General features: G+C 43.6%; 5 protein-coding genes across 5 annotated transcripts in view; 2 read left to right on the top strand and 3 right to left on the bottom strand.

Annotated features, from left to right (window-relative positions):
- The first annotated feature begins 16,236 nt into the window (after nucleotides 1-16,236).
- LOC106613263 (extracellular calcium-sensing receptor) lies at nucleotides 16,237-21,356 on the top strand. Its single transcript, XM_045687038.1, has 8 exons — nucleotides 16,237-16,280; nucleotides 16,372-16,653; nucleotides 17,111-17,441; nucleotides 18,122-18,411; nucleotides 18,657-18,952; nucleotides 19,082-19,290; nucleotides 19,526-19,871; nucleotides 20,139-21,356. Exons 1-8 carry the CDS (start codon nucleotides 16,237-16,239, stop codon nucleotides 21,053-21,055), a joined length of 2,715 nt encoding a protein of 904 aa, XP_045542994.1. The 3' UTR covers nucleotides 21,056-21,356.
- Nucleotides 21,357-31,677: 10,321 nt separating this feature from the next.
- Nucleotides 31,678-36,826, top strand: LOC106591565 (extracellular calcium-sensing receptor). The gene is made up of 7 exons (XM_014182781.2): nucleotides 31,678-31,751; nucleotides 32,132-32,426; nucleotides 33,218-33,507; nucleotides 34,169-34,464; nucleotides 34,736-34,944; nucleotides 35,234-35,579; nucleotides 35,847-36,826. The coding sequence occupies exons 1-7, from the start codon at nucleotides 31,693-31,695 to the stop codon at nucleotides 36,824-36,826; spliced, it is 2,475 nt and encodes an 824-aa protein (XP_014038256.1). The 5' UTR covers nucleotides 31,678-31,692.
- A 3,387-nt stretch (nucleotides 36,827-40,213) lies between these two features.
- olfcu1 (olfactory receptor C family, u1) lies at nucleotides 40,214-45,353 on the bottom strand (the record flags this gene model as incomplete). Its single annotated transcript, XM_014215346.1, has 10 exons — nucleotides 40,214-40,642; nucleotides 40,748-41,223; nucleotides 41,329-41,452; nucleotides 41,655-41,882; nucleotides 42,048-42,524; nucleotides 42,688-42,954; nucleotides 43,250-43,336; nucleotides 43,413-43,728; nucleotides 44,127-44,407; nucleotides 45,306-45,353. Coding segments are annotated over 10 exons (2,733 nt in total), but the record flags the coding sequence as incomplete, so codon positions are not given.
- Nucleotides 45,354-58,691: 13,338 nt separating this feature from the next.
- Nucleotides 58,692-66,856, bottom strand: LOC106613262 (extracellular calcium-sensing receptor). Its single transcript, XM_045687036.1, has 10 exons — nucleotides 66,687-66,856; nucleotides 65,644-65,822; nucleotides 65,327-65,430; nucleotides 64,819-64,998; nucleotides 63,785-64,516; nucleotides 60,214-60,423; nucleotides 60,017-60,140; nucleotides 59,641-59,834; nucleotides 59,259-59,546; nucleotides 58,692-59,157 (listed from the first exon to the last, which is right to left on the bottom strand). Exons 1-10 carry the CDS (start codon nucleotides 66,854-66,856, stop codon nucleotides 58,735-58,737), a joined length of 2,604 nt encoding a protein of 867 aa, XP_045542992.1. The 3' UTR covers nucleotides 58,692-58,734.
- A 989-nt stretch (nucleotides 66,857-67,845) lies between these two features.
- The window catches only part of plch1 (phospholipase C, eta 1), a 154,776-nt gene continuing 151,120 nt past the window's right edge, over nucleotides 67,846-71,501 (bottom strand). Inside the window, 3 exon segments of the mRNA XM_045724833.1 lie at nucleotides 67,846-69,503; nucleotides 69,505-69,835; nucleotides 69,837-71,501. The exon segment at nucleotides 69,837-71,501 is cut by the window's right edge and continues 622 nt beyond it. Coding sequence (XP_045580789.1) covers nucleotides 69,288-69,503; nucleotides 69,505-69,835; nucleotides 69,837-71,501 — 2,212 coding nt within the window. The 3' untranslated portion in view covers nucleotides 67,846-69,287.

Below are 71,501 nucleotides of genomic sequence, written 5' to 3'. Positions count from 1 at the left end.
GACAGGCAGTGAAACAAGAGGACTCACATTAGAGGAAATACTGCGTAGAGCCAGCGTAAAAAGAGAGCTAGACCGTAGGGGAAATACTGTGTAGAGACAGTGTGCCAAGAAGACTAGACTGTCGAGGAAATTCTGTGTGGAGCAGTCGTAAAAAGAGGAATAGACAGCAGGGATAATACTGTGAAGATCCAGTGTGCCAACAGGAATAGACTGTAGGGGAAATAAAAGAGAGGAAGCATACCAAGAGGACTAGACTTTAGAATAAATACTGTGTGCTGCCAGCTTGCCAGGAAGACTAGACCGTAGAGGAAATACTGTGTAGAACCGGTATGCCAAGAGGACTAGACTTAAGTAGAAAAATTGTGTTGAGCCAGCGTGCCAAGCGGACTTGACTGTGTTGGAAATTTATGAGATCCAGCATACCAAGAGGACTATACTGTAGTGGAAATCAAAGAGAGGAAGTGTGCCAAGAAGACTAGACTGTAGGGAAATACCGTGAAGAGCCAGCGTGCCAAGAGGACTAGACTTTAGAGGAAATGCTGTGTAGTGCCTGCATGCCAAGAGGTCTAGATTATAGTGGTAAGGGAAGACCCCCATGAAATGGACAAAAATGAATGGCAACATATTGCCATTGGATGAAACATATACATGATCGCAAATACCACTCAAATGGATGGCAGTTCATTCAAAGCTTATGGCAAGTGGCATATGGCAAATATCAAGTGTCATACATCAAAATCCCAAATTGGCGAGCGCACCACCGTAAATTTTCATATTGCAAATGGCCATAAAGTCAAGACCCAAGGGTCAAATTTAAAATTTTCTTTTTTTTCAAAAATACAACTCCATCTAAAAAATTGCTTTCTGGACTGTTTTTCGGAAAAAAAAACATTCTTTGTCAGTAATGCATATATAACAACCATATGAACATAGCTTTGTCTTTTTTATTGGGTTTGTCCATAAAGCTTATGTTTTGTCCATTTGCAATATATGACGACAGGAAGTCAAATGTCAGTGAACCATGGCCAAATGTGACGATCGTCGTAAGGAGGAGACCAAGGTGCAGTGTGGTAAGTGCTCATGATTAATTATTTATTATAACTCAGAACACTAAATCAAAACAACAAACAAAGTAAAACGAATGTCACGTTCTGCAGGCTTTACTGAGCTTTACAAAAACAAGATCCCACAACTGAAGGAGGGAAAAAAAGGGCTGCCTAAGTATGATTCCCAATCAGAGACAACGATAAACAGCTGCCTCTGATTAGGAACCATACTCGGCTAAACACAAAGAAATAGAAAACATAGAATGCCCACCCCATGTCACACCCTGACCTAACCAAACAAGAGGAAATAAAACGTCTCTCACAGATCAGGGCGTGACAGTACCGCCCCCCCAAAGGTGCAGACTCCCGGCTGCAAACCTGCACCTATAGGGGAGGGTCCGGGTGGGCATCTACCCATGGTGGCAGCTCTGGTTCGGGGCGTAGCCCCTCTCCACCTGCTGATCCCTCCCCTTTTGTATTACCGGACCGTGGATCGTCGCCGGAGGATCCGGACCGGGGTCTGTCGCCGGAGGCTCCGGACCGGGGACCATCGCTGCAGGCTCCGTGCCATGGATCGTCACCACAGGCTCCGCGCCATGGATCATCACTGGAGGCTTCACGCCATGGATCATCACTGGAGGCTCTGGGCCATGGATCGTCACTGGAGGCTTCGTGCCATGGATTATCACTGGAGGCTCCGGGCCATGGATTATCACTGGAGGCTTCATGCCATGGATCATCCCTACAGGCTCCGGGCCATGGATCATCACTGGAGGCTTCGTGCCATGGATCATCCCTTCAGGCTCCGGGCCATGGATCATCACTGGAGGCTTCGTGCCATGGATTATCACTGGAGGCTCCGGACCATGGATTATCACTGGAGGATTTGTGCCATGGATCATCACTACAGGCTCCAGGCCATGGATCATCACTGGAGGCTTCGTGCCATGGATTATCACTGGAGGCTTCGGACCATGGATCATCACTGGAGACTTCTTACGTGGAGCTGGAACCAGTCTCACCGGACTGGGGAGACGCACTGGAGACCAGGTGCGCAGAGCAGGCACAGGGTATACTGGGCCGTGGAGACGCACTGGAGGTCTGAAGCTTAAGGCTGGCACAACCCGTCCTGGCTGGATGCTTACTTTAGCCTGGCAAGTGTGGGCCGCTGGCGCAGGATGAACTGGGCTGTGAAGGCGCACTGGAGGTCTGGAGTGTATGGCTGGCACAACCAGTCCTGGCTGGATGCTCAGTTTAGCCCGGCAAGTGCGGGGCGCTGGCACAGGACGAACTGGGCTGTGAAGGCGTACTGGCGACACAGTGTGTAAAGCTGGCGCAGAATATCCTGGACCGAGGAGGCGCACTGGAGACCAGGAGCGCTGAGCTGGCACAATCCGTCCTGGCTGAATGCCCCCTCTAGCACGGCAAATACTGGGCGCAGGCACAGATCACACCGGGCTATGAATGCGCACTGGTGATATAGTACGCATCACAGCATAACTCGGTGCCTGACTGGTCACCTGCTCCCTACGGTAAGTACGGGGAGTTGGCTCAGGTCTGAACCCTGACTTAGCCAATCTCCCCATGTGCCCCCCCCCAAAAAAATGTTGGGGGCTACCTCTCGTGCTTGCCTCGTTGCCGTGCTAGTTCCTCATCTCGTCGGCGCTCTGCTCTCGCAAAAACAAGAATGCCCACCCCATGTCACACCCTGACCTAACCAAACTAGAGGAAATAAAACGTCTCTCACAGGTGACAGTACCGCCCCCCAAAGGTGCAGACTCCCGGCCGCAAACCTGAACCTATAGGGGAGGGTCCGGGTGGGCATCTACCCATGGTGGCGGCTCCGGTTCAGGGCGTAGCCCCCGCACCACCTGCTGATCCCTCTGCAAAAACTGACCTAACCAAACTAGAGGAAATAAAGCGTCTCTCACGGGTCAGGGCGTGACACCAAACTGCATAAGAAATACATAAGTATTGAAAGTACCAAATCAGGATGTTATGTCTATTTGCCCTGCGTATACATGTTTACACATACAGTTTAGGTACAATGATTAAGAAACTACACAAGACAAACAAAACAATCACAGATAACACAAAAAAATACAGCAACAGATTACATTTACACATAGGTTATTCCCCTAACAGCACAAGAACGTGCATTACTCAAAACAGTTACAAGCAATACAAAAATAAATATCCTCCAATAAATATTTAAAATGGGCAAGGGGGACAAGAGTCTCAAGTTTAAGTTTATTCTGCAGGCTATTCCATAGGCAAGGAGCATAACAGCAAAAGGCAGCCATACCCAACTCTGTGAAAATCGCATGGGCCTCAAGTGTAATTCATGCTTGAGACCTGGTTTTAGGAATTATAATTATAATATTGATGAGTGATGATAAATAAGAAGGTAGCTTGTTCAGAAGTGCTTTATACACAAACACAAGAGCATGTTGTTCTCGTCTCATGGACAGCGAAGTCCAACCCACATTTTGATATAATACACAGTGGTGAGTTCTGTAGCTAGCACCTGTAATAAACCTAAGTGCGCAATGATAAGTAGCATCCAGCGATTAATTGTTGATGCCATAGCATCAACACTTAAATGACAATATATGATCATAGGAAGTCGGTTTCTGAACGCAAAAGTCAGTGAACCATGTCCAAATGGCATAAGAAATGTCCTAATGCCATACATACATATTGAAAGTACCAAATCAGGATGTTATGTCCATTTGCCATATATGATCATAGGAAGTCGGCTTCCATACCCAAAAGTCAGTGAACCATGTCCAAATGGCATTTATACTCCCCAAATGATATATATCGCTATGTTAAGCCCTGAATCAACCTAGAAGGTCTATTTGTCATGTTCGATGAGAGAGAAGTGGGACTTTTTTAAAGATTTTTTGATAAACGTTCAAAATGACCAGGGGCGACCTCTATTGGTTGGGCACGGGTGGGGGATGCTCCCTTCCTGGCTATGGACCCCTTGTACCCCCATAAAAGCATTAAAAACATGTTTAAAAAATGTGCTACTGGTAAACCCTGTTCAGGTAACCTGTTGCACGGCTGTCCATTTGCAATGTCTTACAATGGGCATTTACCATCACGAATTTGACATGCCGAATTTACTGGCCAGTTGAACACGGGATGGCCGGGCAGTGATAGTGGTACTTCTCCATCGCTCGTTGTGTTGATTTCATCATGTCCATTTGGTGATGGTAAATCCCTCATTAAAAATCTTGGAAATGTACTGTCCATTTGCAATGTGATACAAGGAACATTTACCATCACGAATTTGACATGCTCTAATATACTGGAGAAATGCCCAATTGACTGATTGGCCCATTGAACTCGGGATGGACAGGCAGTGATAATGGTTCCTCTCCATCGCTCGTTGGTGTTGATTTCAGCATGTCCATTTGGTGATGGTAAATCCCTCATTAACCTCTCTTGGGCAGGTCCCACCCACGGTTCACATTATTCAACATCCAGTGAAAAATCATATCGCTATTAGCATAACAAAATGTAATACTTTTTTTTCAATTTTTTTTAAAAATTACATCGTTTTATAGATACACCTCTCCTGAATCGAACCACGTTGTCAGATTTCAGAAAGGCTTTACAGCAAAAGCAAAACATTAGATTATGTTAGAGGAGTATATCGTAAAAGTAGCCACATAGCCGTTTTCCGACCAACCACATGCATCCCAAATAACCAAAAAACAGCTAAATGCAGCACTAACCTTTGACAATCTTCATCAGATGACACACCTAGGACACAACATAACAATTATTTAAAGAATTATAGATACAGAACTCCTTTGTGCAATCGAGGTGTCCGATTTTAAAATAGCTTTTCGGTGAAAGCACATTTTGCAATATTCTGAGTACATAGCCCGGCATCACAGGGCTAGCTATTTAGACACCCAGCAAGTTTAGCCTTCAACAAAGTCAGATTTATTATAACAAAAATGTTATTACCTTTGCTGTCTTCGTCAGAATGCACTCCCAGGACTTCTACTTCAATAACAAATGTTGGTTTGGTTCAAAATAATCCATCGTTATATCCAAATAGCGGCGTTTTGTTCGTGCGTTCAAGACACTATCCGAAGTGTAAATAAGGGTCACGAGCATGGCGCAATTCGTGACAAAAGATTTCTAAATATTCCATTACAGTACTTCGAAGCATGTCAACCGCTGTTTAAAATCAATTTTTATGCCATTTTTCTCGTAAAAAAGCGATAATATTCCAACCGGGAATCTGCGTTTAGGTAAACAGACAAAAGAAAACAAAGCATGGGGTCGACGCGGGCACGAGCCTGAGTCTCACAGTACTGTAACCAGCCACTACTCAAACGCGCTACTTTTTTTCAGCCAGAGCCTGCAAAGCCACGATTCAGCTTTTTGCCGCCTTCTGAGAGCCCATGGGAGCCGTAGGAAGTGTCACGTAACAGCAGAGATCCTCTGTAATGGATAGAGATAATCAAGAAGGGCAAGAAATTGTCAGACAGGGCACTTCCTGCGTGGAATCTTCTCAGGTTTTGGCCTGCCATATGAGTTCTGTTATACTCACAGACACCATTCAAACAGTTTTAGAAACTTTGGAGTGTTTTCTATCCAAAGCTAATAATTATATGCATATTCTAGGTTCTGGGCAGGAGTAATAATCAGATTAAATCGGGTACGTTTTTTATCCGGCTGTGAAAATACTGCCCCCTAGCCATAACAGGTTAACTTCTTGGGGCTATGTGGGACGCTAGCGTGCCACCCGTGGTGCACCCTATCATCAGCAGGTGCATTTCAAGAGCGGCAAATTTGAAACCAAATAAATGTCAAAATTCAAATTTTTCAAACATACAACTATCTTACACCCTTTGAAAGATAAACATCTCCTTAACCTCTATGGGCTAGGTGGGACGCTTTGGGTTGTTCTTTCTATTATTTGTTCCTAAATGCTTTATTATTCTGTTCAGGCCGGAGAAGAACACAAAGAAACACCTTATGGAGAAGACATCCAATGATATACGTTATTAAGAAATTATTGAGGGGAAAAAGATTGTAACGTTCAGTTATATGGTTTATCATACAGTTAGGTAGGACAACTCTGACAGAGATGACCAACAATTTAGAAGGTAATCATTGGTAACATTGTAACTAGTAACATGACACAGGGTCACTTTAGATATTATGCAATGTTATGAGAGAATGTTCAAATCGTGAATGTTAAAATCTAATTTGACCTGCTAAATGATGTGATTAGCAGTAGCCTACAAAGTGGAACTGATACTGTAATTCATCATATTATGTATTATAATAATATATTAAACATTTTCATATACAGTTGAAGTCGGAAGTTTACATACACTTAGGTTGGAGTCATTAAAACTCATTTTTCAACAACTCCACACATTTCTTGTTAACTTCTCTAGGGCCAGTGGGACGATTTCGTCCCACCTACGTAACAGCCAGTGAAATCCCGTGGCGCGTTATTCAAATACCTTAGAAATGCTATTACTTCAATTTCTCAAACATATGACTATTTTACACCATTTTAACCTCTATGGGACCGGCGGGACGAATTCGTCCCACCTACGTAACAGGCAGTTGAATCCTGTGGCGCGATTTTCAAAACCTTAAAAATCCTATTACTTCAATTTCTCAAACATATGACTATTTTACAGCCATTTAAAGACACGACTCTCGTTAATCTAACCACACTGTCCGATTTCAAAAAGGCTTTACAACGAAAGAAAACATTAGATTATGTCAGCAGAGTACCAAGCCAGAAATAATCAGACACCCATTTTTCAAGCCAGCATATAATGTCACCAAAACCCAGAAGACAGCTAAATGCAGCACTCACCTTTGATGATCTTCATCAGATGACAACCCTAGGACATTATGTTATACAATACATGCATGTTTTGTTCAATCAAGTTCATATTTATATCAAAAACCAGCTTTTTACATTAGCATGTGACGTTCAGAACTAGCATACCCCCGCAAACTTCCGGGGAATTCGCTAACATTTTACTAAATTACTCACGATAAACGTTCACAAAAAGCATAACAATTATTTTAAGAATTATAGATACAGACCTCCTCTATGCACTCGATATGTCCGATTTTAAAATAGCTTTTTGGTGAAAGCACATTTTGCAATATTCTAAGTACATAGCCCAGGCATCACGGGCTCGCTATTTAGACACCCGGCAAGTTTAGCACTCACCATAATCATATTTACTATTATAAAAGTTTCATTACCTTTTGTTGTCTTCGTCAGAATGCACACCCAGGACTGCTACTTCAATAACAAATGTTGGTTTGGTCCAAAATAATCCATCGTTATATCCGAATAGCGGCGTTTTGTTCGTGCGTTCCAGACACTATCCGAAATAGTAAAGAAGTGTCGCGCGCATGGTGCATTTCGTGACAATAAAATTCGAAATATTCCATTACCGTACTTCGAAGCATGTCAACCGCTGTTTAAAATCAATTTTTACAACATTTTTCTCGTAGAAAAGCGATAATATTCCGACAGGGAATCTCCTTTTCGGCAAACAGAGGAAAAAATCCCAAAGGCGGGGGCGGTCGGGGTCACGAGCATAAGCCCAGTGTCCCTTGATCGGCCACTTGAGAAAGGCGATAATGTGTTTCAGCCTGGGGCTGGAATGACGACATTCTGTTTTTTCCCGGGCTCTGAGCGCCTATGGACGACGTGGGAAGTGTCACGTTAGAGCAGAGATCCTTAGTAAATGATAGAGATGGAAAAGAAGTTCAAGAAATGGTCAGACAGGCCACTTCCTGTAAAGGAATCTCTCAGGTTTTGACCTGCCATTTGAGTTCTGTTATACTCACAGACACCATTCAAACAGTTTTTGAAACTTTGGGGTGTTTTCTATCCAAAGACAATAATTATATGCATATTCTAGTTTCTGGGCAGTAGTAATAACCAGATTAAATCGGGTATGTTTTTTATCCGGCCGTGCAAATACTGCCCCCTACCCTAGAGAGGATAATTCCACATGGTCAAGGTTAGGTTTGCACAGATCGGGAGGACCTTAGGAACGCTCCTGTGGTTAAATTGTGCTTCTAACCCTAATGGTTCTGCCGCTGTCACTCAAAAGCCCCCGAAATTTAGGCCAGGCTTCATTTTGGGCCTACTTTTTTGCATGGTCGCTGCGGTCACACAGAGCGAGCTACGGTCAAGTGGGGCATCTCCTTGAACTCGGCAAGGCCTAGAGACTACGCTGATGCCATTTTCCAACACTTTTAGTGGTTATTTCAGTCTGTCATTTTAGTGATGGTTCATCACTGTTTTAACTTATTGCAAATGGACAAAGTCAGCCAGCAAGTCAGCTTCCATCAGTCAATAAGATATCATTCTGTCACCAAACTGATACAAACTGACACCAAACCCACTTTGTCCAACTCGTTTAGAAGCCAACTATCACATATTCCCGAGCAGGCCCAAAATTCACAGCTCCTTCTGTTTAGACCATAATAAAAACTTAAAACACAGAGTTCTGTTCTGGCTGTGGGTCCAGTTCTGACACTATGTGTAGGCCTAGCTGAAGCAACCCTGAATCCCGAGTTTTGGCTCGATAGGTCATTCGGAGCCTGAGCAGTGTCCTTAATTAATGCTGAAAATCCACTTTTTCCAGGCATTGCTATGGGGTCCATCAAAGAGCAATCGGACAGAAACTTTAGGGTCCACCTCTTTTGGTGGAGGCGGTTTCAAAGCACCTAGACTTGTGACTCTGGGGCTTTTCTAAATGTCATCTTTTTCGCCATGTCACAATAAATTGAAATCATTGCAAATGTACAAGGCTGTTTCTCGGCCTAAGAACCTTCTAGAGCCACATAACTCACTGTGCACAATCTACTTAAGCTCTAGAATATGTATATAAGGTCTAGGTCTGACGGTTCTTTGATGGTGAGAACTCCAGTAACTATTGCAGGCTCTGTTTGTATTTAAGGACCGAACTGTTTTACTCCATCCTTGCTGTGAGTGTGTGTGTAAGAGTTTTTCTTGGACATCTGATGGGAGAAATGACTGATTTAAAGTTCATGAGGGTTGCCTAATCACAGATATGAAGTTTTGAAAAGATGTGACCTTATTAACCCTTTGAAACGCCCCTATGACCCCAATTTAAGGCCCTTCCGGTTGGCACAGGAAGCTGAAAGTAAACACATATCCTCTTTGGGGTAGGTTTTTACACAATCCTGAGTTTCATGTCTTTACATTAAGAACTGACTGATTTGCAGAGGGTTGAATGCAGTGTTTTAAACAATCTGCAGGTTGGTTATATCAAAACACTTTTAGGGTCTTTTTAACCACTTCCAGTTGCTCCAGGAAGATTAGAAAGACACAAACTTTAGGGTCCACCTCTTTTGGCGGAGGCGGTTTCAATTCACCTAGACTTTTTACCTTGGGACTTCTCTAAATGTCGTCATTTTCATGATGGTCAAAATGAATTGAAATCATTGCAAATGTACAAGGCTGTTTCTCAGCCTGAGAACTTTCTAGAGCCACATAACTCACTGTTCACAATCAAATTAAGCTCTAGAACATGTATATAAAGCTTCAGAGCTCAAGGTCTGACGGTTCTTTGATAGTTCAAACACAGGTAACTTTTGCAGGCTCTGTTTGTCTTTAAACCGCTCACTGTCTTACTCCCCATTGGATGTGTGTGTAATTTCAGAAAATCACAGAAAATCACAGAAACCATGTAGAGCTCTGAAACATGCCTCAACGGATTCGTCTGAACACGCTGCAACTGGATCTGTAGCTTTTTTGAATAAAAAAAGACATTTCTTTGACCATCACCAATTGTACATTGTACGATTTCTCATAAATTACGATAGATAAATGGCTGGTTATTTTTTTCCTGACACCGTAGGTTCATGTACTTTGACGTGAAGCTGTCAAATTAGTGCTCTATGACCGTTTTTTACCTTTTATCCCAGAAAACTGGCCTTAACTCAAATAGCGCTGAGGCCTCGACGCCATCTTGTGTCTGGGCTAACAGCCCATTTGTCCAAACCCGTGCCCACTGAGTTTTGTCTTCGAAGTCTTTTCCATTTAGGAGAAATGGCCATGTCATTTTGGTGATGTTTTGTACATTTGCAATAAGCAGGCAGTCGCCATCTGATGTAATTTTCAGGAACAGTGGAAAAATGACCAAAATTTCAACATTTTATAAAACGGAAACTAAATGTCCAAGAGAATTTATTTTTTGACTTCCCGGAAGATCTGGCCCTGGGGCATGGCCTGAGGCCGTCGGCATATTTTAAATACATTCGGGGACTTCTGGTAAAGGACCGTACATTTGCAATATGGAGATCCTCATCAATCATACTGCAAATGCCATTTGCATCCCTTATGTAGGACATTTAACCTCTTGGCGTTCACGTAGGATAGGGGGCGCTAAAGCGATTTAAAAAAAAAAATCGTGCCCATTTTAAACGGCCTCCTACTCAAACTCAGAAGCTAGGATATGCATATAATTAATACTTGTGGATAGAAAACACCCTAAAGTTTCTAAAACTGTTTGAATGGTGTCTGTGAGTATAACAGAACTCATATGGCAGTCAAAACCCCGAGACAGATCGAAACAGGAAGTGGAATTTTGAATTGCGAACTCAACTTCATCACGTTGCCTATTAATCACACCGTGAGCTATGGTTCATTGAGCACTTCCTATTGCTTCCACTAGATGTCCCCAGTCTTTACAAAGTGATTTGAGACACCTACTGTGAAAACTGAATGAATGAGATGCTGTGGAACGTGGTCACACGGAGAGGGCCATCACCATTATGACGCCGACGCTCCTGGCTACCCTCCCCTTTCGAAACGTTTTGAAACAGAATGCAATCGTCCCCCTCGAATCTTATTGGCTCTCTTGTTGAAAAATGCCCTGAAGATTTATGTTATACAACGTTTGACATGTTTGAACGAACCTAAATGGGAAAAAAAATGCTTTTTGTCGAAATGGCTGTCCCGTGGCCGACGGAGGATTTGGATCAGCCTTCAGACGCGCTAACAAGAACAAGCTCTTGGAACATAAAGGAGTAATTTTTTCGAACGAAAATACATTTGTTGTGGACCTGGGATTCCTGGAAGTGCTTTCTGATGAAGACAACCAAAGGTAAGGGATTATTGACAATAGTATACAAGACTAGATGTGATATGCGATTGTTCCAAGATGGCTAGCCTATTGCTATTGCTAGCCTATTGTTCTGAGTATCGCATCCCCTTTTATCGCAAAGTGTGATTACCCAGTAAAGTTATTTTTAAATCTGGCATTACAGGTGCTTTCAAGAGATATTCATCTATAAATCTTAGAATGACAATATTACATTTTAAAAATGTTTTCGAATAGTAATTTAGTAAATTGTAGCTCTGTTTCATCGGATGCATTTGAGGGAAAATAGTTAGTCAACGTTACGCACCGATGTAAAATGCTGTTTTTATATATAAATATGAACTTTATCGAACAAAATAATGCATGTATTGTGTAACATGATGTCCTAGGTGTGTCATCTGATGAAGATTGTCAAAGGTTAGTGCTGCATTTAGCTGTTTTTTGGTTATTTCTGATGCATGTGGTTGGTCGGAAAATGTCTATGTGGCTACTTTTACGATATACTCCTCTAACATAATCTAATGTTTTGCTTTTGCTGTAAAGCCTTTTTGAAATCGGACAACGTGGTTCGATTCAGGAGAGGTGTATCTATAAAACGATATAATTTGAATTATTTTTTTATTTTTTTTAATTATTAAATTTTGTTATGCTAATGGCGATATGATTTTTCGCTGGATGTCCGTCCCGAGGCCGCACAGGGGTTAACCTGTTATGGCTAGGGGGCAGTATTTTCACAGCCGGATAAAAAACGTACCCGATTTAATCTGATTATTACTCCTGCCCAGAACCTAGAATATGCATATAATTATTAGCTTTGGATAGAAAACACTCCAAAGTTTCTAAAACTATTTGAATGGCGTCTGTGAGTATAACAGAACTCATATGGCAGGCCAAAACCTGAGAAGATTCCATGCAGGAAGTGCCCTGTCTGACAATTTCTTGCCCTTCTTGATTATCTCTATCCATTACAGAGGATCTCTGCTGTTACGTGACACTTCCTACGGCTCCCATGGGCTCTCAGAAGGCGGCAAAAAGCTGAATCGTGGCTTTGCAGGCTCTGGCTGAAAAAAAGTAGCGCGTTTGAGTAGTGGCTGGTTACAGTACTGTGAGACTCAGGCTCGTGCCCGCGTCGACCCCATGCTTTGTTTTCTTTTGTCTGTTTACCTAAACATATGACTATTTTACACCATTTTAAAGACAAGACTCTCGTTAATCTAACCACACTGTCCGATTTCAAAAAGGCTTTACAACGAAAGCAAAATATTAGATTATGTCAGCAGAGTACCCAGCCAGAAATAATCAGACACCCATTTTTCAAGCTAGCATATAATGTCACATAAACCCAAACCACAGCTAAATGCAGCACTAACCTTTGATGATCTTCATCAGATGACAACCCTAGGACATTATGTTATACAATACATGCATGTTTTGTTCCATCAAGTTCATATTTATATCAAAAACCAGCTTTTTACATTAGCATGTGACTAGCATGTGACTAGCATTCCCACCGAACACTTCCGGTGAATTTACTAAATTACTCACGATAAATGTTCACAAAAAACATAACAATTATTTTAAGAATTATAGATACAGAACTCCTTTATGCACTCGCTATGTTCGATTTTAAAATAGCTTTTCGGTGAAAGCACATTTTGCAATATTCTGAGTAGATATCCCAGCCATCACAGGGCTAGCTATTTAGACACCCACCAAGTTTAGCCCTCACCAAACTCCGATTTACTATTAGAAAAGCTTGATAACCTTTGCTGTTCTTCGTCAGAATGCACTCACCAGGACTTCTACTTCAATAACAAATGTTGGTTTGGTCCCAAATAATCCATAGTTATATCCAAATAGCGGCGTTTTGTTCGTGCGTTCAAGACACTATCCGAAGGGTAAAGAAGGGTGACGCGTTTCGTGACAAAAAAATTCTAAATATTCCATTACCGTGCTTCGAAGCATGTCAACCGCTGTTTAAAATCAATTTTCATGCTATTTTTTTCGTAAAAAGCGATAATATTCCAACCGGGAGTCGTTTTCGTTCAAAGAGAGAGAAAGTAAACATGGTGTCGGCTCGTGCACGCGCCTCCAGTCTCATTGTCCTCAGATCGACCACTATCAAAATGCGCTAATGTTTTTCAGCCATGGCCTGCAAAGCCACCATTCAACGTTCTGGCGCCTTCTGAGAGCCTATGGGAGCATTAGAAAATGTCACGTCATGCCAGAGATCCCCTGTTTTGGTTAGAGATGATCAAGAAGGCCATGAAATGGTCAGAGAGAGCGCTTCCTGTTTGGAATCTTCTCAGGTTTTGGCCTGCCAAATGAGTTCTGTTATACTCACAGACACCATTCAAACAGTTTTAGAAACTTTAGGGTATTTTCTATCCAAATCAAACAATTATATGCATATTCTAGTTACTGGGCAGGAGTAGTAACCAGATTAAATCGGGTACGTTTTTTATCCGGCCGTGCAAATACTGCCCCCTATCCCCAACAGGCTAAGTCACTGTATACTGAAAAGGCCCAGTCTTGAAAAACTACAAAACACTTCCTGGATGGATTTTTCCTCAGGTTTTTGCCTGCCATATGAGTTCTGTTATACTCACAGACATCATTCAAACAGTTTTAGAAACTTCAGAGTGTTCTATCCAAATCACTATAAAGTTTAAGAGATGCAGCGAGCCAAGAGGACTAAACTGTAGGGGAAGTACTGTGTAGAGACAGCATGCCAAGAGGACTAGACTGTGAGGGAAATACTGTGTTGTGCCTGCATGCCAAGGGGACTAGATTGTAGTGGAAATATAAGATAGCCAGCTTGCCAAGAGGGCTAGACTGTAGAGGAAATATACTGCTCAAAAAAATAAAGGGAACACTTAAACAACACATCCTAGATCTGAATGAAAGAAATAATCTTATTAAATACTTTTTTCTTTACATAGTTGAATGTGCTGACAACAAAATCACACAAAAATAATCAATGGATATCCAATTTATCAACCCATGGAGGTCTGGATTTGGAGTCACACTCAAAATTACAGTGGAAAACCACACTACAGGCTGATCCAACTTTAATGTAATGTCCTTAAAACAAGTCAAAATGAAGCTCAGTAGTGTGTGTGGCCTCCACGTGCCTGTATGACCTCTCTACAACGCCTGGGCATGCTCCTGATGAGGTGGCGGATGGTCTCCTGAGGGATCTCCTCCCAGACCTGAACAAAAGCATCCGCCAACTCCTGGACAGTCTGTGGTGCAATGTGACGTTGGTGGATGGAGCGAGACATGATGTCCCAGATGTGCTCAATTGGATTCAGGTCTGGGGAACGGGCGGGCCAGTCCATAGCATCAATGCCTTCCTCTTGCAGGAACTGCAGACACACTCCAGCCACATGAGGTCTAGCATTGTCTTGGATTCGGAGGAACCCAGGGCCAACCGCACCAGCATATGGTCTCACAAGGGGTCTGAGGATCTCATCTCGGTACCTAATGGCAGTCAGGCTACCTCTGGCGAGCACATGGAGGGCTGTGCGGCCCCCCAAAGAAATGCCACCCCACACCATGACTGACCCACCGCCAAACCGGTCATGCTGGAGGATGTTGCAGGCAGCAGAACGTTCTCCACGGCGTCTCCAGACTCTGTCACATCTGTCACGTGCTCAGTGTGAACCTGCTTTCATCTGTGAAGAGCACAGGGCGCCAGTGGCGAATTTGCCAATCTTGGTGTTCTCTGGCAAATGCCAAACGTCCTGCACGGTGTTGGGCTGTAAGCACAACCCCCACCTGTGGACGTCGGGCCCTCATACCAGCCTCATGGAGTCTGTTTCTGACCGTCTGAGCAGACACATGCACATTTGTGGCCTGCTGGAGGTCATTTTGCAGGGCTCTGGCAGTGCTTCTCCTGCTCCTCCTTGCACAAAGGCGGAGGTAGCGGTCCTGCTGCTGGGTTGTTGCCCTCCTACGGCCTCCTCCACGTCTCCTGATGTACTGGCCTGTCTCCTGGTAGCGCCTCCATGCTCTGGACACTACGCTGACAGACACAGCAAACCTTCTTGCCACAGCTCGCATTGATGTGCCATCCTGGATGAGCTGCACTACCTGAGCCACTTGTGTGGGTTGTAGACTCCGTCTCATGCTACCACTAGAGTGAAAGCACCGCCAGCATTCAAAAGTGACCAAAACATCAGCCAGGAAGCATAGGAACTGAGAAGTGGTCTGTGGTCCCCACCTGCAGAACCACTCCTTTATTGGGGGTGTCTTGCTAATTGCCTATAATTTCCACCTGTTGTCTATTCCATTTGCACAACAGCATGTGAAATTTATTGTCAATCAGTGTTGCTTCCTAAGTGGACAATTTGATTTCACAGAAGTGTGATTGACTTGGAGTTACATTGTGTTGTTTAAGTGTTCCCTTTATTTTTTTGAGCAGTGTATAAGAGAGGCAGTGTGCCAAATGGACTAAACTGTAGGGGAAATACTGTGTAGAGCCAGCTTGCCAGGAGGACTAGACTGTAGGGGAAATACTGTGTAGAGCCAGCTTGCCAAGAGGACTAGACTGTAGGGCAAATACTGTGTAGAGCCAGTGTGCCTAGAGGACTAGACTGTAGGGGAAATACTGTGTAGAGCCAGCTTGCCAAGAAGACTAGACTGTAGGGAAAATACTGTGTAGAGCCAGTGTGCCAAGAGGACAAGACAGTAAGGGGGGGAAATTAGTCAGTTAAGAACAAATTCATATTTTCAATGACGGCCTAGGAACAGTGGGTTAACTGCCATGTTCAGGGGCAGAACGACAGATATTTACCTTGTCAGCTCGGGGATTCGATTTTGCAACCTTTCGGTTAATAGTCCAATGCTCTAAACACTAGGATACTTGCCGCCCCATGAGAGAGGCTCATGGTTATTGTGTGTCTAATGTACGTTTACGTCTATCTAAACCATTACAGTCAATGTAGTTTTGATGCTGGTGCATAAACTCTCTACAGCTGAAAGAAGCAGGACCTGACTGGGTGATCAGAGCAGCCTCTAGCCCCTCCCTCCTTAGCATGGCCATACCCACAGTGTGGCCCCCAGAGGAATCCCCACAGAGGTACGGTGGGTATTTAAGCCAGAGTAGAGAGGTAACCTGACCTATGTGGGTCTGTCTGGCGCTGTGCTACCCCATACCTTCTACACATCAGGGGAATGAGGCTCTCTCCGGCTCCTGCTCTGGATCCAAGTCTGGCTGGTAGTCTGGTTCTACTACATCTAGCTGTGGTGGCTGGTGGGCTTGCCTTGCTCTCGTCTGCCTCTGCCTCTGGGCTGGAGTCTGTCAGATGCAGGCTCCAAGGCACCCCTCGTCCTCCGGCGTTCTCCCAGGACGGGGACTTTGTCATCGGGGGTGTTTTCTCCATCCACAACTACATGCACACTGTGGACCGCAGCTACACCAGCATGCCTGAGCCCCTGCAGTGCACAGGGAGGTCAGTGAATGCAAGAGGGAGCAAGGGACAGGACTGTGGCTGCGTGGGGAGACAGATAAATTGTGTTTTAAAGACACGTAGACAGTGTGATAAAAGACAGATAAACAGTGTGTTTAATGACAGAAAAACAGTGTTTTAAAGACAGATAAGCAGTGTGTTAAAGACATATAAACATTGTGTTTAAAGACAGAGAAACAGTGTGTTTAAAGACAGATAACCAGTGTTTTAAAGACAAATAAACAGTGTTTTTAACACAGATAAAAAGTGTGTTTGTATCTGAGGGAGTAGGTAAAGCCTACTGTTTCATAGGGTCATATTTCAAGTGCAGGCTATCCTACAATGTTCTCAGGTACCGATAACAAAAGTGTAGGCATGTAGACAGTGTGGAAAATAAGGCTAGGCTTAAGATGTTTGCCCTGGCATAACAAGATATTCTATAGGCTAGTTTACCATTTAGTCAAGAGGTGCTCACTCACCTATCTTCTATTTACAGTTTGGATTCCCGTGAGTTGCGCTTCTCGCGCGCCTTGGTCTTCGCAGTTGAGGAGATAAACAACAGTTCGTATCTTCTACCCGGTGTCACACTCGGTTATCAAGTGCACGACTCCTGCTCCTCGGTCCCGATGGCCGTGAAAGTGGCCTTCCAGCTGGCTAACGGCCTGGACCCCATGTTTGATACCGGAGAACAGTGCTCGGGATCGGCTACGGTGACAGCTATCGTGGGCGAGTCTGGCTCCACGCCTACCATCAGCATGTTGCGCATCATTGGCCCTTTCGGGATTCCTCAGGTAACTCCTGTGGAAAGAAATCATTCAGCTTCTTTTAATTTATTGTATTCCTACTGTATATTCTCCTCTCTTTCAGGAATTAGTTCAACTTTTATTTTAACGTATTCCTACTGTATATTCTCCTCTCTTTTAGGAATGAGTTCAACTTTTAAGTTACTGTATTCCTACAGTATATTCTCCTCTCTTTCAGGAAATAAATCCTCTTTTAACTTCCTGTATTCCAACTGTATTCTCCTCTCTTTCAGGAATAGACATTTCTGTGTGAAATTTTGTGGAGGAAGTTTGGAGAACTTCCATAGGCATTTGAACATAGACTAAGGACTTTGAGTCTTGAGAACTTCTATAGGCATTAAAACATGATCTGAGGACTATCTTTCATAGGCTTGGTTGTTATGGGAGACCAGGGATTAGTTTCACACCTTTTACTCATGTATTTCACAGAACCAGTATGTCTAATAAAACCATTTTCAATATGAATAGAATGACCAAGGTCTTGGGTAGAAATGTGTATCCTTTTCATTCTGGCCTAATGAAAAAAAATACATGGGATTATTACTATTAATGTCTCCCTAACACCATAATACATAGCTGAAGAAAGAAAGCAGGAAGTAGCCAATACATTAGAATTGTTAGGGCGACATGATGTTCTTTCTCATGTTTTCGACTCTGTTTTTACCTAGGTGAGCCACTTTTCCACCTGTGCGTGTCTGAGTGATAAGAAACAGTATCCAACCTTCTTCAGAACCATCCCCAGTGACCAGTTCCAGGCTGCCGCTCTGGCCCACCTCATCAGGCACTTCGGCTGGACCTGGATTGGGGCGGTCCGTTCCGACTCTGACTACGGTAATAACGGGATGGCGGCTTTCCTACAGGCAGCACAAGAGGAAGGCATCTGTGTGGAATATTCTGAAGCCTTCTACCGTACCAACCCACTCAGCAGAGTGCAACGGGTGGCCGACGTGATCCGCAGGTGATCCATGATTACTTGTGAACTTTTCATTCACACAAATGCAAGAACATGTTCATAAAAAATGCTATTGTTATTAATTTCTCATTTTTCCCAAAGCTGATCTGTGAGACCAACATGATTTGCATATATTAAGCTTGTCAAAAGTGTTGATTAATACTAATGTTCATGTTCACTTCACTGAGACATTCCAATGAATGTCAAACATGACCAGCATATTAAGCATATGATATAATCATGTTCCCCAGCTCCACAGCCCGGGTGGTGGTTGCATTCGCTGCCATTGGTGATATGAGGATCCTGCTGAGGGAGTTGGACCGCCTGCCCTCTCCGCCCCGCCAGTGGATCGGGAGCGAGACCTGGCTCACTGACCCAGATATGCTGCGTTTCGGACTGTGTGCCGGGGCCATCGGATTTGGCATCCAACGCTCTGTCATTCCCGGCCTCAGGGACTTCCTCCTGGACCTCTCCCCACAGAAGGTGTCCAACTCTCCCCTGCTCACTGAGTTCTGGGAGAGAGCCTTTGGCTGTTGGCTGGGGATAGGTATCTATCTATCTATCTATCTATCTATCTATCGATCTATTTATATATTTATCAATCTGTTTGTATCTCCATCTTTCTGTCTCTCTCTCTCTCTCTCTCTGTCTCTGTCTGTAGGGACCTCCTCTACAGGTGTTGGGGTTGAGGAGAAGGTGTGTGATGGCAGTGAGGATATACAGCAGCTACAGGTCCCCTACACAGATACATCTCAGCTGCGTGTAACTAACATGGTGTACAAAGCTGTATACGCCATAGCACACGCCATCCACAGCATTGTTTGTGAAGAGAGAGAAAATTCCACAGTGAAATGTGACAAAAGCCTCCATGTGAAGCCAACACAGGTGAATGACAAGTCGATAGTATAATGTCCTGATGGATATGTTTATTTAGACTACATGTATGAAGGCCATTACGGCTGGTTCTGAAGTAACACATCTGATAAATATATGAGTTAAATGAATGGTCTGTTTCTCTCTCGTCCCTCTCTCCATCTCTCTCTTCCATTCTTTCCATCTCTCTTCCCCTTTCTCCTTCTCTCTCGTCCCTTCTCTCTCTCCCTTCACTTCCAACTCCCAGGTCCTGGAGAGATTGAGGAGGGTGAACTTCTCTCGTAATGGGTACCAGGTGTCTTTCGATGCCAACGGGGACCCAGTGGCCACCTATGAGCTGGTCAACTGGCAGATAGGGGAGAGTGGGAAGATGGAGTTTGTGACAGTGGGGCGCTATGATGCGTCCCTGCCTCCTGACCAGAGGTTTGACATGGAGAGGGAAATCACCTGGGTAAAGAACAGTACACAAGTACCTGTGTCAGTGTGCAGTGAGAGCTGTCCCCCAGGCACTCGTAAGGCTGTACAGAAAGGAAAGCCTGTATGCTGTTATGACTGTATCCAATGTGCAGAGGGAGAGATCAGTAATAACACAGGTAGGACTATAGGAATAGTTGGCATAAAATGTGTAGTAATTTCTATCATGGTTTACTAAGTATTGGTTTATTCATACTAACAGCACTACAAAGGTAGTGTCTGTCAATCATGTTCCTGTTCTTAATATCTCATGTAAGCTGCACATTAATTCAACATACTTTATTGTAAACTGACAACGTGTAGCATTGTGGGACATGTATTTGTAAAAAAATAAACCTGAAACTATTATTATTAACATTTGATGTCTGTTGTTTTGTCCTGGTCAGATTCTTCAGACTGTCTGATCTGTCCCGAGGAGTACTGGCCCAACGCTGAGAGAGACCGCTGTATCCTTAAGCCTGTGGAGTTCCTGTCCTTCCACGAGGTCCTCGGAATCATCCTGACCGCCTGCTCTGTGGGCGGGGCTTGTCTGGCCATCGCCACGGCAACCGTCTTCTACCGCCACCGAACTTCGGCCATCGTCAGGGCAAACAACTCTGAGCTGAGCTTCCTGCTGCTCTTCTCCTTGACTCTGTGTTTTCTGTGTTCTCTTACTTTCATTGGCCGACCATCTGAATGGTCCTGTATGCTGCGTCACACAGCATTTGGGATCACCTTCGTCCTCTGCATCTCTTGTGTTCTGGGGAAAACAATAGTGGTGTTGATGGCCTTCAGGGCTACGCTTCCAGGCAGTAATGTCATGAAATGGTTTGGTCCTCCACAGCAGAGATTGACTGTAGTGTCCTTCACGTTTGTCCAGACTTTGATATGCACTCTGTGGTTGGTCCTGTCCCCTCCCTTCCCCATTAAAAACCTCACTACCTACAAGGAAAAGATCATTCTAGAGTGTGATGTGGGTTCAACTATTGGTTTCTGGGCTGTGTTGGGCTATATAGGATTCCTGGCTCTCTTATGCTTTGTGCTGGCTTTTCTGGGCCGGAAGCTGCCTGATAACTTCAATGAGGCCAAATTCATCACCTTCAGCATGCTCATATTCTGTGCTGTCTGGATCACCTTTATCCCAGCTTATGTCAGCTCTCCTGGGAAGTTCACTGTAGCTGTGGAGATATTTGCCATCATCACCTCTAGCTTTGGGTTGTTCTTTCTATTATTTGTTCCTAAATGCTTTATTATTCTGTTCAGGCCGGAGAAGAACACCAAGAAACACCTTATGGAGAAGACATCCAATGATATACGTTATTAAGAAATGATTGAGATGAAAAAACAATGTAACGTTCAGTGATATGGTTTATTATACAGTTAGGTAGGACTACTCTGACAGAGATGACCAACAATTTAGCAGGTAATCATTGGTAACATTGTAACTAGTAACATGTAACAGGGTCACTTTAGATATTCCAATGTTTTGAGAGGTTTTCAAATCTAGAGTGTTAAAATTTAATTTGACCTGCTAAATTACGTCATTAGCAGTAGCCAAAAGAGTGGAACCACTTCCATGTTGTTTGGAGAAAAACTTTATTCCAATAAATTGATGTAACATTGAAGTGCTTGTGTTCAATTTATATTGTAATTCATCATATTGTATTATAATAATATAATAAACATTTTCATATACAGTTGAAGTCAACACCTCCACACATTTCTTGTTAAGCAAATTATAGTTTTTGCAAGTCTGTTAGGACAACAGACTTGCCAAAACTATAATTTGTTAACAAGAAATGTGTGGAGTTGTTGAAAAACGAGTTTTAATGACTCCAACCTAAGTGTATGTAAACAGATTATTTCACTGTTTCACACTTCCAGTGGGTGAGAAGTTTACCATCCCCTACCTCTGCACCATCCCTCTCTCTCTCTCTCTCTCTCTCTCTCTCTCTCTCTCTCTCTCTCTCTCTCGCTCTGTCTGTCTCTCTCTCTCTCTCTCTCTCTCTCTCTCTCTCTCTCTCTCTCTCTCTCTCTCTCTCTCTACACCCAGGCTGCTGTGGTCAGAGAGGTAGTAAATTCCTGGAGGAGAATCTTCCTCATGGCCAGACAGTATAGACAGAGAGTGAGTTTCATAGAGAGATTAAAGGAATTTCTTCCAGCTCACAGAACTGGAGAACCGAATACTATTTATGTTCTGGGGAATGTATAAAAGTTCGGTGAAGTAACTTGCTACGAACTGGTCCGTTTGGTACATTTTTGTGAAATTCATGAGAGACAATACAGCCACATTACCATAACCTTGTTTATACAAGAGTCTCAGTTATGAGGCTTACATCTAATTGTCGTATAAAATGAATGAGTAAAGATGAAACTATTGGTGTTATTATGTCATGTGATTTTAGACTGTTTAATGAAGGAAACTCCAATTCCCTTTGGAGTTTAACTAAATCAGAAGGCCCGCCCATGAGTGCAGACATTGGGCTGGCATCATGGGACCGCCCTTTTCTATGTTCCCGAATAAAAACCCCACCTGGGTTTTCCCACTTCAGACCATCTTACCTCGAGAACCACGAGATGGCTAAGATTGTAGACCAGTACCTCATCACAGAGAAAGTTAAGGTTTGAGTAGATTGCTGAATCTTTTAACCATACCACGTGGTTAAACTCTTCGACTATCGATACCGACAGAATAAGAACAAATCCTTGATACTAAATACTAGTCTGCAGCTAGGAATTCGGTATCATTGAACGCGAACACCGACAACCGCCGAAACACCTATTCTATAACGGCATTGCTGAATGTTACTCTGAACTAACCATTCTAAACACGGCAGAGAGAGAGAGGGCGGACAAACTCTCCAACAGAAACAAACTTTTCAACAGAGATCCAATTATTCCCATGAGCGTTCATGTGCAAAGGATTAGCATTTCAACTGTTATAATTATCAACTTTGTAGTGTCTTATCTCAGTCGACCTCTACTTCCCTTTTGTCCACCAAGCCGCGACACCGGTTTATTCCACTAGGGAAACTCTGCTATCATTTCCTTGTAACTATCTGCTGTTTGTTTATGTATTTCTGTGAATTACTTAGTTAGTAAATAAAGGATTTAAGACAATTGATGTATGGATGACTCATAGTGAAGACTGGGTTCGTGCAGAAAACCAACAATTTACGACGTTTGGAATGAGACTAACGTGAGGTAAAGAATAATTCATTAATTCGAAGACTAATTGAATAGATATTAAAATATCTGAAAGTTATATTAGGAAAATTATAACTTTGTAATTTGAATATTATCCTTGGTGCCCCGACTTCCAAGTTAATTACAGTTACATGATTAATTAGTTTAATCGCGTAATAATAATTACAGAGAGTTATATGATAAAAATAAGTCTTCAGTTTTAATGATGCCAAAGACACGACAATAGCTTGGAAAATTCCAGAAAAATATGTCATGGCTTTAGAAGCTTCTGATAGGCTGATTGACATAATTTGAGTCAATTGGAGGTGTACCTGTGGATGTATTTCAAGGCCTACCTTCAAATTCAGTGCCTCTTTGCTTGACATCATGGTAAAATCAAAAGAAATCAGCCAAGACATTAAAAAAAAATTGTAGTCCGCCACAAGTCTGGTTCATCCTTGGGAGCAATTTCCTTCTTGGGAATAACTGTGTAGAGCCAGTGTGCCAATAAGACTAGACTTTAGAGGAAATGTAAGAGAACCAGCTTGTCAAGGGGACTAGACTGTAGAGGAAATATAAGTGAGGCAAAGTGACAAATTGACTAGACATTAGGGGAAATATTGTGTAGAGCCAGCTTGCCAAGAGGACTAGACTGTAGTGGAATAACTGTGTAGAGCCAGTGTGCCTAGAGGACTAGACTGTCGATGAAATAAAAGAGAGGCAGTGTGCCAAATGGACTAAACTGAAGGGGAAACACCGTTTAGAGCCAGCTTGCCAAGAGGACTAGACTGTAGGGGAATAACTGTATAGAGCCAGCGTGCCAATAAGACTAGACAGTTGGGGAAATACTGTGCAGAGCCAGCTTGACAAGAGGACTAGACAGTAAGGGAAATATAAGAGAGGCTCATGGTTATGGTGTGTCTAATGCATGTTTATGTCTAACTAAACCATTACAGTCAACGTAGTTCTGATGCTGGTGCATACACTCTCTATAGCTGAAATAAGCAGCATCTCTATCCATTACAAAGGATCTCTGCTGTTTCATGACACTTCCTACGGCTCCCATGGGCTCTCAGAGCCCGGGAAAAAGCTGAATGACGTAATTCAAAGCCCTGGCTGAAACACACGAGCGCTTTTGCTAAGTGGTCTATCAGCGGACAAAGGGCTTCATGCTCGTGCACGAGACGACACCATGTTTTTATTCTATCGTCTCTGAACGGATTTTAAACAGCGGTTGACATGCTTCGAAGTACGGTAATGGAATATTAAGAATTTTTTTGTCACGAAATGACAAAATGACCCTTATTTACAATTCGGATAGTGTCTAGAACGCACGAACCAAACGCCGCTGTTGGAACATAACTATGGATTATTTTGGACCAAACCAACATTTGTTATTGAAGTAGAAGTCCTGGGAGTGCATTCTGACGAAGACAGCAAAGGTAATAACATTTTTCTTATAGTAAATCTGATTTTGGTGAAGGCTAAACTTGGTGGGTGTCTAAATAGCTAGCCCTGTGATGCCGGGCTATCTACTGAGAATATTGTGAAATGTGCTTTCACCGAAAAGCTATTTTAAAATCTGACATATCGAGTGCATAGAGGAGTTCTGTATCTATAATTCTTAAAATAATTGTTATGTTTTTTGTGAACGTTTATCGTGAGTAATTTAGTAAATTCACCGGAAGTGTTCGGTGGGAATGCTAGTCACATGCTAGTCACCTGCTAATGTAAAAAGCTGGTTTTTGATATAAATATGAACTTGATTGAACAGACATGCATGTATTGTATAACATAATGTCCTAAGATTGTCATCTGATGAAGATCATCAAAGGTTAGTGCTGCATTTAGCTGTGGTTTGGGTTTATGTGACATTATATGCTAGCTTGAAAAATGGGTGTCTGATTATTTCTGGCTGGGTACTCTGCTGACATAATCTAATGTTTTGCTTTCGTTGTAAAGCCTTTTTGAAATCAGACAGTGTGGTTAGATTAACGAGAGTCTAGTCTTTAAAATGCTGTAAAATAGTAATATGTTTGAGAAATTGAAGTAATAGCATTTCTAAGGTATTTGAATAAAGCGCCACGGGATTCAACTGGCTGTTGAGTAGGTGGGACGCAAGCGTCCCACCTAGCCCAGAGAGGTTATGTCAGCTCTCCTGGGAAGTTCACTGTAGCTGTGGAGATCTTTGCCATCATCACCTCTAGCTTTGGGTTGTTCTTTCTATTATTTGTTCCTAAATGTTTTATTATTCTGTTCATGCCGGAGAAGAACACCAAGAAACACCTTATGGAGAAGACATCCAATGATATACGTTATTAAGAAATTATTGAGGGGAAAACATTGTAACATTCAGTTATATGGTTTATTATACAGTTTGGTATGACTACTCTGACAGAGATGACCAACAATTTAGCAGGTAATCATTGGTAACATTGTAACTAGTAACATTACACAGGTTCACTTGAGATATTCCAATGTTATGAGAGATTGTTCAAATCTAGAGTGTTAAAATCTCATTTGAACTGCTAAATTATGTCATTAGCAGTAGCCTACAGAGTGGAAACACTTCCAGGTTGTTGAAGAAAAGATTTATTCCTATATGAATTGATATAACATTGAAGTGCATGTGTTCAGTTGATATTGTAATTCTTCACATTATGTATTATAATAATATAATAAATATTTTCATACACAGTTGAAGTCGGAAGTTTACATACGCTTAGGTTGGAGTCATTAAAACTCGTTTTTCAACAACTCCACACATTTCTTGTTAACCTGTTATGGATAGGGGGCAGTATTTTCACAGCCGGATAAAAAATGTACCCGATTTAATCTGATTATTACTCCTGCCCAGAAACTAGAATATGCATATAATTATTAGCTTTGGATAGAAAACACTCCAAAGTTTCTAAAACTGTTTGAATGGTGTCTGTGAGTATAACAGAATTCATTTGGCAGGCCAAAACCTGAGAAGATTCTGTACAGGAAGTACCCTGTCTGACCATTTCTTGGCTTTCTTTGCCATCTCTATCCATTACAGAGGATCTCTGCTGTTACGTGACACTTCCTACGGCTCACATGGTCTCTCAGAAGGCGGCAAAAAGCTGAATCGTGGCTTTGCAGGCTCTGGTTGAAACAAAGTAGCGCGTTTGGGTAGTGGCTGGTTACAGTACTGTGAGACTCAGGCGCGTGCCCACATCGACAGAATGCTTTGTTTTCTTTCCTCTGTTTAGCTAAACGCAGATTCCAGGTCGGAATATTATCGCTTTTTTACGAGAAAAATGGCAAAAAACATTTGATTTTAAACAGCGGTTGACATGCTTCGAAGTACGGTAATGGAATATTTAGAAATCTTTTGTCACGAATTGCGCCATGCTCGTAACCCTTATTTACACTTTGGATAGTGTCTAGAACGCACGAACAAAACGCCGCTATTTGGATATAACGATGGATTATTTTGGACCAAACCAACATTTGTTATTGAAGTAGCAGTCCTGGTAGTGCATTCTGACGAAGACAACAAAGGTAATCAAACTTTTGTAATAGTAAATCGGAGTTTGATCAGGGCTAAACTTGGTCGGTGTCTAAATAGCTAGCCCGTGATGGCTGGGCTATCTACTGAGAATATTGCAAAATGTGCTTTCACCGAAAAGCTATTTTAAAATCGGACATATCGAGTGCATAGAGGAGTTCTGTATCTATAATTCTTAAAATAATTGTTATGCTTTTTGTGAACGTTTATCGTGAGTAATTTAGTAAATTCACCGGAAGTGTTCGGTGGGAATGCTAGTCACATGCTAGTCACATGCTAATGTAAAAAGCTGGTTTTTGATATAAATATGAACTTGATTGAACAAAACATGCATGTATTGTATAACATAATGTCCTAGGGTTGTCATCTGATGAAGATCATCAAAGGTTAGTGCTACATTTAGCTGTGGTTTGGGTTTATGTGACATTATATGCTAGCTTGAAAAATGGGTGTCTGATTATTTCTGGCTTGGTACTCTGCTGACATAATCTAATGTTTTGCTTTCGTTGTAAAGCCTTTTTGAAATCGGACAGTGTGGTTAGATTAACGAGAGTCTTGTCTTTAAAATGGTGTAAAATAGTCATATGTTTGAAAAATTTAAGTTTTTGCATGTTTGAGGATTTGAATAACGCGCCACGGGATTACACTGGCTGTTGAGTAGGTGGGACGATTTCGTCCCACATACCCTAGAGAGGTAAAAAAAATTGCTTTCTGGACTGTTTTTGAAAAAATATAACAACCATATGAACATACCTTTGTCTTTTTTATTGAGTTTGTACGTAAGGCCGATGTTTTGTCCATTTGCAATATATGACAACAGGAAGTCAAAAGTCAGTGAACCATGGCCAAATGGCATACCTCAGTACCAAATCAGGATGTTATGTCCATTTGCCATTTGTATACATATATTTTCCATTTGCCATTTGTATATATATATATTACCTTTATTTTACCTTTATTTCAACAAGGAACACAGACTGAGACCAAGGTCTCTTTTACATCTGGGCCCTGCAAATACATGTTTACCTATATTTTTCCTATATTTTACCTTTATTTCAACAATGAACACAGACTGAGACCAAGGTCTCTTTTACAGCTGGGCCCTGTGTATACATGTTTACACATAGAGTTTAGGTACAATGATTAACAACTCTGGGGTATATATGACGCTAGCGATAATCTGACTACAGCGCTCTGCCACCAAAACAAGCCATACAGACACCCGCCATGTTGTGAAGTCAACAAAAGTCAGACATAGTGTTATAAATATTCACTTACCTTTGATGATCTTCATCGGAATGCACTCCCAGGAATCCCAGTTCCACAATAAATGTTTGTTTTGTTCAATAAAGTTAATCTTTATGTCCAAATACCATTTTGTTCACACGTTAGGTTGAATATCTCAAATGCACAAGGCGCGCGCACTAAGTCCAGACGAAAAGTTAAAAATGTTCTATTACAGTTTGTAGAAACATGTCAAACGATGTATAGAATCAATCTTTCGGTTGTTTTTATCATAAATCTTCAATAATATTCCAACCGGACAATTCCTTTGTCTTTAGAAAGGAAAGGGAACGGAGCTTATGCACACGGCCGCGCACGATAAACAACTCAAAGCTTTCAGCTGGTCAACTTCCTCTAGGTGGACTTATTCGCTCCCCTTTTACAATAGAAGCCTGAAACAACGTTCTAAAGACTGTTGACATCTAGTGGAAGCCTTAGGAAGTGCAATCTGACCCCACAGACACTGTATATTAGATTGGCAATCACTTGAAAAACTACAAACCTCAGATTTCCCACTTCCTGGTTGGATTTTTCTCAGGTTTTCACCTGCAATATGAGTTATGTTATACTCACAGACATCATTCAAACAGTTTTAGAAACTTCAGAGTGTTTTCTCTCCAAATCTACTAATAATATGCATACCCTAGCTTCTGGGCCTGAGTAGCAGGCAGTTTACTCTGGGCACGCTTTTCATCCGGACGTGAAAATACTGCCCCCCACCCCAAAGAAGTTAAGAAACTACACAAGACAAACAAAATGATCACAATACAGCAACAGATTACAACAGCACAAGAACTTGCATTACCCGAAACAGTTACAAGCAATACAAAAATAAAAATCCTCCAATAAATATTTAAAATGGGCAAAGGGGACAAGAGTCTCAAGTTTAAGTTTAGTCTGCAGGCTATTCCATAGGCAAGGAGCATAACAGGAAAAGGCAGCCATACCCAACTCTGTGGAAATCGCATGGGCCTCAAGAGTAATCCATGCTTGAGACCTGGTTTTAGGAATTATAATTCTAATATTGATGAGTGATGATAAATAAGAAGGTAGCTTATTCAGAAGTGCATTATAGACAAACACAAGAGCATGTTGTTCTCATCTCACGGACAGCGAAGTCCAACTCACATTTTGATATAAAACACAGTGGTGAGTTTTGTAGCTAGCACCCGTAATAAACCTAAGTCCGCAATGGTAAGTAGCATCCAGCCATTTAAGTGTTGATGGCGTAGCATCAACACTTAAATGATCATATATGATCATAGGAAGTCGGTTTCCAAACTCAAAAGTCAGTGAACCATGACCAAATGGCATAACAAATGTTGAAATGCCATACATAAGTATTGAAAGTACCAAATCAGGATGTTATGTCCATTTGCCATATATGATCATAGGAAGTCGGCTTCCGAACCCAAAAGTCAGTGAACCATGTCCAAATGGCATTTATACTGCCCAAATGATATATATATCGCTATGTTAACCCCTGAATCAACCTAGAAGGTCTATTTGTCATGTTTGATGAGAGAGAAGTGGGGCTCTGTCATTTTTTTAAGATTTTTTGAAAAACGTCCAAAAGGACCAGGGGTGCCCTCTATTGGTTGGGCACGGGTGGGGGGTGCTCTCTTCCTGGCAATGGACCCCCATAAAGGCATTAAAAACCATTACAAAAATGTGCTACTGGTCACCCGTTCAGGAAACAGTTCTGCCGCTATCACCCAAAAGCACCTGAAATTTAGGCCAGGCTTCATTTTGGGTCTACTTCTGTGCACGGTTGCTTCAGTCAGACCGAGTGAGCTACGGTCAAGGGGGGAGTCTCGTTGAACTCAGCACGGCCTAGAGATTATGGTGATGCCATTGCAGGCTTTGTGTGTCTTTAACCTGTCTGGGCAAAATGGGACGTTTGCGTCCCACCCTAGTCAACAGCCAGTGGAATCGCGTCGCGCGAAATACAATACCTCATAAATGCTATAACTTCACTTTCTCAAACATATGACAATTTTACACCATTTTATAGATACACCTCTCCTGAATCTAACCACGTTGTCCAATTTCAAAAAGGCTTTACAGCAAAAGCAAAACATTAGATTATGTTTGGAGAGTACCCTGCCAAAAATAATCACAATGCCATTTTCAAAGCAACTAGCATGCATCACAAATACCCAAAACACAGCTAAATGCAGCACTAACCTTTGACAATCTTCATCAGATGACACTCCTAGGACATCATGTTACACAATACATGCATTTGTTGTTCGATAAAGTTAATATTTATATATAAAAACAGCATTTTACATCGGCGCGTGACGTTCAGAAAATATTTTCCCTCAAATGCTTCCGGTGAATTAGCGCTACAATTTACAAAATTACTATTCGAAAACGTTGGTAAAATATAATATTGTCATTCAAAGAATTATAGATTAACATCTCGTGAATGCAACCGCATAGCCAGATTTAAAAATAACTTTACTGGGAAATCACACTTTGCAATAAACGAGGTGCTATGCTCAGAAAAATAGGCTAGGCGATACAGGTTAGCGCCATCTTGGACTCATCTAAAATCAAATATACTATTGTAAATATTCAATTACCTTTGATTATCTTCATCAGAAGGCACTTCCAGGAATCCCAGGTCCACAACAAATGTTGTTTTGTTCGAAAAAGTTAATAATTTATGTCCCAATAGCTCCTTCTTGTTAGCGCGTTCCGAAGGCTACACAAAATGTACGAAGCGCGCGGGAATTGTCGTCACGAATGTGAAATAAAAATGTATTTACGTTCGTTCAAACATGTCAAACATTGTATAACATAAATCTTTAGGGCCTTTTTCAATCAGAACTTCAATAATGTTCAAGGCGGACGATTGCATTGTCTTACAAAATGTTTCGGAATGAAAGAGTACCCAAGGGCACGCGTGTCATAGTAGTAATGGCCCTCCCTCTATGACAAACTTTCCAGGCCTCTCGTTCGGTCAGTTTTTACCGGAGAAGACTCAAACCACTTTGTAAAGACTGTTGGCATCTAGTGGAAGCCTTAGGAAGTGCTAAATGAATCCTAACTCACGGTGTGTTTCATAGGCAAAGGGTTGAAAGTGATTCCACAAATCAGATTTCCACTTCCTGTTAGGATTTGTCTCAGGGTTTTGACTGCCATATGAGTTCTGTTATACTCACAGACACCATTCAAACAGTTTTAGAAACTTCTGAGTGTTTTCTATCCAAATCTACTAATTATATGCATATTCTCGTTTCAGGGTAAGAGTAGTAACCAGTTTAAATCGGTTACATGTTTTATCCGGCCATGAAAATACTGCCCCCTATCCCCAACAAGTTAATAGTCCAATGCTCTAACCACTAGGATACCTGCCACCCCATAAGAGAGGCGCATGGTTATTGTGTGTCTAATGTATGTTTATGTCTATCTAATACCAATTTGTAAGTCGCTCTGGATAAGAGCGTCTGCTAAATGACTTAAATGTAAATGTAAATGTAAACCATTACAGTCAAAGTAGTTCTGATGCTGATGCAAACACTCTCTATAGCTGAAAGAAGCAGGACCTGACTGGGTGAGCAGAGCAGCATCTAGCCCCTCCCTTCCTGGCATGGCCATACCCACAGTGTGGCCCCCAGAGGAATCCCCACAGAGGTACGGTGGGTATTTAACCCAGAGTAGAGAGGTAACCTGACCTATGTGGGTCTGTGTGGCACTGTGCTACCCCATACCTTCTACACATCAGGGGAATGAGGCTCTCTCCGGCTCCTGCTCTGGATCCAAGTCTGGCTGGTAGTCTGGTTCTACTACATCTAGCTGTGGTGGCTGGTGGGCTCGCCTTGCTCTCGTCTGCCTCTGCCTCTGGGCTGGAGTCTGTCAGATGCAGGCTCCAAGGCACCCCTCGTCCTCCAGTGTTCTCCCAGGACGGGGACTTTGTCATCGGGGGTGTTTTCTCCATCCACAACTACATGCACACTATGGATCACAGCTACACCAGCATGCCTGAGCCCCTGCAGTGCACAGGGAGGTCAGTGAGCACAAGAGGGAGCAGGGGACAGGACTGTGGCTGTGTGGGTAGACAGATAAATTGTGTTTTAAAGACAGATAAACAGTGTGTTTAAAGACAGATAAATTGTGTGTTAAAGACAGATAAACAGTGTGTTTAAAGACAGGTAAACAGTGTTTTAAAGACAGATAACCAGTGTTTTAAAGACAGATAAACAGTGTTTTTAAAAATGCAGGCTATCCTACAATGTCCTCAAGTACCGATATCTAAAGTGTAGGCATGTAGAAAGTGTGGAAAATAAGACTAGATATTAAGATGTTTGCCCTGGTATAACCAGATATTCTATAGGCTAGTTTACCATTTAGTCAAGATGTGATCACTCACCTATCTTCTTTTTGCAGTTTGGATTCCCGTGAGTTGCGCTTCTCACGCGCCATGGTCTTCGCAGTTGAGGAGATAAACAACAGTTCAGACCTTCTTCCGGGTGTCACACTTGGTTATCAAGTGCACGACTCGTGCTCCTCGGTCCCCATGGCCGTGAAAGTGGCCTTCCAGCTGGCTAACGGCATGGACCCCATGTTTGATACCGGAGAACAGTGCTCGGGGTCGGCTACAGTGACAGCTATCGTGGGCGAGTCTGGCTCCTCGCCTACCATCAGCATGTTGCGCATCATCGGCCCTTTAGGCATTCCTCAGGTAAACTCCTCTGGAAAGAAATCATTCAGCTTCTTTTAATTTACTGTATTCCTACTGTATATTCTCCTCTCTTTCAGGAATGAGTTCAACTTTTAATTCACTGTATTCCTACTGTATATTCTCCTCTCTTTCAGGAATGTGTTCCACTTTTAATTTACCGTATTCCTACTCTGTATTCTCCTCTCTTTCAGGAATGAGTTCTACTTTTAAGTTACTGTATTCCAACTGTATTCTCCTCTCTTTCAGGAATGAGTTCTACTTTTAAGTTACTGTATTCCAACTGTATTCTCCTCTCTTTCAGGAATGAGTTCTACTTTTAAGTTACTGTATTCCAACTGTATTCTCCTCTCTTTCAGGAATAGACATTTCTGTGTGAAATTTTGTGGAGGAAGTTTGGAGAACTTCCATAGGCATTTGAACATAGACTGAGGACTTTGAGTCTGGAGAACTTCTGTAGGCATTAAAACATGATCTGAGGACTATCTTTCATAGGCTAGGTTGTTATGGGAGACCAGGGATTAGTTTCACACCTTTTACTCATGTATTTCACAGCACCAGTATGTCTAATAAAACCATTTTCAATATGAATAGAATGACCAAGGTCTTGGGTAGAAATGTGTATCCTTTTCATTCTGGCCTAATGAAAAAAAACACATGGGATTATTACTATTAATGTCTCCCTAACACCATAATACATAGCTGAAGAAAGAAAGCAGGAAGTAGCCAATACATTAGAATTGTTAGGGCGACATGATGTTCTTTCTCATGTTTTCGACTCTGTTTTTATCTAGGTGAGTCACTTTTCCACCTGTGCGTGTCTGAGTGATAAGAAACAGTACCCAACCTTCTTCAGAACCATCCCCAGTGACCAGTTCCAGGCTGCCGCTCTGGCCCACCTCGTCAGGCACTTCGGCTGGACCTGGATTGGGGCGGTCCGTTCCGACTCTGACTACGGTAATAACGGGATGGCGGCTTTCCTACAGGCAGCACAAGAGGAAGGCATCTGTGTGGAATATTCTGAAGCCTTCTACCGTACCAACCCACTCAGCAGAGTGCAATGGGTGGCCGACGTGATCCGCAGGTGATCCATGATTACTTGTGAACTTCTCATTCACACAAATGCAAGCAAGACTATATTTATAAAAAATACTATTGTTATTAATTTCTCATTTTTCCCAAAGCTGATCTGTGAGACCAACATGATTTGCATATCTTAAGCATGTCAAAAGTGTTGATTAATACCAATGTTCATGTTCACTTCACTGAGACATTCCAATGAATGGCCGTGCTGCTGCTCCAGTTTCAACTGTTCTGCCTGCGGCTATGGAACCCTGACCTGTTCACCGGACGTGCTTGTTGCACCCTCGACAACTACTATGATTATTATTATTTGACCATGCTGGTCATTTATGAACATTTTAACATTTTAACATCTTGACTATGTTCTGTTATAATATCCACCCTGCACAGCCAGAAGAGGACTGGCCACCCCTCATAGCCTGGTTCCTCTCTAGGTTTCTTCCTAGGTTTTTGGCCTTTCTAGGGAGTTTTTCCTAGGGAGTTTTTCCTAGCCACCGTGCTTCTTTCACATGCTTTGCTTGCTGTTTGGGGTTTTAGGCTGGGTTTCTGTACAGCACTTTGAGAATATCAGCTGATGTACGAAGGGCTATATAAAAATAAATTTGATTTGATTTGATTTGATGACCAGCATATTAAGCATATGATATAATCATGTTCCCCAGCTCCACAGCCCGGGTGGTGGTTGCATTCACAGCCATTGGGGACATGAGGATCCTGCTGAGGGAGATGGACCGCCTGCCCTCTCCGCCCCGCCAGTGGATCGGGAGTGAGACCTGGGTCACTGACCCAGATATGCTGCGTTTCGGACTGTGTGCCGGGGCCATCGGCTTTGCCATCCAACGCTCTGTCATCCCCGGCCTCAGGGACTTCCTCATGGACCTCTCCCCACAAAAGGTGTCCAACTCTCCCCTACTCACTGAGTTCTGGGAGGGAGCCTTTGGCTGTAGGCTGGGGAAAGGTATCTATCTATCTATCTATCTATCTATCTATCTATCTATCTATCTATCTATCTATCTATCTATCTATCTATCTATCTATCTATCTATCTATCTATCTATCTATCTATCTATCTATCTATCTATCTATCTATCTATCTATCTATCTATCTATCTATCTATCTATCTATCTATCTATTTGTATATTTATCAATCTATTTGTATTTCTATCTTTCTGTCTCTCTCTCTCTCTCTCTCTCTCTCTCTGTCTGTCTGTAGGGACCTCCTCTACAGGTGTTGGGGTTGAGGAGAAGGTGTGTGATGGCAGTGAGGATATACAGCAGCTACAGGTCCCCTACACAGATACATCTCAGCTGCGTGTCACTAACATGGTGTATAAAGCTGTTTACGCCATAGCACACGCCATCCACAGCATTGTTTGCGAAGAGAGAGAAAACTCCACTGTGAACTGTGACAAAAGCCTCAATGTGAAGCCAACACAGGTGAATGACAAGTCTGTAGTATAATGTCCTGATAGATATGTTTATTTAGACTACATGTATGAAGGCCATTACGGCTGGTTTTGAAGTAACACATCTGATAAATATATGAGTTAAATGAATGTTCTGTTTCACTCTCTCCCTCACTCCATCTCTCTCTTCCTCTCTCCATCTATCTCTCCATAACTCTTATCCTCACTCCATCTATCTCATCCCCTCTCACCATCTCTCTTCTCTTCTCTCCATCTCTCTTCCCCTCTCTCTCTCTCTCCCTTGCCCTTCCAAACCCCAGGTCCTGGAGAGATTGAGGAGGGTGAACTTCTCTCGTAATGGGTACCAGGTGTCTTTCGATGCCAACGGGGACCCAGTGGCCACCTATGAGCTGGTCAACTGGCAGATAGGGGAGAGTGGGAAGATGGAGTTTGTGACAGTGGGGCGCTATGATGCGTCCCTGCCTCTTGACCAGAGGCTTGACATGGAGAGGGAAATCACCTGGGTAAAGAACAGTACACAAGTACCTGTGTCAGTGTGCAGTGAGAGCTGTCCCCCAGGCACTCGTAAGGCTATACAGAAAGGAAAGCCTGTATGCTGTTATGACTGTATCCAATGTGCAGAGGGAGAGATCAGTAATAACACAGGTAGGCCAATAGGAATAGTTGGCATAAAATGTGTAGTATTTCTATCATGGTTAACTAAGTAGTGGTATATTCATATTACCAGCACTACAAAGGTAGTGTCTTTCAATCATGTTCCTGTTCTTATTATCTCATGTAAGCTGCACATTAATTCAACATTCTTTATAGTAAACTGCCAAAGTGCAGCATTGTGGGACATGTATTTATAAATAAATAAAACCTGAATGTATTATTATTAACATTTGATGCCTTTTGTTTTGTCCTGGTCAGATTCTTCAGACTGTCTGATCTGTCCCGAGGAGTACTGGCCCAACGCTGAGAGAGACCGCTGTATCCTTAAGCCTGTGGAGTTCCTGTCCTTCCACGAGGTCCTCGGAATCATCCTGACCGCCTGCTCTGTGGGCGGGGCTTGTCTGGCCATCGCCACGGCAACCGTCTTCTACCGCCACCGAACTTCGGCCATCGTCAGGGCAAACAACTCTGAGCTGAGCTTCCTGCTGCTCTTCTCCTTGACTCTGTGTTTTCTGTGTTCTCTTACTTTCATTGGCCGGCCCTCTGAGTGGTCCTGTATGCTGCGCCACACAGCGTTTGGGATCACCTTCGTCCTCTGCATCTCTTGTGTTCTGGGGAAAACAATAGTGGTGTTGATGGCCTTCAGGGCTACACTTCCAGGCAGTAATGCCATGAAATGGTTTGGGCTTCCACAGCAGAGATTGACTGTAGTGTTCTTCACGTTTGTCCAGGCTTTGATATGCACTCTGTGGTTGGCCCTGTCTCCTCCCTTCCCCATTAAAAACCTCACTACCTACAAGGAAAAGATCATTCTAGAGTGTGATGTGGGTTCAGCTATTGGTTTCTGGGCTGTGTTGGGATATATAGGACTCCTGTCTCTCTTGTGCTTTGTGCTGGCTTTTCTGGCTCGGAAGCTGCCTGATAACTTCAATGAGGCCAAATTCATCACCTTCAGCATGCTCATATTCTGTGCAGTCTGGATCACCTTTATCCCAGCTTATGTCAGCTCTCCTGGGAAGTTCACTGTAGCTGTGGAGATATTTGCCATCATCACCTCTAGCTTTTGGTTGTTCTTTGTATTATTTGTTCCTAAATGCTTTATTATTCTGTTCAGGCCGGAGAAGAACACCAAGAAACACCTTATGGAGAAGACATCCAATGATGTACATTATTATGAAATATTGAGGGGAACAAACATTGTAACATTCAGTTATATGGTTTATTATACAGTTAGGTAGGACTACTCTGACAGAGATGACCAACAATTTAGCAGGTAATTATTGGTAACATTGTAACTAGTAACATGTAGCAGGGTCACTTTAGATATTCCAATGTTTTGAGAGGTTTTCAAATCTAGAGTGTTAAAATCTAATGACCTGCTAAATGATGTGATTAGCAGTAGCCTACAGAGTGGAACCACTTCCACGTTGTTGGAGAAAAGCTTTATTCCTATGTGAATTGATATAACATTGAAGTGCATGTGTTCAATTGCTATTCGAATTCATTATAGTATGTACTATAATAATATAATTTAATAAACATTTTCAGATATATTGGTGTCTTGTCAATGATTGCTTGGCCTGTCAATCCACATTTGTTAGATACCTTGTTTTTTATAATCATTGCATTTTATTAATTACAGATCACAAATTAACCAACCTTTTCACATTATTGCAAACACTTGACCAGTGATGGTCAGTCTTCTCATGCTTACATCACCTACTAGAGCAGTTAATTAAGACACACACTGTTCAAGAAGCCATATAGTTTCTAGTGCAATGTAGAGTACTTCAATTTCTATTTATTTAACAAGTCATTTAAGACCAATTTCTTATTTACAATCACAGACCACCCCAGCCAAACCCTAACACGGACGACGCTGGGCCAATTGTGCGTCGCCCTACGGGCCTCCCAATCACGGCCGGTTGTGATGCAGCCCGGAATCGAGCCAGGGTCTGTAGTGACACCTCTAGCACTGATATGCAGGGCCTTAGACCGCTGCACCACTCTGGAGCACAGGTACTGTAGTGGGCAGCAACCATTATGAGCTGTGGTTATGAGTAACACTTAACACTAAGTTGTTCTTTACTTGTAGGACCAGTCAAAAGTTAGAACACAGCTACTCATTCAAGGGGTTTTCTTTATTTTTATTATTTTCTACACTGTATAATAATAGTGATGTCAAATCTATGAAATAACACATATGCATTCATGTAGTAATCAAAAAAGTGTTAAACAAATCCAAAACTAATTTATATTTTAGATTCTTCAAAGTAGCTTGCCTTGATGACAGCTTTGCACACTCTTGGCATTCTCTCATCTTGCTTCACTTGGAATGCTTTTCCTACAGTCTTGAAGTAGTTCCCACATATGCTGAGCACTTGTTGGCTGCTGGAGGTGTGTTGGGTCATTGTCCTGTTGAAAAACGAATGATAGTCCCACTAAGCGCAAACCACATGGGATGGCGTATCGTTGCAGAATGCTGTGGTTGTCATGCTGGTTAAGTGTGCCTTGAATTCAAAATAAATCACAGACCGTGTCACCAGCAAAGCACCCCCACATCATCACACCTCCTCCTTCATGCTTCACGGTGGGAACCACACATACGGAGATCATCCGCTCACCTACTCTGCGTCTCACAAAGACATGGCGGTTGGAACCAAAAATCTCATACTTGGACTTATCAAACCAAAGGACATATTTCCACCATTCTAATGTCCATTGCTCATATTTCTTGGACAAAAAATGTCTCTTCTTATTATTGGTGTCCTTAATAACCTGTTAGGGCTAGGGAGCAGTATTGACACGGCTGGATAAAAAACATACCCGATTTAATCTGGTTACCACTCCTACCCAGTAACTAGAATATGCATATACTTATTACATATGGATAGAAAACACCCTAAAGTTTCTAAAACTGTTTGAATGGTGTCTGTGAGTATAACAGAACTCAAATGGCAGGTCAAAACCTGAGAGATTCCTTTACAGGAAGTGGCCTGTCTGACCATTTCTTGAACTTCTTTTCCATCTCTATATTTTACTAAGGATCTCTGCTCTAACGTGACACTTCCTACGTCGTCCATAGGCGCTCAGAGCCCGGGAAAAAACAGAATGTCGTCATTCCAGCCCCAGGCTGAAACACATTATCGCCTTTCTCAAGTGGCCGATCAAGGGACACTGGGCTTATGCGCGTGACCCGACCGCCCCCGCCTTTGTGATTTTTTCCTCTGTTTGCCGAAAAGGAGATTCCCTGTCGGAATATTATCGCTTTTCTACGAGAAAAATGGCGTAAAAATTGATTTTAAACAGCGGTTGACATGCTTCGAAAGTACGGTAATGGAATATTTAGAATTTTATTGTCACGAATTGCGCCATGCGCGCGACACTTCTTTACCATTTCGGATAGTGTCTGGAACGCACGAAGAAAACGCCGCTATTCGGATATAACGATGGATTATTTTGGACCAAACCAACATTTGTTATTGAAGTAGAAGTCCTGGGAGTGCATTCTGACGAAGACAACAAAAGGTAATCAAACTTTTATAATAGTAAATATGATTATGGTGAGTGCTAAACTTGCCGGGTGTCTAAATAGCGAGCCCGTGATGCCTGGGCTATGTACTTAGAATATTGCAAAATGTGCTTTCACCAAAAAGCTATTTTAAAATCGGACATATCGAGTGCATAGAGGAGGTCTGTATCTATAATTCTTAAAATAATTGTTATGCTTTTTGTGAACGTTTATCGTGAGTAATTTAGTAAAATGTTAGCGAATTCCCCGGAAGTTTGCTAGTTCTGAACGTCACATGCTAATGTAAAAAGCTGGTTTTTGATATAAATATGAACTTGATTGAACAAAACATGCATGTATTGTATAACATAATGTCCTAGGGTTGTCATCTGATGAAGATCATCAAAGGTGAGTGCTGCATTTAGCTGTCTTCTGGGTTTTGGTGACATTATATGCTGGCTTGAAAAATGGGTGTCTGATTATTTCTGGCTTGGTACTCTGCTGACATAATCTAATGTTTTGCTTTCGTTGTAAAGCCTTTTTGAAATCGGACAGTGTGGTTAGATTAACGAGAGTCTTGTCTTTAAATAGCTGTAAAATAGTCATATGTTTGAGAAATTGAAGTAATAGGATTTTTAAGGTTTTGAAAATCGCGCCACAGGCTGCAAGTGGCTGTTACGTAGGTGGGACGCAAGCGTCCCACCTAGCCCATAGAGGTTTTAAGTAGTGGTTCCTTTGCAGAAAATGAATTCCCCAAATGAACTTTTAACAAGGCATAACTTTTAATTGAAATGCATTCCAGATGACTACCTCATGAAGCTGGTTGAGAGAATGCCAGAGTGTGCCACACTGTCATCAAGGCAAAGGGTGGCTACTTTGAAGAATCACAAATGTAAAATATATTTAGATTTGTTTAACACGTTTTTGGTTACTACATGATTCTATATGTGTTATTTCATAGTTTTGATGTCTTCACTATTATTCTACAATGTAGAAAATAGTAAAAAATTAAGAAAAACCCTTGAATGAGAAGGTGTGTCCAAACTTGTGACTGGTACTGAATGTAATAACTTTAAATCTCAACTTTGATCATTTCTGTTTTCCCTGTTCCCTGTCATCCCTTTCTTAGTGTTTTCTTAGTGTTCCTCTCTGGTCTTAGTAAGATGATGTAACATTTAGGGGCAAAGATGCACAGCAGCAGTCCAAAACTAGAGGCTAAGATGGCGAATATCTCCACAGCTACAGTGTACTTCCCAGGAGAGCTGACGTAGGCAGGGACGAAGGAGATCCACACGGCACAGAAGATCAGCATGCTGAAGGTGATGAGCTTGGCCTCGTTGAAAGTGTCAGGGAGTTTGCGTCCCAGGAAGGCTAGGAGGAGACAGAGAGAGGCCAGCAAGCCGATGTAGCCCAGCACCAAATAAAACCCTGGGGGCCAGGGCTCCTTACACTCCAGCACTACCATGCCAGTAAGACCCTGGTACGAAGAGTTCCTGAACGGGATGGAAGGAGCCATGGAGAGCCAGCCAGCACAGAGACACACCTAGGGGAAGGAGTGGAACAACAAGCATCATGTGTCCGGCCAACATGACAAACATCAAAAGGTTATTTAGTAGGACTACTGTTTAATGAGTTCAACAGGTTCTACCTGAGGTGCGGTGGAGCAGAGAATCAGTGTCCTCTGCTGGCAAGGTCCGAACAGTTTCATCAGGGCACTGGAGCCTGGTACAGTGGCCCTGAAGGCCAGCAGCACTACGATGGTCTTGACCAGGAGGCAGGAGAGGCAGAGCACGAAGCTAACCCCAAACGCTGCCTGGCGGAACCCGCACGACCACGCAGAGGGACGCCCAATGAACAGCAGAGAGCACAAGAAGCAAAGCTTGAGTGACAGGAGAAGCAGGAAGCTCAGCTCTGAGTTGTTGGCCTTGACAACGGGCGTGGCCCGGAAACGGTGGAAGATGGCTGTGACGGTGGTTGTCGAGACAACACCCAGCAGGGAGAATGACACCAGGATGATGCCCATGGTGTCATAGAAGGACAGGAAGTCTTCTATCCCAGCGACGCACTTCACCCTGTCTCTGTCTGACCAGTAGAACTCAGGACATCTAGTGCAGTCTATGGAACCTGCATGGGAGGACACGATGCGCACACACATTGGTCTATATGAAACAATATAGAAATAAGAGCAGGACTTTCAAATTGTGGTGCGTTGTGTCACCGTGTGTGTACCTGTCTGGTTGCTGATCTCTCCAGCTGCACAGGGCAGGCAGTCGAAGCAGCAGGGAGGCTCTCCTGGACGACGGGCTTGTCTGCTGCCAGGAAGGCAGGGGGCACTGCACAGAGACACTGGCACCTGGGGAGAGATACAGGGCACAGTCACACACATAGGCCTTCAACTGTGCCTCTTAAATACTGCATAGGGGAGAACACTCTGAACCCACACAAAGGCCCCTCATTTACTTTAGTTCTAGTTAAGTCTTATTTGAGGAAAGTAGCATGTTTTAGTTTAAATGGAAACTACCCCATTCCACACCTCAGCTTCTAGTACAACCCACCTGTGATTGCCCTCCTATCCACACGATGGCGCTCTCGTCAATCTGCAATTGTTGGCTGAGGGGGGCAGAGCCGTCATAGCTTCCCACCTTCTGGAACTTGATATCTCCACTGCTGACCTTCTGCCAGTTAATAATGTCATAGAGGGGAACTGGCTCCCCATTGGCATCAAAATGCACCTTCTCCCCAAACTGATTGGTGAAATTCACCCTCTTCAGGTGGTGTAAGAGCTGGAGGAAACCAGATTGTGAGGGGATGAGATCATGTCGTTAAAACCATGTAACGTAAAAGGATTATTAAATATTACAGGAAATACATTAATAAATAATCATACTTACTTACCCTCACACACACACACACACACACACACACACACACACACACACACACCATACCTGTCTGGGTGTAAAATATGTGCTGGTGTTACACTTCTCCTGAGCTTGTCTGTGTCCAGTAGAGCCACACTGTAGCAGCTGGTGCAGTGCGTGGGCTATAGCATACACTGCCTTATACACGTTATAGGAGATCCTGACCCGAGACACATCAGAGTAGCTGCTCTTTGTGTCCCTCAGATCTTCTGAACCAGTACATATAGCAGTCAGCCCAGAACCCTTTGAGCCGCTGCCCGCCCCAAAATCCAACTTGCAGCCAAACAGTTCCTCCCAGAACATATTGATGAACTCAGACCCCGGTGTGGGTGAGGGCCTGACCTTCAGCAGGAAGTCCCCCAGGCCAGGGATACTGACTCCTGGGAAGGAGAAGCCCAGGGTGCCCTGTAGCAGTGGGTGGAACTGAGGGGAGGTGAGCAGGCTGGCCGTAACCCAGGCCTCACTGGCCACCCACTGGAACCCTGTAACGTTCCTCACTGCCAGCTGAGGATGAGGAATTAAACAGTTGGTATTGTATGTTGCTTATCCACGTTCTCAAAGAGTTTCTACATAGTTTTATTTAGCACAATAAAACTAGAAGAAAGGAAGATAAATAAATCAAAATGAAGTAAATACTTGACAGAATATTTTATAGAGGAAAACTCACCTCAGAGAGAAACTCCAGCAGCTGGCCCTCTGTAGCGAAGGCTACCACCACGCGAGCCCTGGAGCTCTGCAGGGTGTCCGCCATGGCACGTAGCCCAGCTGGGGAGGGCGAATTGGGGATGGTGAGGTGGAACGCCAGGCAGCCTCCCTGGTCCTTCAGCTGCTTGGTAAAGGCCTGGATGCCATAGCGACTGTAGTCGTCCGAGGTGCCCAGGATGCCAACCCAGCGCCAGCCGAAGTGGCTCACCAACTGGACTAAACCCCGAATCTAGGATGAGATAAAGAAGTGAAGGATTAGACTGAGAGCATGGCATAAGATAAATTATGGGGCACATTTTCATAGCAGCAAAAGCAATGTTTTGAGAGAAACATTTACCATAAACCTCATTGTAATCTGGCACTGTGGTTAAATTTGATATTCTTTATTTAGCAATTTGCATTATAAGGAGGTGATTATTTAACTGGAGTTTAGTAAACTGAGCAATACATGAAGACATAAAAGTCCACTTAACACATTGCTTTTGCACTACTTATGTCTAAAACTTTCTCATCTTCCTTCACACCTGGAACAGGTCACTGGGCACAGTCCGCAGGAACGAGGGGTAGGAGAGTTTATCTGTCAGACAGGCACAGGTCGCAAAGTAGCTCACCTGTGGAGAGAACAATATATCATACATGTTAAACAATCTATATCTGTCTCTGTCTCTGTCTCTGTCTCTCTCTCACCAGTGGGATGTTGAAGGGGCCCAGGGTGTGAGCCACAGCCCCTGTAGGGGTAGAGGAGGCTAGACCGACGACAGCAGTTACAGGGGCTCCAGCCAGGCACCCAGGCATCCTCTCCTCCACCCCCTTCTCTATGTTCTCCTCAGTCCTCTTCCCAGTGACCACGGAGAGCGCCCCTCTCAGGCTGGTGTGGACGTGGTCACAGCTGTCCAGGATTCTGTAGCCCAGCCTCACACCTGGCAGTAAGGTTGAGTTACAGTTAATCTCATCCACCGCAAACACCATGGTCATCATCCAACGGAAGGCTCTGTGGTCGAAACTACACAGAGAGGCAGGCAGAGAGACAGACAGAGAGAGACAGACAGGGAGAGGGAGACAGAGAGGGAGACAAAGAGGGAGGCAGAGAGAAAGAGAGAGAGAGAGATACAGAGATGGAGACGGAGAGGGAGAATGAGAGGGAGACAGAGACAGAGAGAGAGGCAGAGAGCGAGGCAGAGAGAGAGGCAGAGAGCGAGACAGAAAGGGAGAGAGAGAGGGAGACAGAGAGGGAGACAGAGAGGGAGACAGAGTGAGAGAGGTAAAGAACACCAGGAAGACTGTATGAAAATATATTCATTCCGTGCTCTTGGCTAGTTAAAAAACGTTCTCAACAGGAGAAAAGAACATCCCGTGGTAATAATCTTCTACTGTTTCAAGCAGTACCATATGTTCCCTCACCCGTTGCACTGTGTGTGTTGAGGCTTCGTCCTGTAGCTGTGCTCTGGCTCTAGGGCCAGGTAGTGGAGAGGGAACAGACCCCCTATCACTACATCCCCCTCAGACTGCAGCACAGGCAGCTCACTGTCAACCAGACTCACACACCCTAGCCCCAGATCGGCCCCAACCCTGAACCCAGCCCCAGCCCCAACCCTGGATTCGGACCCACCAGCTGTAGCCAGAGAGGTGGGGTAGAGCACCAGGAGGCTGAGCAGAACCCACAGATGTGTTCTGTTGGCTGTCTGACGCAGTGTCAGGACCCAGAAGATACATATCCTGCTAGGTGTCTGTGGAGGTGCCCGCCGCAGTGTCCGCTGTTGCTCCATGCAGATGGGAGATGAAACAGATGATGAAAAAGGGGATATCCCAAAGACTGTTACCGCAATGTGGACAAAGCCAAGGACAACTTACCTGGCTGGCATGTAGACTGAGAGTGGGTGAGAGAGTGATAATATATATAGTTTATGCTAGAAAGGAGGGCTCCCTGTGATATGTGTCAGATAGGTAGACGACCCGCCTTATGAAGGTAATCACATCTGCTTCACTAGTTAAATCAGATGATTGACAGCAGGCGAGGCCAATCAGTGGGACCCACACAGAACCATAGAGCAGTGCTTGATGACTATCACACTCCAATAGAAGCCCTCATTGTCATGACACAAAATGCTGAACTGCAGGAAAGTACCTAGTCAAGTAATATCAAAGTGCACTAAACAGGTAAGAAGATACCGATTCACATGAATATAATTTAACACTCTCCTGTTGTTACTATTTCTACATTCTGTAAATGTACATTGTACAATGAAATGACAGTAATCTCTCTGTAGTGAGATAGAGAGGGAGAGTTACAGAGAGTCCGTGTTGTGAAAGGCAGACTGCGTAGACAGACTGAGTGCTGTCAGGGGAAATGGCATTCAGCAGCGTTGCTTCCACTAGATATCAGAGAGACTGGAGAATCAGTGGAAAACACACACATGGGGGTGAGCACACACACACGTGTGTTTCTGTGTGTGTGTCCACAGAGAAGCTCAGTTGAGATGTGTGAGGCTTTGTGCCCAGATATGTTCCCTGCAGGTGCAGATATAGGATGGAGAGTGAGAGGGAGAGGGACAGTGAGAGGAAGAGGAAGAGATAGAGGGAGAGGGACAGTAAGAGGGACAGGGAGAGGGACAGGGAGAGGGAGAGGAGAGGGAGAGTAAGAGGAAGAGGGAGAGGGACAAGGAGAGGGACAGGAAGAGGGAGAGGAAGAGGGAGAGGGACAGTAAGAGGGAGAGGAAGAGGAAGATGAAGAGGGACAGGTACAGTGAGAGGGAGAGGGAGAAGGAGAGGGAGAGGGAGAGGGTGCGGGACAGGGACAGTGAGAGGGACAGGAAGAGGGAGAGGAAGAGGGAGAGGGACAGTAAGAGGGACAGAAAGAGGGAGAGGGAGAAAAACAACTTTGACTGACACCTACAGGACACATGGTGAAATAGCTTGGAGGTCTTCAATATTTATGTCTCTGACACTCTCATGTCTCATCACCAACCTGCAACCTCTGACCCCTTGCCATCCCTCCCCTACCACCTTGTGCCACCCCTGCCACATGTCAAACATTTACATTAACCTACAGTTTCACAGAGGTTGACATACCACTATAAAACAGAGGTAGAGAGAGAGAGAGAGAGAGAGAGAGAGAGAGAGAGAGAGAGAGAGAGAGAGAGAGAGAGAGAGAGAGAGAGAGAGAGAGGCCCCAGAACAGCAACACAATTAGACCCAACCAAATCATGAGAAAACAAAAAGATAATTACTTGACACATTGGAAAGAATTAACAAAAAAAGCTGAGCAAACTAGAATGCTATTTGGCCCTAAACAGAGGGTACACAGTGGCAGAATACCTGACCGCTGTGACTGACCAAAACTTAAGGAAAGCTTTGACTATCTACCGACTCAGTGAGCATAGCCTTGCTATTGAGAAAGGCCGCCGATGGCAGACCTAGCTTTAAAGAGAAGACAGGCTATGTGCACACTGCCCACAAAATGAGGTGGAAACTGAGTTGCACTTCCTAACCTCCTGCCAAATGTATGACCATGTTAGAGACAAATATTTCCCTCAGATTACACAGACCCACATATAATTTGAAAACAAATCACATATTGATAAACTCCCATATCTAGTAAGTGAAATACCAAATACTGTGTGCAATCATAGCAGCAAGATTTGTGACCTGTTGACACAAGAAAAGGGCAACCAGTGAAGAACAAACACCATTGTAAATACAACCCATATTTATGTTTATTTATTTTCCCTTTTGTACTGTTTACATATGGTTAAAACACTGTATATAGCCATAATATGACATTTGAAATGTCTCTATTCCTTACTGTTAATTTTCAGATTTTATTTCATTTTTGTTTCTTGTATATTCATCTTGCTTTGGCAATGTAAACATATTTCCCATGCCAATAAAGCCCTTTGAATTGAATTGAATTGAGAGAGGGAGAGACGAAGGACAGCCATAATGGTCTAGATATATATATTTAAAGGCCCATTCACAACAACTCCACAGAGCTGCATAGGATTGTGGGTTGAGATCAAGCAGTCCTCTGCTCTGGTGGTGGTGGTTCTCCAATGAGGCCTACCTGCTCCCTTTGGTGGACAGAATGAAGCAGTGAAATAAATTGTTAGAATGAGGTGGTTCTCCAACGAGGCCTACCTGCTCCCTCTGGTGGACAGAATGAAGCAGTGAAATAAATCATTAGAATGAGGTGGTTCTCCAACAAGGCCTACCTGCTCCCTCTGGTGGACAGAATGAAGCAGAGAAATAAATTGTTAGAATGAGGTGGTTCTCCAACGAGGCCTACCTGCTCCCTCTGGTGGACGGAATGAAGCGGAGAAATAAATTATTAGAATGAGGTGGTTCTCCAACAAGGCCTACCTGCTCCCTCTGGTGGACAGAATGAAGCAGAGAAATAAATCGTTAGAATGAGGTGGTTCTCCAACGAGGCCTACCTGCTCCCTCTGGTGGACGGAATGAAGCGGAGAAATAAATCATTAGAATGAGGTGGTTCTCCAACGAGGCCTACCTGCTCCCTCTGGTGGACAGAATGAAGCAGTGAAATAAATTGTTAGAATGAGGTGGTTCTCCAACGAGGCCTACCTGCTCCCTCTGGTGGACGGAATGAAGCGGAGAAATAAATCATTAGAATGAGGTGGTTCTCCAACGAGTTCTACCTGCTCCCTCTGGTGGACAGAATGAAGCAGTGAAATAAATTGTTAGAATGAGGTGGTTCTCCAACGAGGCCTACCTGCTCCCTCTGGTGGACGGAATGAAGCGGAGAAATAAATCATTAGAATGAGCTGGTTCTCCAACGAGGCCTACCTGCTCCCTCTGGTGGACAGAATGAAGCAGTGAAATAAATCGTTAGAATGAGGTGGTTCTCCAACGAGGTCTACCTGCTCCCTCTGGTGGACAGAATGAAGCAGTGAAATAAATCGTTAGAATGAGGTGGTTCTCCAACGAGGCCTACCTGCTCCCTCTGGTGGACGGAATGAAGCGGAGAAATAAATCATTAGAATGAGGTGGTTCTCCAATGAGGCCTACCTGCTCCCTCTGGTGGACAGAATGAAGCAGTGAAATAAATCGTTAGAATGAGGTGGTTCTCCAACGAGGCCTACCTTTATTTATTTATTATAAATGTATCCATTATAAATGTATCCATAAAGTATCAGCAAATACATTATATAGCCATAATTACAGCCATAATAGCAATTGAAGCTTATTTACCTATCTCACATAAATAAGCTAAATACATAATGCATAAAAGAGTTGTAAAATATTACATTGTGGCATTCTTGATGGCAAGATTATAAATTATAAAACACATTTTACAAGGTGGTGATGCAGAATGTGGATCGCCAGTGAAGCCTGGACCTCCTCCAGAATGTGACGGGTCTCCAGTGGATCGTCAATGAAGCCTGGCCCTCCTCCAGAATGTGACAAGTCTCCAGTGGATCGCCAGTGAAGCCTGGCCCTCCTCCAGAATGTGACGGATCTTCAGTGGATCGTCAATGAAGCCTGGCCCTCCTCCAGAATGTGACGGGTCTCCAGTGGATCGTCAATGAAGTCTGGCCCTCATCCAGAATGTGATGGGTCTTCAGTGGATCGTCAATGAAGCTTGGCCCTCCTCCGGAATGTGACGGGTCTCCAGTGGATCGCCAGTGAAGCCTGGACCGCCTTCAGAATGTGATGGGTCTCCAGTGGATCACCAGTGAAGCCTGGACCTCCTCCAGATGAAGCATGGACCTCCTCCAGAATGGAATGGATCACCAGCGGATCGCCAGTGAAGCCTGGGAGTCCTCCTCTGTGTTTAACAACCCCCGTCTCATAGCCTGCCTAGGGGAGTATCCTGGGTATCGCTATCCGTTGTGGAGAAAGACCCGGCCTCAGTGACTATCTGCTTAGCATCCGCCCCACAACCAACCTGCCAATATCCCAGTAAACAGCATGGTGAGGTATTTTTTTTTTGGTCTTTTACCCCATTATAACGATTTATTTCACTGCTTCACTACTTTACCTACCATCATTTAAAAGGGTATTTTTCTCTTTTGAAATACCTACTTGCCTATTATAAATCCCTCCCCCCCAAAAATTGTATTCCTCTATGACACTTTCCTCTCTGTTCTGGTAAGGTGAGACAGCTCTTGGAGGCTGTGTTTGGGAGCGGGCTGGGGCCCCCGGCGGGGTGGGTGGAGGCTGGGGGTGATATGTGTACAGGAGAACCTGAGGGATGTGGAGGCCCGCTATGTGCACGTGTCTGAGCTCAGGCCAGACTATGAGGGACTGTCGCACTGGTCCATGGCCTGCATGGCCTTCTGCAGAGAGGACCTTTCAGTGGTGGGATATATTCACACACACACACACACACACACACACACACACACACACACACACACACACACACACACACACACACACACACACACACACACACACACACACACACACACACACACACACACACATATATATATATACAGTGGCTTGCGAATGTATTCACCCCCTTGGCATTTTTCCTATTTTGTTGCCTTACAACCTGGAATTAAAATGGATTTTTTGGGGGGGTTTTATCATTTGATTTACAAAATATGCCTACCACTTTGAAGATGCAAAATATGTTTTATTGTGAAACAAACAAGAAATAAGACAAAAAAACAGAACACTTGAGGGTGCATAACTATTCAACCCCCCAAAGTCAATACTTTGTAGTGCCACCTTTTGCAGTAATTACAGCTGCAAGTCTCTTGGGGTATATCTCTATAAGCTTGGCACATCTAGCCACTGGGATTTTGCCCATTCTTCAACGCAATACTGCTCCAGCTCCTTCAAGTTGGATGGGTTCCACTGGAGTACAGCAATCTTTAAGTCATTCCACAGATTCTCAATTGGATTGAGGTCTGGGCTTTGACTAGGCCATTCCTGTTATGCGGAGTGACACAGGGGAACCCAAGAGCAGACTCAGATGAGGAAACAGGGATGAATTAATCAAAATATTTATTGTTACACAGGGAGATATGGAGTGCAGATCCGGGGAAGCTCGGATGAGTTGCCGAATAAAAAACAGATGTGGAGACTTATTTTGAAGTTAGCTGAGTAGAACAGGGTAAACAGGTCCTGAGAGGAATCCAAGGTAGTGGTGGTGAGTAAAATCCAGAGCAAGGTAGTTGGGTGGTGAGACGTGGAACAGGAGACAGGAGCCAGAGACAGAGCAGTAATGAGCAGAGATTACGATCTGGCAGATTGGAAGTGGTAGGACTGAGTATTTGTAGAGGTCTTGATTATGGAACGAGTTGCAGCTGGTATGAATCTGCTCTGACTCCAGCACACCTGTCTCCAACCACACAATCACACAGAGAGGGAGAGGGAGAGAGAGAGTGTACGGGGGAGTAACTGCAGGTCAAGAAGACACCAGATGAACACCAGAGGGCGTAGCAGGAGCAGATGTGACAATTCCAAGACATTTAAATGTTTCCCCTTAAACCACTCGAGTGTTGCTTTAGCAGTATGCTTCGAGTCATTGTCCTACTGGAAGGTGAACCTCCGTCCCAGTCTCAAATCTCTGGAAGAGTGAAACAGGTTTCCCTCAAGAATTTCCCTGTATTTACTGTAGCTCCCTCCATCATTCCTTCAATTCTGACCCGTTTCCCAGTCCCTGCCGATGAAAAACATCCCAACAACATGATGCTGCCACCACCATGCTTCACTGTGGGGATGGTGTTCTCGGGGTGATGAGAGGTGTTGGGTTTGCGCCAGACATAGCATTTTCCTTGATGGCCAAAAAGCTCAATTTTAGTCTCATCTGACCAGTGTAACTTCTTCCATATGTTTGGGGAGTTTCCCACATGCCTTTTGGCGAACACCAAACATGTTTGCTTTTATTTTTTCTTTAAGCAATGGCTTTTTCTGGCCACTCTTCCATAAAGCCCAGCTCTGTGGTGTACAGCTTAAAGTGGTCCTATGGACAGATACTCCAATCTCCGCTGTGGAGCTTTGCAGCTCCTTCAGGGTTATATTTGGTCTCTTTGTTGCCTCTGATTAATGCCCTCCCTGCCTGGTCCATGAGTTTTGGTGGGCGGCTCTCTCTTGGCAGGTTTGTTGTGGTGTCAAATTCTTTCTATTTTTTAATAATGGATTTAATGGTGCTCCGTGGGATGTTCAAAGTTTTGGATATTTTATTTTAACCGAACCCTGATCTGTACTTCTCCACAACTTTGTCCCTGATCTGTTTGGAGAGCTCCTTGGTCTTCATAGTGCCACTTGCTTGATGGTGCCCCTTGCTTAGGGGTGTTGCAGACTCTTTGGCCATTCAGAACAGGTGTATACATACTGAGATTATGTGACAGATCAGGTGACACTTAGATTGCACACAGGTGGACTTTATTTAACTAATAATGTGACTTCTGAAGGTAATTGGTTGCACCCGATCTTATTTAGGGGCTTCATAGCAAAGGGGGTGAATACATTAGCACGCACCACTTTTCTGATTTTAATTTTTTTTACATTTTTTACATTTCACTTCACCAATTTGGACTATTTTGTGTATGTCCATTACATTAAATCCAAATAAAAATCCATTTAAATTACAGGTTGTAATGCAACAAAATAGGAAAAACGCCAAGGGGGATGTATACTTTTGCAAGGCCCTGTACACACAGGTGCAGAAGGAAACTTTGCTAACTGTTTACTTATGTTTACTGTTTTCTTTGTCAAGGTCCTCTGACTATATACTATGTTTCTCAACATCCGCTTTCTTTCTTCCCTCCATCTCTCCATCCTTCCTTCCTTCCCCATCCCTCCGTCCCTCCATCCCCCTCATATGGTCAGCTGGGAGCGTCCAGGTGGAGAATCTGGCTGTGGTCGACGAATCAGTCCCCGCAGGAACAGAGCTCACACCGGACGAGAATAAAATATTCTGTAACTTTGAGTCACAAAAGGTAATTTGAAAAGTGCAATAACATATTTCACTACTGCAAAAGCGACAGTGTAAAACATTGGAGGGCAAATAAGCAATAAATATGGGTGTCTAAACATAGGTGTATAGATGTGGATGTATAAATATGGGTGAATACTGTAAATATTGGTGTATAACTATGGGTGTATAAATATGGATGTATAAATATGGGTGTATACTGTAAATATGGGTGTATAAATATGGGTGTATAGATATGTATGTATAAATATGGGTGTATACTGTAAATATGGGTGTATAAATATGGGTGTATAGATATGGATGTATAAATATGGGTGTATACTGTAAATATGGGTGTATAAATATGGGTGTATAGATATGGATGTATAAATATGGGTGTATACTGTAAATATGGGTGTATAAATATGGGTGTATAGATATGGATGTATAAATATGGGTGTATACTGTAAATATGGGTGGATAAATATGGGTGTATAAAAGTTTGCTATTCCCCCTCATCGTCGCCCTTATAGCCCCCCTGCCCCCGATCAGTGTGCAGTGAAAGCTGTCTCCCAGGCACCCATGTAGCCCGCCCCTACCCCGATCAGTGTGCAGTGAGAGCTGTCTCCCAGGCACCCATGTAGCCCGCCCCCGATCAGTGTGCAGTGAAAGCTGTCTCACAGACACCCATGTAGCCCCCCCCTGCCCCCGATCAGTGTGCAGTGAGAGCTGTCTCCCAGGCACCCATGTAGCCCGCCCCCGATCAGTGTGCAGTGAAAGCTGTCTCACAGACACCCATGTAGCCCCCCTGCCCCCGATCAGTGTGCAGTGAGAGCTGTCTCCCAGGCACCCATGTAGCACGCCCTGCCTCCGATCAGTGTCCAGTGAGAGCTGTCTCACAGACACCCATGTAGCCAGGAGGAAGCGGGAGCCTGTCTGCTGCTTCGAATGCATCCTCTGTGCTGAGGGAGAGGTCAGCAACACCCCAGGTCAGTGAACTGAATATCATTTAAAGAATTTCAGGGTAGCTTTGGGGCTGTGGAAAAGGTTTTCCAAATGATCTTTGTCTCTGTCTTTCTGTCAAACTTGGCCGAGTGCTTCTGATCTTGTTGCTAGGAGCCCTCATCTGTACAGTGGTCCTCGGAATCTTCACCCGCTAACGGAACACACCTGTTGTCAAGGCATATAACTCTAAGCTGAGCTTCCTGCTTCTGCTGTCACTCAAACTCTACTACTTGTGCTCGCTGTTCGTTGGTCGGCCCCGGCTATGGACGTGTCAGCTGAGGCACGCAGCGTTTGGTATCAACTTTGTTCTCTGTGTCTCCTGTATAATGGTGAAGACCATGGTGGCGCTGGCTGTGTTTAGGACCACTAACCCTGGGACGAGTTCAGCTTGGCAGCAGAGAAGAACAGTCCTGGTTCTCACAGCCTGGCTGGTCTTAGCCTCTCCAACTCCACACAAAAACACACTCTACCATAATGATAAGATTGTATTTGAGTTTGTGGTGGGGACAATAGCAGGGTTAGGAGCATTGCTAGGCTACATCGGCCTGCTGGCCTCCCTCTGTCTCCTCTTAGCCTTCCTGGCCAGGAAACTCCCTGACAACTTCAACGAGGCCAAGTTCATCACCTTCAGCATGCTGATCATCTGTGCCATGTGGATGTCCTTCGTCCCTGCCTACGTCAGCTCTCCTGGGAAGTACGCAGGCGCTGTGGAAATATTTGCCATCTTAACTTACAGCTTTGGCCTCCTGGTGACGCTGTTCGGCCTAAAGTGTTACATCATCCTGCTGAGGCCAGAGAGGAACACCAAGAAGGCTCTGATGGGCCGGGCCACAACTAATACATAGGGAGAATCTTCTTTCAATTCCTTTTTTCTTCGAGTCCTCTCTCCTCGCCTTCTTCTCAAAACCCATTGGATGAGGTCATTGGGCCGGGGCATCTGACCCTCTCATCCAATGGATTTAACCTGTTATGGCTAGGGGGCAGTATTTTCACGGCTGGATAAAAAACGTACCCGATTTAATCTGGTTACTACTCCTGCCCAGTAACTAGAATATGCATATAATTATTGGCTTTGGATAGAAAACACTCCAAAGTTTCTAAAACTGTTTGAATTGTGTCTGTGAGTATAACAGAACTCAAATGGCAGGTCAAAACCTGAGAGATTCCTTTACAGGAAGTGGCCTGTCTGACCATTTCTTGAACTTCTTTGCCATCTCTATCTTTTACAAAGGATCTCTGCTCTAACGTGACACTTCCTACGTCTTCCATGGGCGCTCAGAGCCCGGGAAAAACCTGAATGTCGTCATCCCAGCCCCAGGCTGAAACACATTATCGCCTTTCTCAAGTGGCCGATCAAGGGACTGTGGGCTTAGGCGCGTGCCCTGGCCGCCCCCGTCTTTGTGATTTTTCCTCTGTTTGGCGAAAAGGAGATTCCCGGTCGGAATATTATCGCTTTTTTACGAGATAAATTGTATAAAAATTGATTTTAAACAGCGGTTGACATGCTTCGAAGTACGGTAATGGAATATTTAGAATTTCTTTGTCACGAATTGCGCCATGTGCGCGACCCTGATTTACCATTTCGGATAGTTTCTGGAACGCAGGAACAAAACGCCGCTATTCGGATATAACGATGGATTATTTGGGACCAAACCAACATTTGTTATTGAAGTAGCAGTCCTGGGAGTGCATTCTGACGAAGACAACAAAGGTAATAACATTTTTGTTATAGTAAATCTGATTTTGGTGAAGGCTAAACTTGCTGGGTGTCTAAATAGCTAGCCCGTGATGGCTGGGCTATGTACTTAGAATATTGCAAAATGTGCTTTCACCAAAAAGCTATTTTAAAATCGGACATATCGAGTGCATAGAGGAGTTCTGTATCTATAATTCTTAAAATAATTGTTATGCTTTTTGTGAACGTTTATCGTGAGTAATTTAGTAAATTGTTAGTAAATTCCCCGGAAGTTTGCGGGGGTTATGCTAGTTCTGAACGTCACATGCTAATGTAAAAAGCTGTTTTTTGATATAAATATGAACTTGATTGATCAAAACATGCATGTATTGTATAACATAATGTCCTAGGTGTGTCATCTGATGAAGATCATCAAAGGTTAGTGCTGCATTTAGCTGTCTTCTGGGTTTTTGTGACATTATATGCTAGCTTGAAAAATGGGTGTCTGATTATTTCTGGCTTGGTACTCTGCTGACATAATCTAATGTTTTGCTTTCGCTGTAAAGCCTTTTTGAAATCGGACAGTGTGGTTAGATAAAGGAGAGTCTTGTCTTTAAAATGCTGTGAAATAGTCATATGTTTGAAAAATTGAAGTTTTTGTATTTTTGAGGAATTTGTAATTCGATCCACGCCTATCATTGGATATTGGAGCAGGTGTTCCGCTAGCGGAACGTCTAGATGTAAGAGGTTAAGAAGGCGAGTGAGGAGAGTAATCAAGGAAATTAAATTGAGATTCTCCCATAGGCTTAATACCATACCAATAGTCTACAGTGGAATCCTCTCCTTGTCTCCTTTAGCTGACAAGGTAAAAATATGTCGTTCTGCCCCTGAACAAGGCAGTTAACCCACTGTTCCTAGGCCGTCATTGTAAATAAGAATTTGTTCTTAACTGACTTGCCAAGTTAAATAAAGGTAAAATAAAAACAATTAAAATAAAAGTTCCTCTCTCCACTGATCTGAAATATGAACTCTAGGTGGAGGTATTATGCCTGCTAGGTATTTGCTTGTCACTCTTTCAACACAAATAAAGGATAGTAGACAAGTATAGTAACAGAGTATGATGGTCTCAAATTGTTTTAAGTAGTTATTTTTCCTTCTCCAACATTCTATTTCTTTCACGCCAAGATAGTTTCCACTTCTGTTAGAAAAGGAAAGAAGAACCTTTTATGTTTAGAGTTTGATGACTAGAAAGATATTTATTCATTTTGTCAGTACCCTAGTGATGTGTAGTGATCTACTATTGATTAGAATGATGTTCTGTGATGAAATATCAATCAGATTAATACATGATTAAGTTATTTGGGCTGTTAAGTAGGCTTTTGATTTCATCTGCATATGCGTGTGGCTTTAATCTTCATTATCCCTGATGAGTGGATCCCTGATGAGTAGATTTCTGCATTCATTTTTTTTTATCAATCAATTAATTAAAGAATAAAAGAGCATAACATTCCTGTTCCATCTAAAGGCTTCTGCTCCCATATTCATTCATCCATGAATTAATTATTCATCAAAGCCAATTTTTTATTTAAGAAAACATTCTGACTTCAAAGGAGCTGCTTGAATGTGTTTTTATTGAACCTTAGCAAATGACAAAGATTTATGTAATTAAAAACAGTCTCATACGGGAAAAGAATTACACGCTTCATAAAATATGAAAGGAATTAACATTTTTATTAACGTACGTAATTTAAAAGACTTGGAGTGTGTGTTTTCAGAACTGGCTTTCAGGTGAGAAATGGATGTCATTAAAGTCAATCGATGATGGTAAAGGAGAGTCATGTAGTGATTCAAATGAAGACGTACTAAGTGTTGACTCACTGTTGACTCATTAGAAACAGACACTACCAGCAGGGTAGGAAAGTTTGTGTCCATCAACTTGTTTTGGTATTGTCTGAAAAGTTGGTGCTTGTGGGTTTTATACAATGTCTTTATTTGTTCTGTTTAACCATACAAGTGATTAACTAAACACATTGAAGACAATATTATATTATAAACTGGGTGGTTCGAGCCCTGAATGATGATTGGCTGAAAGCCGTGGTATGTCAGACCATATACCATGGGTATGACAAAACATTTATTTTTACTTCTCTAATTACGTTGGTAACCAGTTTATAATAGCAATAAGGCACCTCGGGGGTTTGTGTCATATGGCTAATATACAAAGGCTAACGGCTGTGTCCTAGCACTCCATCTTGTGTTGTGCTTAAGAACAGCCTTTAGCCGTGGTATATTGGCCATATACCACACCCTCTCGGGCCTTATTGCTTAATTATATAATGTTGTCATGATGTTGGCCTGTGGGTAAGGTTTATGACCACCCATAAATACCTTTCTCCCTTTCCTCACTCTTGACTCTACAGAAGGACTCTTGAATAGAATTTGAGAGTCTGGGAACATCAAAAGGTGGGGGGAAAGGAACCATATTTTGGTAATCCAACCAGTTGAAAATAAGCGTTGGTACTCAATGAATATGATGCCAGATCAGTTGGCGTCTGAGACATTATGACTGATGACAGGACGACATAAACTGTATCTTGGAAAGTCTACACATTCTAGTTATCAGATTCACATGGAATTGTTGTGCAATTTAAATGTTTAAATATAAAACTATTTGTGAAAAGATGAAATGTAATTTCAGCTTCCAAATGAGAGAATTGGGTTTTCATAAGGTTAAAGCTCTGCTCACTCAGTGGCCCCGCCCATGTGAAGAGACATTGGTTATAAACTATGAAACACGCCCGTCTCTCCCCTCCGATATAAAGCCCTTGACGAAAATGTAACTTTCTGTTCCGAGGACGATAGGACGACGGTCCATACGTTAAAAAGGACTAACATGTCAACTACAGAACTAAGCCAACCTCAGCGTGAGCTTTGGTTGCGAATGGTATGAACTTTGAACTCTTATTCACTAAAGAAGTGAGACATCCTAGCCGTTGAGTTAGCAACAGCAGCTGTAAACGTGGGCTAGGAAAGGACGGACAACGTATTCAGTCTACCACACAACGACGATACTACAACGTATCCAATTTATCACCAGAGACACTATTCAAAGGACAAGGAAGATCTATCTCTGTTGGGCAACACGGCCTTCCATCTACAACCAACCTATTGAAGCGCAGCTCAGAGTAAATATTTATTGCATTTTCCTTTTCCAAATGGGCGTTTATTTAGAATGCATAAGATTCTATATTTACGATAGCATAGCTTCTCCCTTTGTTCTTCAGTCCTCCCGCGCTTTCATTCAAGCCCAACCTTCTCTTTGTGTAACCAGCCGACATACAGGTTCCGTCCCCCAGGGACGTTTACTTGTAGGACATAATTAGTCATCAATGTATGATCCATTCTGTGTTTATATATAATTCTGTGCGATTATTTAGGTATTTAGTAAATAAATAATTAAACCAAAGTTTGTATTGCTGATTCAACTTGTTAGCCAGGGTTCGTGAAGATAACCAAGAATTTACAACTTTCAGATGAGACTGAAACAAGGTGAGGGTTGAATATTGACTGCTATTGATGTAAAAGATTACCAGGTCTTTAAGAGTTTATTCGGAAGATAACAGCTCTATAAACATTATTTCGTGGTGCCCCGACTTTCTAGTTAATTATTTACCTGACTAGCTTAATCAGGTAATATTAATTACGGATAAATTATTTTATAGAATAGCATGTCATATCACTTAATTCGGCATAGAGTGTCCTGGTGGTTTCTATTTGTCCATCATGTGTTTGTTGGTGGTTTCTAATTGGACATCATGTGTTTGTTGGTGGTTTCTAATTGGACATCATGTGTTTCCTGGTGGTTTCTAATTGGACATCATGTGTTTCTTGGTGGTTTCTATTTGGACATCATGTGTTTGTTGGTGGTTTCTAATTGGACATCATGTGTTTCTTGGTGGTTTCTAATTGGACATCATGTGTTTCCTGGTGGTTTCTAATTGGACATCATGTGTTTCTTGGTGGTTTCTAATTGGACATCATGTGTTTGTTGGTGGTTTCTAATTGGACATTGTGTGTTTGTTGGTAGTTTCTAATTGGACATCATGTGTTTCCTGGTGGTTTCTAATTGGACATCATGTGTTTGTTGGTGGTTTCTAATTGGACATCATGTGTTTCTTGGTGGTTTCTAATTGGACATTGTGTGTTTCTTGGTGGTTTCTAATTGGACATCGTGTGTTTCTTGGTGGTTTCTAATTGGACATCATGTGTTTGTTGGTGGTTTCTAATTGGACATCATGTGTTTCCTGGTGGTTTCTAATTGGACATCGTGTGTTTCTTGGTGGTTTCTAATTGGACATCATGTGTTTGTTGGTGGTTTCTAATTGGACATCATGTGTTTCTTGGTGGTTTCTAATTGGACATCATGTGTTTGTTGGTGGTTTCTAATTGGACATCATGTGTTTCTTGGTGTTTCTCTCTGGTCTCAGGAGGATGATGAAACACTTTGGAGCAAACAGACAGAACAGCAGCCCAAAGCTGGAAGCTAAGATGGCGAATATCTCCACAGCGTCTGCGTACTTCCCAGGAGAGCTGACGTAGGCAGGGACGAAGGAGATCCACACGGCACAGAAGATCAGCATGCTGAAGGTGATGAACTTGGCCTCGTTGAAAGTGTCAGGGAGTTTCCTGGCCAGGAAGGCTAAGAGGAGACAGAGGGAGGCCAGAAGGCCGATGTAGCCCAGCACCAGAGAGAAGCCGACCACAGAGCCCACCTCACACTCCAGGATGACCTTAGACCCCTTGAGGCCTAGGTCACGGTAAGGCAGGGGAGGACTTATCGACAGCCACACGGCACAGATGATCACCTGCGTTTACAAACACAATTACAAACTCATCTTACTCATCTTATACAGTAAAGTACTAATTCATTCAGTTAGGTGACTTGAAGTTATTTCAATATTAAAGCTCTCACCTGAACACTAGTACAGAGGAAGACACTCCCTCTCTGCTGAACGGGTCCAAACCACCTCATCAGCTGCCCAGCACCGGGCCTGGCTGAGCGGAACGCAGCCAGAACCACGATGGTCTTGACAAGGAGGCAGGAGAGACAGAGCACGAAGATGACCCCAAACGCCGCCTGGCGGATCCGACACGCCCACACCGAGGGACGCCCAATGAACACCAACGAACACAGGAAGCAGAGCTTGAGTGACAGGAGAAGCAGGAAACTCAGGTCTGAGTTGTTGGCCCGCACCTGGAATGAGAAGAATGGTTAGACATACATGATACCATAGAAGAGTTCTCCATTTTATCCCTTACCCGATTTAACTCTTTATCAAAGCTCTTACCAGAGGGGTGTGGCGGTGGTACACAAAGAGCATAAACACAGCCGCTGTTGCCACAGTGCCGCACACGGCAACAGTGGTCAGGGTGACGCCCATGGTATCGTTGAAGGAGAGGAACTCGAGCTGACGAGGGATGCAGGCAGTCCGATTGCCGTTGGACCAGAACTCCAGAGGACAGTGGTCACATTGTAGAGAGCCTGGGAGATTGAACACGTTACTATGACAATTGAAAAGCATAATTACCTATTCAGTCTAATAAGTATTAATTAAGGTATAATATTTTATTCAAGAGAGGTCAGGTCAATAACGGCACAGCTAATTAAGAATGCCCTTTCATTGTCTTAAATTATATTCTACCCCAACTTCACAGTTCACTGACCTGTGGTGTTGCTGACCTCTCCCTCAGTACAGGGGATACAGTCGAAGCAGCAGACAGGCTCCCCCTTCTTCCTGGCTACACGGGTGCCTGGGGGACATCTGTCACTGCACACTGACACAGGTACCTGTCCATGCCATGAAATGAATTTCAATTGAACAAAACCTTTCAGTTCATGTTTCAAAAATTGTCTTTCTTACCATATTAGATCCTGCGTTCCACTGGATGGCTGATTGGTCGATGAGGATATTGGACCCCTCTACTCGGCCAATCGTGACAAGTTTGAGCAACCCCTGGGGCGTGGCCTGCCAGTTCACAAGGTCGTAGACAGCAGGGACGTCCGCGCCCCGGAAATAAAACGGCTCCCCAAGTGGAGTGGTGAAGTTAACCTGGTTCAGGTGCTGCAACAGCTTGGAGGAGAGGAGACACAAACATGACCATCACACTGTTATTATGATGTAATAACTCAAAACCAGGGTTGGGTAGGTTACTTTCTAAATGTAATCTGTTACAGTTACATGTCCAAAATTGTAATCGGTAATGTAACTTGTGGATTACCCAAACTCAGTAACGTAATCTGAGTTACTTTCCCCTTAAGAGGCATTTGAAGAAGACAAAAATGTATGTTACCAATTGAATGACATCTATTGCAGGTTAAATTAATGTTAAAGTTTACATAGCTGGCCATATATGGATGTTACATTTTACTAAATGGGTTGGTAATGTTGGCTTCTTCTAACCTATCGTTTTCTACTACATATAATAATACGATTACATTATATCTTTACATTAAAAACCAAAGTCAAAAACTCTTGAATGGGTAGGTGTATCAAAACTTTGGACTGTTACTGTATATATATATATATATATACATACATACAGTATTGAAGTGTTAAAAAAAAAAGTATATTTCATATTTGACATTCTTCAAAGTAGCCACTCTTTGCTTTGATGACAGCTTTGCACACTCTTGTCCTTCTCTCAACCAGCTTCATGAGGTAGTCATCTGGAATGCATTTTAATTAACAGGTGTGCCTTGTTATAAATTAATTTGTGGAATTCTTTCCTTCTTAATGCGTTTGAGCCATTCAGTTGTGTTGTGACAAGGTAGAGGTGGTATACAGAAGATAGACCTATTTGGTAAAAAAACAAGTCCATATTATGGCAAGAGCAGGTCAAATAAGCAAAGAGAAACGACAGTCCATCATTACTTTAAGACATGAAAGTCAGTCACAAAAACCATCAGGCGCTATGATGAAACTGGCTCTCATGCAGACCCACCGTTGTGTCTTTGTGAGACGCAGAGTAGGTGAGCGGATGATCTCCGTATGTGTGGTTCCCACCGTGAAGCATGGAGGAGGAGGTGTGGTGGTGTGGGGGTGCTTTGCTGGTGACTGTCTGTGATGTATTTACAATTCAAGGCACACTTAACCAGCATTGCTACCACAGCATTCTGCAGCGATACACCATCCCATCTGGTTTGCGCTTAGTGGGACTATCATTTGTTTTTCAGCAGGACAATGACCCAACACACCTCCAGGCTGTGTAAGGGCTATTTGACCAAGAAGGATAGTTATGGAGTGCTGCATCAGATGACCTGGCTTCCCCAATCACCCAACCTCAACCCAATTGAGATGGGTTGGGATGAGTTGTACTGCAGAAGTTAAGGAAAATCAGCCAACAAGTCCTTAGCTTATGTGGGAACTCCATCAAGACTGTTGGAAAAGCATTCCAGGTGAAGCTAGTTGAGAGAATGCCAAGAGTGTGCAAAGCTTCCATCAAGGCAAAGGGTGGCTACGTTGAAGAATCTCAAATATGAAATATATTTTAAAAAATTTAGCACTTTTTTGGTTACTACATGATTCCATATGTGTCATTTCATAGTTTTGATGTCTTCAATATCATTCTACAATCTGGAAAATAGTAAAAATAAAGAAAAACCATTGAATGAGAAGGTGTGTCCAAACTTTTGACTGGTACTGTATATATATATAGGTTATAGGTTATCACTCCAACCCTCTTCCTGGAGATCTACTGTCCTGTAGGTTATCACTCCAACCCTCTTCCTGGAGATCTACTGTCCTGTAGGTTATCACTCCAACCCTCTTCCTGGAGATCTACTGTCCAGTAGGTTATCACTCCAACCCTCTTCCTGGAGATCTACTGTCCTGTAGGTTATCACTCCAACCCTCTTCCTGGAGATCTACTGTCTGTAGGTTATCACTCCAACCCTCTTCCTGGAGATCTACTGTCCAGTAGGTTATCACTCCAACCCTCTTCCTGGAGATCTACTGTCCAGTAGGTTATCACTCCAACCCTCTTCCTGGAGATCTACTGTCCCGTAGGTTATCACTCCAACCCTCTTCCTGGAGATCTAATGTCCTGTAGGTTTTCAGTCCAACCCTAATTTAGAGTATCTGAATCAGCTAGTTAAGGTCTTGTTGATAAGCTAATTAATATAATCAGGTGTGTTAAATTAGGGTTGGACTGAAAACCCACAGGATGGTAGATCTCCAGGAACTGGGTTGGGCAGCCCTGAACTACAGATTGCCGCTTGAAGTCTATCAAAAGTGTATGAGTTTGAGTTTTTGTCCAATAGGTGTCATGGAATCCCCCAGTACTCCTGCTCATTCCATGCACCAGTTCCGGGGGTCTACGTCACCAGCCTCTAGGTGTCACTGAACTGGAGTCCTTACGTTCCCATTCCCCCATGATTTGTAATTGTAAATATGTGCCCTCTGTTCACCATTGTCTTTTCAGTTATTGTTCCCTTGTCCGTTGGTGTTGTGAGTACCTGTGCTTTGTTGTTGCGGCTTTTGTGCTGCGTGTATTGTGTACTCATTATTACGGGTCTCGTCCGATGTATTGTTGTGCACTTGTTATTACGGGTCTCGTCCCGTGTATTTATTAGAGGTTTAACTTTGCTCTTTTGTTTGGGTTACATCCCTGTGTTTTTGTATACGTGTTTGTTTTGGGCTTCGTCCCCGTGCCTTTCATGGCATGTTGTATTTTTACTTGGAGTATTAAAACCCCCTTTTACGAATTCCTGCGCCTGTCTCCAATCCTTTATACAATGTTACATTAGGCCTATGAATTTATTTAATTTATCTGCATGAATTAGATTGAGGAATAAAACCACACTTTTAATCCATAGGCTGTGATCCGCAATATGTAGCTGTTGCAAGAGTGCATTTTTCACAGGCTGTCCCACTGGTTTCAAACACAATGATTGATAGGCAGCTTAAACTTCTTGAATTCAATCGGGTTCAAATAGACATTTAGATTTGTGAACAGCCATCCACAACAACCACAATCCGTAAGGCGCAAATAGCTAAATGAGAGAGCAGCAGTGAGATTCACATCAATGCACTATGTAGATATCAATAATAAGTGATATCCGTATCGCCGTAGACTTAATTTAAATGTGCGCCTTTTTTCCATGCTCGTTTGAACGTTATTGAGAAACCAGAGAAGTGTAAAATACTTTTTTTCCTCAAACATAATTTCTGAATTTAAAAGTAATCTTCGAAGTAATCGTCTAGTTTTTGAAAAGTCTCTGTAATCTGATTACAATATTTTTGCTGGTAAAGGACTACATTTACTGTTTTTTTGTAATCCCTTACATGTAACGAATTACATTTAATCCGTTACTCCCCAACCTTGCTCAAAACATATCCCCATAGCAACTATTAAGTGGACATGAATATTTAATTATATTAATTAACATTTGCATAAGCAATTCTACTGAACATGCAATAGATGTGTGTGTACCTCTGCTGGGCTGATGTTGTGAGGAGGGGAGCAGGTGAAGCTGGTGCCCCAGGTAGGGCTGTCTCTCTGGGGGCAGGACAGCAGGCTGTGGAGAGCATGGGCTGCAGCATACACAGCCAGGTACACATTATAGGTTACTCTCAGCTGAGAGGTATCTGTGAAAGGGCTCTGCACCACCTCCAGAGTCTCTGCCCCACTGCAGGAGGCCAGGCGTGGACGGGGGGAACTGGAGGTGGGAGGAGGAGGGTGTGGTAGTGACTCCGAGGGGGTTGGAGGAAGGGGAGAGGGGAGCAGAGACGTGTCGTGTGCATGTGCTGCTCCAGGGCTACACCCAAACTTCGTTTCCCAGAGTTCCTTCAATAGCACATCTCCGGGACGACGAGAGGGGTGGAGACTTCGAAGGTGGGCCTCAAAGCCAGGCATAGGTGCACTACGGATAGCCACACCCACTACGCCCCGAGAGACATTAAAGAGGGCGGGGTTCCGTCGCAGTTGTCCGCTGGTGCTCCATGCTTCACTGGCCAGAAACTGCCTGTCCGTCACGTTTCTCCTCCCCAGCTCCAGGAGTAACGCCCCTATGTCAGTGTACCAGAGGAAGACTAGGATCACACGTGCTGTCGAGGCCTGGACCGTGTCTGCTGCTCGCTCCACATCCCTCACCAGGTTCGCCCGGTTGATGGTCTCAAAGAACGCCAGGCACACCCCTGTCCCCCGAACCGCCGCCTCAAACACCTGGTGATCAAATACGAAGCACAGGGAGCGCGACAAATAGTCAAAATACTGATGTACAAGTTAAAAATAAAATACAACAGTATCCAGTATTAGAAATACCATCAATTTCTTTGCAATTTTGTAATATGTAAATTCTACATTTCTGTAAACAGTGACCAAGAATTAATAAAGTCAAAGTCAAAAGTCAAAGTTAATATAAAGAAACATATAACTTACTAAATAATAATAAATAAAACAACAGACAAGTGTCTTCAATAAAGAAGAGCAGCAACCAACAACAAAATGTAAAGATAAAGAAAGACCTGTATGGCCTGACGACCGTAGTCATTGTCTGCAGCGACAGCCCCGACCCAGGTCCATCCCAACAGCCAGGTGAGCCGGGCCATGGTGAGGGCCTGGTAGACATCACTGGGGATGGTCCTGAAGAAGTTAGGGAACTCCAGTCTGTCACTGAGACAGCCACAGCTGGCCTGGTAACTGATCTGAGGATAACACCATTAAATCAATCATTTCTCACTAAATACTAGACCAGCTGAATTATAATTAATTAAAGCATTATGGCAATCTTTCTAGGTATGTATTTCCTGGTTGTAGAGAGAGACTGAGAGCAGATCAACACAATAACGTTAATAACATTTTAATGAAGTACTAAATACCCTCCTAAAATTTCTCAGTAAATACTAGACAATCTGAAATATGATGAATTAAAGCAATATGGTAATGTTTCTAGCCACAGTATTTCCTGGTTGTGTAGAGAGAGAGAGAGAGAGAGAGAGAGAGAGAGAGAGAGAGAGAGAGAGAGAGACTGACCACAGGCACAGAGAGGGGCTCCAGGGTCCTGGCCAGGATGATGGCCTGAGTGGACGATGCATCACCAATGACCAGAGGAACATGGGAGTCACTTGATGGCCATGCTGGACAGGATTCACATAACATATAAACATGATTCTATAATCAGAACGACATGATAGCATACATGAGCTATTTGCTATTAATTTAGTGTAGGATCTTCACAATATTAATGGCTATTTGGTGAATACTTTTCAATACATTTGAATTTTAGGTAAAGGTTATGCTTAGGTTGAGGTTAGAATCACATTTGAGGTCAGAAAGCTCTGTAGTTTCACATCTGAGGTTCCCCCCTGACACCAGGGCCAGTGCCCCTCGCAAGCTCCAGGGGTGCTGACCACAGCTGTCCAGGACACGGTAGCCCAGCCGGACTCCCGGCAGCAGGAAGGGGTTACGGTTAATCTCGTCCACTGCAAACACCAGTGCGTGCACCCATCTCAACGGTTCCTCCTGGAAACTGAGAACAGGGATGTGAGATGAGAAGGTAAACATGAGAGATAGAAAGAGAGGGAGAGGGATAGAGAGAGAGATAGAGAGGGAGAGAGATAGAGAGAGAGATGACAGATCAAAATTCAACATGTGTATTTGAGCATGGTGTAACCTTGTAATCAGATTAATGTGATTGATCATGAGGAGAAACAACATTCAAACTTAATAAACAGCACTAAAAAAATGTATTCATGTTGAACATCAATCTTATCCGTCTAGACTGAGAATCAAGTTGACAATGGAAAAATGCCACACTCTATAACATCAAGATTATTTAAGTGTTTTGCATTTTCAAGAAATATGCCTTCCCTCATTGTACTCAGATAAAGAGAGCACCATGCTAAACATCTGAGGAGAAAACAATGATACTTTAAGCAAATAAGTTAGACAAAAAACAAAGATCATAATTAAATGTTAGTTGTTTTTGCAGACAATTTGTTAACATCAGATTTGAAATTGATTGCAAAACGATGAACATTTCATTGTTGAAGGGATTACGATTCTGTGTAAAAAAAAGAAAAGCAAAAGGAACATTTTCCATTCCAGTGAAACGGGAAGCAGTGGAAGGACAAAACATCTTCTGAAGAGAACAACATTCAGATCAAATCATTACATGAAAAAAAAAGTTTTAAAAGAAAGATGATTCAAATGAAGGAAAAGTACCCCTGCTAAAATGAAATGCTGTTACAAAATAAAAAAATAAATAAAAAAAATCACTTAACATCAAAAGAATAAACAAAGATAGAATTTCACATCCTTTGAAAGAAAAGTCACAAGAAAAGGTCAAAGTGCGATTAAAAAAAAGAGGAGAGAAATAACCAAAGGAACTTACTTGACACAGGACTGCAGGTCAGGGTGTTGGCTGAAGCTCAGGTCTGGAGCAGGGGAGAGGTTATGGATAGGGAAGACAGCCCCGATCACCACATCACCTTCCTGGGATAGACCAAGGTCATCCAGACCGACTGAATGGTCCCATCGTGAACACACGGTTGCCTGAGCCATCCCTACCCCATCCCTGACCAGCCAGGGCAGTAGCAAGGGAATGGCCGGTGTCAGCCAGGTGAACCAGGGGGACATGGGGGAGCTCCTCTGGACACACAGGCAGGCAGGAAGTTGACCAGACCAGACCAAAACCACCCCCAAGGCAGTTTCTATATACTGGTAAAAACATGAAACGCTACAGCACAGTGATATTGATATCATGTACAGATGAGTTACAAGAGTGTAAGGATTGTGATCAGAAATCCTCCCTGTCTGAACATCCAGCCTGTTAACGGACTTCCTCCCTGTTAAGATGTAGGACAGATCAACCTAAGTGGTTCTCCGTCAGGTGAAGACAAGCTTGAGCTGTTTGGGCAGTCAACAAGTCTCTATCTCCCAGCATTGGGTCTGACAGCAGCCTTCCCTGATCTGGCCCAGTGGAGGGTAAGGGAGGGTATTTATAATGACCAGAGATCATAGAGAATACATGGAGTAAACAAGATGACACACTGAGAACCTAAATCACAGGCCTCCTGAGTGTTGCTGACACAGATAGATAAGTAAGGGTGACAGGGGGAATTCTTATTTTGAACAATATGTTTTTTGAGGATTTAGATAGTCACAGGTGTGCTATCTCTCATCTCCATTACTGCTCATTTCACAAGCAATTACATCCTATTATCTACCCATTATCCACACACAGCAAGATACAATAACACAGGCATTGAGGGAGGGGGGCTGTGTGTGTGTGTGTGTGTGTGTGTGTGTGTGTGTGTGTGTGTGTGTGTGTGTGTGTGTTTGTGTGTGTGTGTGTGTGTGTGTGTGTGTGTGTGTGGTGTGTGTGTGTGTGTTTGTGTACATACCATGGCAAGATTACTTGTATACCTCAGTAGTTGCAACCTCGTTAAACAATTAAAAGAGTGTGAGAGATACCCTGAAAGATAGTGGAATATAAAGATTGAGAGAAGAGACACACATCAAGATAGAAAATAGAGGACAAACAGACACAATTGCCGTGTAAAAAGTTTCTGAATTTTATTGCATCGGTAGGAAAATGCTCACATTAATCTTCTGAGCGACCATACAAAGAAAATAAGACGGGTTTAACACTGAAAAGAAGAATAAAATCATGCAGCCTCGTCCAGCCCAAAAGCCGTATCTACCTAGTCCACTGTGTTTCTGTTCTTGTAACCATTTCAACTGAAAGAAAAAATGTAATAACCAGACCCAACATTTTTTTTTGCTTTTTTGTTTTTTTTTGCAGTCTGTATTAAAGTAATTATAAAAATAACAGCATTTAAACTCAAAAAGTATGTGGTAGTGTTTAAAATCGTAGAAAGCGAAAAGTCAGAGCAAGCAAAGTCTATGTACTGTATTGTACTGTCTATGTACTGTATTGTACTGCATTGTACTGTATTTTACTGTCTATGTACTGCATTGTACTGTATATGAACTGTATTGTATTGTACAGTCTATGTACTGTATAGTACTGTAGTGTACTGTATTGTACTGTATTGCACAGTCTATGTACTGTAGAGTTCTGTATTGTACTGCATTGTACTGTCTATGTACTGTATTGTACTGTCTATGCACTGTCTATGTACTGTATTGTACTGTCTATGTACTGTCTACATACTCTGTTGTACTGTCTATGTACTGTATTTCAACCAATCCCACTATTACTTGTTCTGTACAAAGACAGTAGTGCACTGTGATGTCTACAGATCGATGCATAGTCATGCTGGACATGTCCACGTTTAACATGCAGAAAACAGCTGCACCGTCAACTAAATAACACCACCGTCCATTAAAAACGAATGTACAGTAGAATATTTACAAACAACACTGACATAGAGAACACTTAGAGGAGAAAGGAAGACTTGAGGAAGCTCTCTGATGAAACAGATCACGTTCCTTAAAAGTGCCCCTCACTGGGTACACACACTGGTTGAATCAACGTTGTTTCCATGTCATTTCAACTAAATGACGTTGAACCAACGTGGAAGAGACGTTGAATTGACGTCTGTGCCCAGCGGGCCTCTGATAATACCAATACACATTTAAAATGTACAAACGCCAAGACAACACTTCCCTTCAGAGTAAAACACATTTGGAACGTTTCCAATTTTTTGCTTCATTGTAGGTGGAGTTAGCTTGAACAGGAAGTAGAATTACAGGAACAGGCAGGACAGGAAACAGGTACAATCAAAGTAGGAAGTGGTTTACAGTCTGTTCCAAATTACATTTACAGAACATTCTGATCAGGACATTTTTACATTTACAGACAAAATGTCAGACCCAATCAGGTAGTTGACTTTATACCTGTATTATTGGACAGACCAACCAGGATATATATTTTAGTTTTTTCTCGGTTGTAAGCAGGAAGCTGATTTTCTGTGTTCTGGAAGTACATTATGCATCATTCTATGTAGGTGATAACCAGGAAGTGGGTTCAGAGTCTGAGCAGGAAGTAGACTTCCGGTTCTGATCTTATACAGGAGTCTGTGGGCAGCAGAGAGTCATCATGATAATGATCACCATAGTGATCTCCATATCCGTACCCTAGTGTGGCGCACGCCCCCTCAGGCAGCCCCCTGTCCTCCAGCTGGTCCAGGTAGCCCGCTATGTAGGAGCCTGTTGAGTGTCTGTTAGCTGGGGGGGTTCTGACCTGCTGCTACTTTAGTACGCAGCACTACCCCTCCCACGCTGGAGGGGGCGCTCATATCCCGGGAATTCAGAGCCTCCTGCTGCCTCTCTCGAGCGCGATTGTTGATGTGACGCACACGGCTCTGGCTCCGAGAGGAAAGGCGGCGGGAGAGGAGGGGCGGGGAGTCCTCCTGGGCGTCTGGGACAAAGTTTGAGGGGGGGCAGGGGCGTGATGGGGGAACGAAGGGTTTGGGGGGTAACTGAGGTAACTGGGGCAGCTGGGGAGACTGGGGTCTGTCCCGGTCTCTGTCATCCCCCTCCAGGGTGACTAGTTTGCGGAGCTGCTCAGTGAGGGGGGTCTGCAGACTGCAGCCGTTGGGACAGACCCCCCAGGCCCCTCATCCTCCTCCGCTCCTTCATACACGGGGTGATGAAGCTGCGGCTGATGATGTTGTACTTGCTGTGGAAGTTGCAGGAAATGTCCTCTGATGTCAGGTCACCCAGAGACTTGGACTTGCAGGGGCTGGGGGCTGTGGGTGGTCTGGGGATAGGTAGAGGAGGGGCAAGGGTGGGGCCCGAGAGGGGCAGCGGTGGGGGGCCAGAACAGGGTTGGAACTGGGGCTGGGCCTGGGTGTGTGATTGGGGTCGGGGTTGGGTGTGTGATTGGGGTTGGGCCTGGGGCAGAGGCTGGGTATGTGATTGGGGCTGGGGTTGCAAATGGGTGTAGGGGGATGCCGAGGCAGCAGAGAGCCTGAAGCAGTTGTAGTCTAGATGGCTATAGGCCACATCACAGTCTGAGATAGGGGAGTACAGGCCTCGGTCTCTGGGGAAGCTAACATACCTTGAACCAGACACACTAGACAGACCAGGCAGACACTCAGAGGAGGACAACTCATTCTGGAAGCAGGTTGATGCTTCACCCTGATCCTGACCTTCCCCTGTCCCACCCTGGTAGCCCCTGGTCTGTGGCTGGGTGTGCCCACCCTGGTAGCCCCTGGTCTGTGGCTGGGTGTGCCCACCCTGGTAGCCCCTGGTCTGTGGCTGGGTGGGTCCACTGTAGCTGTGCTGCTGGGTGTAGGCTCTGGTAATGTCTCTGCTGTTCTCAAAGGAGAGCTCAGCCCTGCTGTTCAGGCGGAGGCTGCTGGGGTTGGGGGGCCTTTTGAAGAGGGAGGGCTGGGTTTGAGGGGTTATTGATGGGGTGTTGCGAGGGGAGGGCTGGTGTGAGGGTTGTTTGAGAGGGGAAGGACACTGGGAGAGTTGGGGTGCGTACCGGGGAGAGGGGTTTAGTTGGGTAAACTGGCTTTGGGGAGCAGCGTATTGTTCGGTTGGGCTGGTAGCGACCCAGGTACAGTTGTGTCTCGGTAAGGTGAGGGTAACCTCCAGTGGATCCTCGTCCACGTTAATCTCCACCTCCATCAGATTACTTCCTGCTGAGTCCTGGCACAACAGCAACCGGTCAGACACTGTGCTGTTGACAGACGGACACCTGTAACCCCATGACAACCCCCATTCTCCCCCTGACCACAGCCCTGTAGGATCACTGACACCCCCATAGCCCTGTCCTGGTTCCTCCACCTCCACTACACCCCTCCGTGAGCCCACCCAGCTGCCGTTGGCCTCTGTCCCCAGGCGAGGAGGCACCTTGGCTGGGGAGGGCTCCAGGCTGGCCATAGGTGTGCTCTCCTCAGAGTCAGCCTGGATGTTGCCTATGGTCTGCTCCCTCAGGTTGTAGACAGAGACTGGAGACAAGACCTCCTCATCCAGGATGGTATAGACCTCCTCCAGCTCCGTGGTCTCAGGACTAGAGAAGAGAAGGGGGGCAGGGGGGTCTGCGTGGGAGGTCTTGGGGTGGGGTGGGAGTAGGTTCTGGTTCGTGTGGTTAGGGGTCTGGCTTGCCTTTCGAGGAGTGATAAGTCCGTTCATTGCCTTGCAGAGGGAGGTGGTGGTCTGTGGGTCTTTATATGGGGTGGTACATTCTACGGTGACCTTATAGGGTGTGCTGGAGTCCTGGGCAGTGGAA

This window comes from Salmo salar, chromosome ssa09 (assembly GCF_905237065.1).
Source record: "Salmo salar chromosome ssa09, Ssal_v3.1, whole genome shotgun sequence".
Lineage (NCBI taxonomy): Eukaryota > Metazoa > Chordata > Actinopteri > Salmoniformes > Salmonidae > Salmo > Salmo salar.
Note: the sequence above shows the minus strand (reverse complement) of the source record. Positions and strands in the feature narration are given on the sequence as shown.

Bases quoted from the DNA above. Each gene is read 5' to 3' on its own strand.
- LOC106591565 (XM_014182781.2), top strand. From the start codon at position 31,693: ATGCACACTATGGATCACAGCTACACCAGCATGCCTGAGCCCCTGCAG. The intron at 31,752-32,131 runs GTCAGTGAGCAC...TTCTTTTTGCAG, and splicing joins CCCCTGCAGTGCACAGGGAG to TTTGGATTCCCGTGAGTTGC. The intron at 35,580-35,846 runs GTAGGCCAATAG...TGTCCTGGTCAG, and splicing joins AGAGATCAGTAATAACACAG to ATTCTTCAGACTGTCTGATC.
- LOC106613262 (XM_045687036.1), bottom strand. From the start codon at position 66,856: ATGGCTCAGGCAACCGTGTGTTCACGATGGGACCATTCAGTCGGTCTG. The intron at 60,141-60,213 runs GTAAGAAAGACA...TGGCATGGACAG, and splicing joins GGAACGCAGGATCTAATATG to GTACCTGTGTCAGTGTGCAG. The intron at 59,835-60,016 runs GTCAGTGAACTG...TCAATCTCCCAG, and splicing joins AGAGGTCAGCAACACCACAG to GCTCTCTACAATGTGACCAC.
- LOC106613263 (XM_045687038.1), top strand. From the start codon at position 16,237: ATGGCCATACCCACAGTGTGGCCCCCAGAGGAATCCCCACAGAG. The intron at 19,291-19,525 runs GTGAATGACAAG...TCCAACTCCCAG, and splicing joins TCCATGTGAAGCCAACACAG to GTCCTGGAGAGATTGAGGAG. The intron at 19,872-20,138 runs GTAGGACTATAG...TGTCCTGGTCAG, and splicing joins AGAGATCAGTAATAACACAG to ATTCTTCAGACTGTCTGATC.